This window comes from Medicago sativa, chromosome 4 (assembly GCF_051527215.1).
Source record: "Medicago sativa cultivar Bolivia chromosome 4, Bolivia_mono, whole genome shotgun sequence".
Lineage (NCBI taxonomy): Eukaryota > Viridiplantae > Streptophyta > Magnoliopsida > Fabales > Fabaceae > Medicago > Medicago sativa.
In genome coordinates this window covers 76,718,091-76,790,179 of record NC_140752.1, presented here as the reverse complement: position 1 = coordinate 76,790,179, position 72,089 = coordinate 76,718,091, and the positions used below count along the sequence as shown (strand labels likewise).

The window sequence follows — 72,089 nt, the reverse complement described above, 5'->3', positions numbered from 1 at the left end:
TAAAAAATACGAGATAAATATCATTACTGTTAAATATAAAAAAAATCGAGGGAAATCATTTTTCTATTATAATAAATATCTTTGAAATAAACAAGAGACTAATATTTTTCGATAAAACTATATGTTTGTCATTGATAAATAGAAAAATATACGGGACAAGATTTTATCAAGAGAAGGAAATACAAGAGTTGGGTTGGGGGCCAACGACCTGACCTAATAAACCACTAAAGCAAAACCCAACAATTCAGTACAAAAATGGTAATAAAAGAGAATTGTCGTAAACAACCATTTCCACGTACAATCCAGCGAACACACGTAGGGGCGCTACAATCGAGCGAATGTAGTGGCACGAAACCTCATCCCCTATACATCCTCTATACATACATTTGAGAATGTTTAAAATGAACAATACACATGGCATATCCAAATCAAATTTAAAAGAAAAGTTACATGTGGCAATGTAAGGTTGAAGCATAAAAGTCATAGTCCAATTACACCATTTAAGACAAACATCCTCTATCCTCTATACATACATTTGAGAATGTTTAAAATGAACAATACACATGGCATATCCAAATCAAATTTAAAAGAAAAGTTACATGTGGCAATGTAAGGTTGAAGCATAAAAGTCATAGTCCAATTACGCCATTTAAGACAAACCTTTTTTTTAATGACACCATTTATGACATACTAAAGTAACAAATTATAACCAACAATCAAACAAAAATCTTCAACAACAAAATTTTGAAAAATAATCTAAATAAATAATTATATAAAATGACATAATTTCAAAATTAAAAAACTAGAATTATAAAATTTCAAATCTGCAAAAATAGATTTTTTTTTATTTATAAGATATATTTTGCATTGATTGAAAAATTACAATCTCAAATGACTACATTGCTTCTTGCATATGAATTTTTTTTGTCAAAATAAGAAACTAAAAAATAAGAGATAAATATCATTACTGTTAAATATAAAAAATAATAAAAAACATCGAGGGAAAGCATTTTTCTATTATAATAAATATCTTTGAAATAAACAAGAGACTACTATTATTTTTCAATAAAACTATATGTTTGTCATTGTGTTTACCAAAAACCAGATAAATAGAAAAATATACAGGACAAGTTTTTATCAAGAGAAGGAAATATAAGACTTGGGTTGGGGGCCAACGACCTGACCCAGTAAACCACAAAAGCAGAACCCAACTATTCAGTACAAAAATGGTAATAAAAAAGAACAGACCTAAACAACCATTACCACGTACAAATTAGCGAACCTCCGTAGGGGCGCGACAATCCAACGATTGTCTGCCAACACAGAAACGACCCAAGTTCCAACAATTATCTTCAAAGTATCAGAAGACCATAAATGCCCTTTTGAGTCAAAACAATCAATTACGAACCGAATCCACAAAGTCGCAGTGGTCTTGAAACTTCAGTCGCAGTCCAGATCAAGGGATGAACAAACGACATAAATCGACCACTGTCCACCAACGATGCAAGAAGCAACCACGACGGATACAATATTTTAGGTATGATGAACGAGTACTACCGTCAACACGGAGCATCTACGCACCTAGCCATTTCGACCAACATCAGGATAAAACCAGTTATGTTGAATCCAAACATGCATCCAACAGAACAACGTCAAAACTAAAGAACCCATACCTTCAATCCAGAAAACGAGATTCATGATTTTCAGACAAAATCACAGAGCCGAAACAAAGTCACTAACCATCTTCATTTCCACGAAACAAAACAAAAACAAACACAAATAAACAAAAATGAAAAAAATAGCAAAAACCAGACCGAGACTAACTCATAATCGCGTCAACACCATAGCTCTACAAGACAACGACATCGTTGAACGAAACCAATGACCACAATAGAATCAACACACACCAAGACTCTAAAAGGACAGCCGTTGTGGCGCTTCATCGACGATGAACTGAAACCCATAAATATATTTTTCATTTATACGTAAAAACACGGGCCATATATTTACCACTGATAAACATAAATACATGTGACACATATTTGTCATCATTGCGGCAAAAAAATACTAACATTATTTTTAACAAAAAATACGGGAATATTTAAAAATTCACGGGATAAATAATTTTCATTGATAATTAAAAAAAATAAAACAATTTAAGATTAAGAAAATATAGTCTATCACCCGTGCATTGCACGGGTTAACACACTAGTTGTACAACAATTGTAAGTCTTATAAAAAAAGTTACTCAAAATTCAACAAGTCTTATATAGAAAGTGAATAGTAGAAATTAAATTTAGGCTAAAATATGTTTTTAGTCCCTGCACTTTTATCAGATTTTGGCATTGGTCCCTACACTTTTTTTGTTTGGAATTGGTCCCTGCACTTTGTAAAAATATTGGTATTGGTCCCTCTGTTAACTTTCTGTTAAAAAAAACACAAAACTATTGGTATTGGTCCTTGCACTTTGTAAAAATATTGGTATTGGTCCCTGCACTTTGTAAAAATATTGATATTGGTGCCACGTGGCGTGAAATTATTGGGCCATGTGGCACTCCGTTAGTTTTGTGTTTTTTTTTTTTTAACAGAAAGTTAACAGAGGGACCAATACCAATATTTTTACAAAGTGCAGGGATCAATGCCAAACAAAAAAAAGTACAGGGACCAATACCAAAATCTGATGAAAGTGCAGGGACCGATGACACATTTAAACCTTAAATTTATATTGAGCAAGTGTTAGCACAACAACCAAATGATCGAGAGATTCAGAGAGAAATATAGCATTATTTACTTCACAATTTAGCTCCTTTAAATTTTAATAATGAATCCAACCAAATTGCATGAAATGCTGCATATGAGCTTACTATGTACTCGGTTTCACAAGATGATAAAGTTGTAACCGGTTGTTTCTTAGAACACCAAGAGATTGATGCTCCTTGAAGCTTAAACAAGTAACCAAAAGTGTTCCTTCTATATTCTTATCTCCAAACTAATACGAGTTTGAGTATCCTATCAATTCTTTTTGCTTCTCATGAAAAGATAATCCATATATGTTTGTTCCTATCACAAATATCAGTACTCGTTTTACAACTAATAGATGTGACTTCATCAAGGGGTCATTCATAAATTTGGTTATCATCATAAGGATCCTACTACTTGTTTGAACAAGGTGGAATCAACCACATAGATATCTCAATAAGAGGGATCGTAAGGATTTTTTTAGGAAAGGGATCGTTAGTTTATTAAACATGAAATTTGGTTACAACATATTCATGTTCCCTTCGTTTAAAAAAAAAATCCCATGATCTTAATCTAAATGAAGTAATCAAGAAAGACGATTTGTTGGGTTATAAACACATGGAAACAAAAACTTAGAGTATGTTTAGATGATGTAATTGAAAACATTAGAGTAGAGTCGTCTGGGCCATATACAGCATCTAAAGCCTTTCAAACGATGCATATAAAATTTTATTTACAAATAAAAAATATTTTGATGCTTATTATGAAGGGGAAGCAAAATGAAGTTTGATCAATGATTTAAATTTACAATCAATTAGTTTTATATTGTTTTCAGCAATACACTATAGGTGATGGTGAAGGAATGTTCATAGTGAGAGATCAAGGTTTAAATCCAACATTAGGTCATATGAGTCATCCTTGCCTTTTGCAGCATTTGAGAGTACTTCACCATAATTTTCAACATGGGTTTTATTTGTCCAATTCTTCCTAATAATGTCTTTCAAGCCAAAGGATTTTGAGCTATTAGACATGACTGGATTTTGAAGGGGAGGGATTTTGTGGTTTAAACCGTGATTATTTGGATCAATACCCTTCCTAATCAATTTTTTTCTTATATGAGAGTTCCAAAAGTTCTTAACTTCATTATCCGTACGTCCAGGCAACCTCCCAGCAATTAGTGACCACCTATACATGAATCATATTCAATAATTAATAATCATTATATAAGCAAAAGATGTACACAGTACACTGATCTCTAAACTCTAATTATGAAGTGGGTGTTTGGTTTCTTGGCGACTAATTTATTTGAGTGACCAAGCAATTGAGCTCAATTACCACTTAGGAATTGATTCATTCTTAGTGAAGCTCATTTACCATTTGAACTCAATTACTTGATTATTATCTCTATATCATGTAAAATGATTTATCTTTGATTACGTAATTGTAAAAGTGAGTTGAACAATAAATTTTAGTGCAAGTTAAAAATTATGTTTGAAGTCAAAAACTACAAATTCTACCTTCATATTATAATAAATTCTACCGAAAAATATTCAAACATATCAAAATCAATTATACAACCTCTAATATTAATTTTTGACACCTACAATAGTAGAATCAAACATACGAAAACAAATTTGCTAACAACTAATGTTTGTCTTTATAAAAAATACCACTTCTTGCTAAATAAACAAAATGAAACTACCCATAAAATTAATTACAGAAAAATAAAATTCCTTTGTCACAAAATTTAGTAACACATATGGAAAGGGATTTGTCATTTTCCCTCTCTAATTTTCCACCCTAATTTAATCTTTTTTAGCAGCAATCAGGAAACAATACACACCATGGTGTTGGATCACGAGGGGGTTCAGAGGATCATTACATTGGATTTTGAGCGACCACACAAATGTTATTGAACACATTGCGACCACTCAAAACTTTAAGACATTGGATATATGAGTTATTTCATTTATAAAGTGTTCGACATTCATTTTTTCATCTAATGTGAGTCTCTTACTCACACTTGATATACCAACAATCTCTCCCTAAAGTGCAAGTTCATCACTAAGTTGGGTACGCACCCCTCAACCAGAAGCTTTTTCATCTAGATTTACTTGCACCGCCGTTGTACTCCATCAACGGGATACGCCGCTTGAACACCTTGGTCAGAATGACTTTCGGTACAAGGAGTCAATCAAACCATTATCTTTGATACCACAATTGGGTTATAAGGGGTCTGAGAGATCATCATGTTGAGCTTTAAGCAACCACAAGATTAGAATTTGGCACCACATCTCAACCTAAAATTAGGTATATGAATATCCTCTCATATATATTCAACATTTCATCAATTCCAAGTTGACGTGTGACTAATCACTCACACTTGAATTTCAACAACCTCTTGTCCCCTCCCACCCCCCACCCCCACCCCACCTCAAGTGAGTTACCCACATCACTAGACCCGATGAGCAGCACTAAGATCCCACTCATGTTCTCACACCAAGCAGAATTTTGTGGCTTTGACACCATTTGTTGGAAAGTTTGGGGAGTGTCTGGAACAACAATGCTCCATGATCGCATGATATGGAGACACTATATATACTAAATGACTTAAGGTCTCAATGGAAGATGTGGTGTCAAATTCTGCTTTTGTGGTTGCTCAAAGCTCAACGTGTCGATCCATTGATCTCTCAAACTCCTTTATGACCCAAAAATGGTATCATAATGATGGTTTGACCGACTCACTTTATGTGGACATCACATCTTCACTTAAACCCTTAAAACATTGAGTATATAAGTCATCTCACTTATATTGTATTGAACATCCATATTTTCATTTAATGTGAGACTTTTTTCACACTTGACTTATCAATACATGTGATTGAATTTATTTATCACTTTCCCTCAGCAAACACAGAACCTACAACTTTTCATCCATTCAAAAAGTACCACATTGCAATTCATCAATTTTGTGATGGAAATACTGTGGGAGGGAGTATTGCATGGTCACGATTAATTAGACATACATGTTTAGAATTAAATCATGTAATTCTTTTTTAAAAAAAACTAAATGATATTTATTCTTGTGTCTAAATGGTGTGTCTAAATAATTGCGATCATACAAGTATTTTCCATAATATGTACTACCGCTCGGAATCTATATATAAAAAATTGGATCAACAAAAGTTGATCTATTTAGAGTCAACAAAAATCGATGTATGTAGTTTAATATTTTGTTGATTCAATTTTTTCATACGATGGATGGACTACCTTATAGCATTTAAATATGATAAAAAAAGAAAATACCGTTGAACTTTTTGTGTGTCATCAAAAGCGCATCTAATAAAGTTGGATTCATGGCACATAATCATAATAAATTCGTACCGATTGCCTAGAAGGGCATGAAGCTTGATGATGAGATCTTCTTCATCTTCAGCAAAGTTGCCTCTTTTAAGGTCTGGTCGTAGATAGTTCGTCCATCTCAGCCTACAACTTTTACCACACCGAAGTAAACCTAATCAAATACATCAAACCAAATCATTTAATGTGTGGTGAGGTTTAAATATATCATGCATATGCATGTGTTGTTACATTGTGAATTCATGGGATGTTCTTTCAAATAGTTCCATCATACAAATATATATATATATACCTGCAGCTTGAGGGATTGTACTCCAACAAACCTCACCGTGTTTGTTTATATAATCTATGAGTTTTTGGTCTTCTTGTTTGGTCCAAGTTCCTTTGTTCTTGTCTAATTTGATATCACAGCTAGGCTTCCTCATTCTATGTAAATCTGAAAGAAATGATAAGGGGGAGAGATAGAGAGTGAAGCTTGAGGGTTCTAAGATGAAATTGATATAATAAGGGGAAAGGAAATTATGCATGCATTTATATACTAGGTTGGTAATTGGTTGGTAGTTCGGATATTAAATCTGATCTAAAGAGTTGACTTTGACTGGTGGTTTATGCGTGCGTGACTCACAACTATACCTTCAATTCAGAGTACGTGCAAGTGTGCATCTAGTGCAAGTAATCTATATATCTATATATATATCCACAGAGATAAGATGTACATTACACATGTATCTATATATATTGATGTTTTTGTCTCTAACTAATTCCCGGTACAAGTGATTTCATCTTAAAAAATAAAATAATTATTGATGTTTTAACTATAAGATAACTAGAAACTCATATGGGGGTTTAGTGGTAAGGACTTAAAATTTTGGGGTGTGTTCATATCAACTTCTCATATTTAAATCCTTTCGATGTTAATCACTGTGTTCTAGTTTATGCATAGTTTTACTTTAACTTTATTTCAAATCTCCCTCTAATATATGGTGGGGAAATTTTAACTTGAACACAGCCCCAAATTAATTTATTTGGGCACACACACAAAATAAATAAAACATTAAAAGAGAATAGATTTAAATGATGTGACTTAATAATTTCTCTTTTAATTTTTGACATATGTGTGCGCTCAAATAAATTTAATTTGAGTTTGTACCCATGTAAGAATTGTTCTAAATAATTTCTCTTTTAGTTTCTTACATTTGTGTGTGTGCGCCCAAATAAATTTAATTTGAGTTTTTACCCATGTAAGAATTGCTCTAGATGGTGAGAATGATCTTTCAAATTAGTCGGTTCTTTAACAAGATTCTATTTTTTTTATAAAATAAAATAATTATAAGATTATTGGAGAACGTAAAGGGGACATCATAGTAACCCAATGAGTATGGCGAACAACGTCTCCATTGCTCTAAACACATTTCTGAGATGGGGCTTATTACTTTTAAGAGGAAAGTCTTGTTTCTATCCCTAAGTGAGGTTATTAGAAACCAAGAGATGAAGATTATTTATTAAAAGAAAAATATAAGTTTGAGAACTTGATATAAGTTTGTCACTTCTTTTGTTTATATTATAGTAACATGTGGTTTTATTTGGAAGTTTGTAAATGATATAGTGTTTAATAATAACAAGTGGGAGCTATGCTATGCTCTGGTTTTGAACAGAGTCTTACAAGTGGACAATGAAATTGAATTTTTTGAATTAGTCTGTCTTTGAACTTGATATCGAGTTTAAAAAAATGACATGGGGACTAACAAGCAATGTCTTAGTCAAATGCACTCCTATGTTGATTCGCTTAGCAATGGCTCAAGGGTTCAACAATGTTGTTATTGAGTCAGACTCTCTACAATTGTGTGCTTGGATGTTTAAGGAACTTCTCTCAACCACCCTTTCATCAAAGAGATTTGACAATTTCAGAATTGGATTTCTTCTTTTGTCATACTCTTTTAGAGAATGCAATGACTATGCAGATCGGCTTGCCAGTCACATATGCATGTGCTACCTCGAATGTCTCCATGAAGATTTGTAAGAATTGTCTTCCTCAATGTAGTCATGCTTTGGTAAACATTACACATCCTCGTCTGTATTTTTTATTTTTTTGTCTTGTTGTATTTCCTCCCTTTACTTTAAAAAAGTAATCAGCATCCAAGGATCCGAGACAAATCGACAGAAACATGCCTATGAGAGAAAGTTTAAACAAAGTAGTCCCTTACAAAGCAATAGACCCTTTCAAAACCCATTTGTTTATTGCAATGTCATTACTAGCTATAAACTTTAAGAGTTTGTTTGATTCACAAAACAGTAAATATTATATGAGCATTGCTATTTATCTAGAGAGTTTTTATCAAGAATTTATCAAGAAAAGGTTTCAACCAATTAAATTTGTTATTTGGCGGAAATCAAGGGAGGTAATGGTGTGTAATTAAGGAAATGTGTGAGCAAATACACTGTTTTAAAATTTTCTTGATAAATTTTGTCACTGTATCTATCATTTCCCATAGTAGAATAGTATATGATAAAACTATACTCGAGAAATAGAGAGATAATATCTTTTATATTGGAGAGATAATATTTTTTACATTAGAAAATAAAAAAGAATATTTTGATAGTCTGGACAAAAATTGTCTCTTAATTCAACGAAGGACATGAAATCAAGTCTTTGTCAAATCTCTTACTACATGTTTTGTCTAGTTTATGAACAGTTTCTAAATCAATTAGGGTAAAAAAAAAGGGGTAAAACATGTTTTTGGTTGCGCTAAATATTTTAAATTTTACTTTCTAATCCCTATAGAACTTTTCATAAAGTTTTAGTCCTAAAATATTTCCCATCATCACATTTGGTCTTTACTTTTAAGTAAATGCATGTATATCCTTTGAAATTTTGAATAACTTTTTGCAATCAGATTTACTACATTATAGAAATTTAACTTGCAAAAGTTTTTTTTTAACAAATGATGAATTAAATATGATTTTTAAGTTTTTTTTTTTAAATCCTAAAGTTATTGATTGATAACAAACCTCTGTTCAAGACAAACAAAGACAAGAAAAGAAAAAGCTACAAAGAGCTACCAAAGACGCACAAACAATATGACAAAATAACCAAACAACACTAACTCATAGCATCAATTGCCCAAACCTCAACACCGAACACCAAAAGACCATTAAAATCTACCCAACACCCCGCAACCCACTGCATCTACCAAAAACTCTTAAACAACAAGCAAACAAAATCCATAACAATAACAAAAATCTGATGAGCAGCAGCGGTATCAACCCCTCACCATAGCCTTCCACTCGAAAACAAACAAACCCTTCAATACAAGAACAACACAAACGCTAGACCTCCATTAGGGATGGGAATAGGTTAGGCCGAGCGGCTTTGCAAGGCCTGAGCCTGACCTGCCAATTTTTTTGAAAGCCTAAGCCTGGCCTGTCATAGGCTTACTTTTTAGGCTTGAGTCTGACCTTCTGAAAGTCTGATGCGGCCTACTAGCTAGCCTGTTTAAAAGCCTGTTTCATATGAACATCTTTAAATAAGCAACGTGATCTAAGTTTAAATAGACTAGCGAATTAATATATCAATTAGATTAAACTCTCTTTTGATAATCAACATGAATTTTTAGGGAATTTGACTATATATTGTATCAGATTTCAATTCTAGTTTATAATAATACATATAAATATGCAAAAAAATAACGTAGACTAATAAGCTTAAATTACTAAAACATATAACATATTTTTATTTTAATTCAAAGTACAAAATATAATATAATAATAAATAAAATTATCCATATTTACTTAAATAGACCGGCCTAATAGGCCTAAGAGGCTTTTTGAATGGCCTCCAGCCTGACCTTTTAAGCTAAATAGGCTTCTAAAAAAGCCTAGGCCTTCTCTATTTAAGAAAAAAGTTTGGCCTGATCTGGCCTGTCGTAGGCTAGGTCGTAGGCCCCTGTAGGTCGGTCTGGCCTATTCTCATCCCTAACCTCCACATACCGACCACAACGAAAACAAAAGCCCCAAATCCAATTAAAAGTCGTGGTACCATACACCAACAACCCTCGCCCCTGTCAAAATAGAATATGCATATAAACATACATATTTTGTTAAAATATTCTATATTTTTTAGTTATTAGCATTTAAACATTCATATTTAATTCATATTTTGCTAAAAAAAATCTAAATTTTTGTGTGAAAGATTGTTATAATATTCAAAACATCTCTGTAAAAGAAATCATTAAAAATGTGAGGATCAAAAATCGTGACCAAAAATATTTAGAAGCTAAAACTTATTGAAATTTTTTATATGAACTAAAAATGAATTTTAATACTTTTATAAGGATAAAAAAAAAATGAGATAATGGCTTCCAACTAACAGTCTCTCCCTTATCATTCCGCCTGCAGCATTGGGATATCTAGATTTTGTAAATAAGAAATAAATAAAAACTATTTTTTTTTATATTTATCGTATACAAGAAAGCTTGTTTCCTTCGACCATCTTTTTCTTTGGATAGCTACAAGATGACAAACAAGACGGCTTTACAGGTTGGCAAATCGACTTTGCATATATCCTTATCCTTTCTCTTCTTTTCTTGGTGCATTTTAATTTTAATAATCAAATCAATATAGCCATCAACCAAAGTCATAATAACAGATATTGCAGAGAAAAACGAGAGACAAATGTTGCTTACACACGGGGGAAAGCTAACTCTCAAAGGTTAGGGAAGCTTAGTGTATAATTTTCTTTGACATTGACATACATAAAAAAACATGTCATATCACAACTTTCGAGTATAAAATTTAAGTTTGGATCAAAATTGCAACAAATGTGATACTTTTTTTTAGGAACAAAGTATTTAATCTTAAAAAAAATGACTATTTTCGTCGGCATGGTAAATTAGGAGGATCAAAACTATAGTTAAGTTTTTTAAAATAAAATTGTTTATAACTAAGTATTAACCATATCATGTAATAGTGATTAATCAATGGCGAGAAATTTGGTGGATGCAAGGTTTGTTTTCTTCTTTCAACTAGGAGAATATTAATATCATTTGTATTGAGAAAATTTTGAATTATATTCTTGTTTTTCTTTTATTAAAATCATACTCTCTTTTTTATAAAATAAATGTAATTCTTTTACAACTTTGTGATGTGATTTTAATGTATCCAAAGTTAACTCATCTTTAGTTGCAGTATCGTCACTACCAAAAAAAAAAAAGTTGCAGTATCGTCAAATGAGATAATGTTATGTTATTACATCAATCAACCTAATTTCCTCTTCCAAAAACTTCGCAAGAATTTATTATCATGAATAATTGGGATTTGGATTTTTACCATCGACAAAAATTGACTTGGCAACACTTATATTACTTACATTGGGCATATCTTGCTCATGCACAATCCGTTCTTGATTATCAAGTACTACTTTAGGGTTGGAAGAACTTCCCTCGGTCGATTGAAGGTTAGGCGAGTGGAAATACAACCACATACATGTGAGACAAATCTATATCAAGTATATTGAGGTCTACGATGGTCATGGAGGTATTAGGATCAGTCAAAATTTAGTAAAACTTGACAATCAAGCAATTTACTCGTGTTCCATGTTTATCACATCACTAGCCGAACAAACCTAAGAGCACGAAACAACCGTTGTTTTGTGACAACCAATCTGCTCTACATATTGCGTCCAATCCAGTGTATCATGAGCGTACTAAACACATAGAGATTGATTGTCATGTTATCCGCGAAAAAATTTCATCAGGACTGATTGCAATTGCGAAAGTTAGTTCAGCAAATCAAATTGCAGACTTGCTCACCAAACCCTTGGGCAAAGACCAGTTTCAGCGCTTGAAGGCCAAGATGGGACTTTCAAATTTACACAACCCATCTTGAGGGGGAGTGTTATCGACTATGCTACATAGTCTCATAATTAGTTACAATTTTCTACTGATTCTTGTTGTTCCTATCTATTAGTTTAGTTTTCCTATACATTAGTTTAGCTTCCTTTTAGTTTGGCTTTTCTGTTAATACTTGTACAGTATATTAACCTATGATTCATTAATCAAATATACACACATAAACTTCTATCAATTTGCTCTCTGCATACTTTCTTTACAATTTTCGACCTGAGACTTTGGTTCAATTTATTGAGTGAAACTGAATATGAGATAGGTGTTGTCGCCTATCTTGGTTGAATGCATTTATGAAAATGATAGAAACGACTTAGTGATTATTTGATAAGTACAAAGTTTTTGTCCAAATCATATCTCTCGTTACAATCATCCATAAAAAAATACGACTTCTAAGACTGATTCATTAAAAGACAACTCCGCCAATTCAAAAAATCACACCATCTTAAAATGTATCATGTACATTCTTCACTATCTCACAACATTGTCTTACCATTTTTATACTATTCATTTTTCTGATATTTCTATGTTAAGCATCTGCTGAGACGGAGTATTGATATTCAAAAGAGACACATATCTAATTTTAGAGTCTTTAGACTTCATAGATCGGAAAAAACTCGAATCATGTCATTCAAACACCCTTTCATAGCATTATCAATTCAAACATTAATAAATTACAAGAACAAGTCCGACTAACATAAAACTCATTATTACTTTCTCATTGCATCAAATAGAATTTTTTAACTTTTTATCAGGAAATTTTTTTGTAACCAATTAGTCATGAGACAGTGTTCAATTCAATCATATAAGCGTGTTAGATACTTGTTGCCTATACACAAAATTATTTTTTACCAAAAACATAGGCAACACATACTTTGTCCACAGATGGCACAAATCTTCCAATTTTCCATTTTTATCATGAAAATGTCTATGCTGTCATCCAAAATTCCAATAGAAAGAAATTAATAAAATGAAAAACAGTCGTCGGTTGCATTACAATTCATAATATTCCAAACCCAACTGTATCCAATTGTTTTCTCTCTCTTTCATTATCATCTCCAACTTCTACTTCTCTCCGAGATTCTCGCTTCCCGCTATTAATTCTTTCTTTAATTAACCGATTAAACTAATTATCTAAAAACGGAATTAATCAACCTCTGTTTCTTCTTTTAAATTCAATTCAATATTATTAGTAGAAAATTTCTTACAATTGCGCCAAGACATTTGTTGACATATCTATATATTTATAAGAGATATTTAGATCAACAAAAATTGATATATCTGATTCAAAAATAGATTAGATATATCAATTTTTGTCAAATCAAATGTAATAATTAGTATCAGATAAGTATTAACTAAAAACACTTGAATGAAATGAACAAATTTATTCTAGATTAAACCATATTTAGACACACAACACGGTTAAAATTATAATTCTTCTTCGTTTTTTTTTTACAAATTTTATTTTTAGATGAGTTAATCTCCAAGCTCATCAGAATCATAACAAACCTCAAGACTCTATGAACGTTAATCAAGAGTATCTATCACCAATTCGAGTCCAACAAAACTTGTAGTTGCCTCACACGCACTTTTTTTTTTTTTTTAGATAAACGAGATAGCTTTACTATCATAAAGCCACATACAAAATGGAGGTATCAAGTTCGAACCACAGTCGTAATATCAGCTTAACAATTTTGGCATTTTTGTTTACTCAATTTTTTTTTTTGCCATTTTTGTTAGTTGGGTTAGAAATAATGGGACAACCTCGCACACTCAATTTATTCAAACAAAAATTTATTTAATTTAATTTAACAGGTATTTAACGGATAGAAGAAAAACCGAAGAACGTGAAGCCAAGAACTCATTACAATAGCATTAACATTAATGATTAATTTATTAGAGTGATTACTCATTCAGCACTATCGTTACGTGTCAAAACTCCATAAGTCTCATCAAAAACCTCATTAGACTCTCTCTGACTTCACCACAATCCAGCAAATACAATGGCCGGTGAGTTCGCCGGAGACAACACGCCGGAGCTCCTGTGCTTAATTCACGACATCACCGGAATGTGCACCGGAGGAGGAGCCGATTCTTCCTCCATCACCGCCGATGCAATGTTCAGGAAGGATTGCACCGATCTAGTTCGCCGGATCTCTCTTCTTACTCACTTGTTCGAAGAGATTAGGGAGCTGAATAAGGCTAACGATTCTGCTTCGAGTTCTTCGGTTACGGTTTCGAATTCAGAGGATTCGTGGTCCTCTGATCTAGTGCTTGCTCTTCAATCTGCTAAACGATTGTTACATGAAGCGAAGAATTTCAGTTCAAATTCATCTTCTGTAAGTTTATGATCTTAAGCTCGTTTTATTTGGCTGTGGTTTTGTTCAATTATTTTGAGTAATTTAGATCTATAATTCAATGCTTGCATTTTGCGACATTGCTGCCACGATTTACTGAGATTTTGTCCTTGCCGTTTCGATTTGTTTGTATAAATAAACAAAAACATTATCGTACAAAGTTAGTTAGTTAGTTTTTTTTCCAGTGTGTATTCCTCTATGTTGTGGATGTATTGGTAATTATTTATATTGTAAAAATAGAGATGATTTTGAATTTCTAAGAGACCGTGTAATTTGGAATTTTACTAATGATGGATTTTGTACGGGCGTGTATATCTGTAAAAGGATGTCGTCTCTGAAATTTGATATATCTTGATTTAAGGATGAAGCTGCCAGGAAGATTATCTTTCAGTTTCAGCGCGTGACGTGGAAATTGGAGAAATTATTAAGCAGTTTACCGTATGACGATTTGGATATCTCGGAAGAAGTCAAAGAACAGGTAGAATTTGGTTAAATGTGGTTTTTTTTTTTTTGTCCTTTTGGATTGACGATACTGTATTATCTACACACTACTTTTAAGTGAATCTACTGATATTGTCTACTTTTCTAGGTGGATTTGGTGAGAAACCAATTGAGACGAGCAACGGATAAATACGGGTTTATGATTTCAAAAATGCCGTCTTTTGATTCATCCCAGCCCCTGGCTCAAGAAATCAGTCAGGTTCTTGGAAAATCTGTGAGTGGATTGCATAAACAACATAGCTGTCCTGAAAATCTATCGGAACTAGGCAGCATTCCTAAAAGCAATGAAGGGAAAAGCTGCAACCCGTTTGCAGCAGGATCTCGGTTGGAAAGAACAAGGAGTATCCATGCCTCTTCCGAGGTTTCCTTATCGATTAAAACTGCTCCTGAAAGTCAAGAAATTTCTGGGAGTGGGAATTTACCTGAAGTTAAAAAGCGTGATGCAATTGTAATTCCTGAAGATTTTCTTTGCCCTATATCGTTGGAGCTAATGAGGGATCCCGTTATTGTGGCCACTGGTCAGGTAAAGTTCATTTTAGATGAGGCATATAACACAACACATTTATTTTTGCTGCAAAATTTTCAGCCAACCTTGTTTCATTATTTTTTATGTTCTTCTGCAGACATATGAGCGATCCTACATACAGAGATGGATCGATTGTGGAAATACAACCTGTCCAAAAACTCAGCAGAGGCTCCAACATTTGACCCTTACACCAAATTATGTTCTAAGGAGTCTTGTTTCTCAGTGGTGTATAGAGCACAACATCGAGCAACCTACAGGACTAACCAACGGAAAAATAAAAAAGAGTGATGGATCGTTCAGAGATGTTACAGGTGACATAGCAGCAATTGAAACTCTCGTCCGGAAGCTTTCCTGCAGGTCAGTTGAGGAGTGTAGAGCAGCTGTTGCTGAAATTCGATCACTGTCCAAAAGAAGCACTGACAATAGGATACTAATTGCTGAAGCTGGAGCAATTCCAGTTTTAGTCAACCTTTTAACTTCAGAAGATGTAATGACGCAAGAAAACGCGGTTACTTCAATTCTCAACCTTTCTATATATGAAAACAACAAGGGACTTATTATGCTTGCTGGTGCGATTCCATCCATTGTTCAAGTCCTCCGAGCTGGAACCATGGAAGCAAGAGAAAACGCGGCAGCAACTCTTTTTAGCCTTTCACTTGCGGATGAGAACAAAATAATCATTGGAGCCTCAGGAGCTATATCTGCTTTGGTAGATTTGCTCCAAAATGGAAGTCTTAGAGGGAAGAAGGATGCAGCAACAGCTTTGTTCAATTTATGTATATATCAAGGGAACAAGGGCAGAGCCATAAGGGCAGGGATCATCACAGCACTGTTGAACATGCTCACAGATTCAAGCAAATCAATGGTTGACGAAGCCCTTACAATAATGTCAGTTCTTGCCAGCCATCAAGAGGCAAAGGTTTCCATTGTAAAAGCCAGCACTATACCAGTTTTAATAGATCTTTTGAGGACTGGATTGCCTCGCAACAAAGAGAACGCAGCTGCCATTTTACTTGCTTTGTGCAAGAGGGATACTGATAATCTCTCCTGTATCAGTAGACTTGGTGCCGTCATACCTCTTTCGGAACTGGCTAGAACTGGTACAGAGCGAGCCAAACGGAAGGCTACTTCATTATTGGAGCATCTTCGTAAATTACAACAGCTTTGAAATGCGAGGTTCTGCAAAGAACCTTAAAGTTAATATATTTATCTCTGATTATTTGACATAATTTTTCATACATTGGTTTGCAAACTGATCAGATCAATTGAGGATGCAATAAGAAAGCCAGCCTCATTGATCCAGTTAATTCTTTTCTTCTTTCCCTGTATTGTTCCTTTTCAACCTCTGTATCAGCGTGTAAAGTTATCAACTAATATATATTGTTTCTTCAAGAATTTTTTACAGAAATTTCTGTTTTCCTCTTGATTTGTTAGTCTTGTTGAAAATATTACATGTATGATGAGATTCTCAAGCATATAGCATGGTACCATCAAAATATTTACCCACCACAGACCCTATTGGTTTGGACCATTGTTATAATAATCATAAAAATCAATGATTAAGATTTGAGATGTGCATCCTATTATAAAAGTACAGCAGTGGAAGAATAATATATTTTTTTGGTTGAAGTGGAAGAATAATATTTATGGACACGAGTCTACAGAATCCACAATTGATTACAACTAGCAAAACTATTCTCATCATTATCTTTCTCAAAATCATTGGAATCTGTATGAGGAGTGAACAATGAATAATCTGTGAACCAAAAAAAGGGACATATGATTATGAAGTCGATGGAGAACACATGTCTTATTTTGATTTTCTGAGATCAAGATCTGACTCCAATGCCATCTTGAGCATGAGAATGCTCAAAATTTGTTTGTATTCCTTAAAAATATTTTTCAGGTGGATCTAGCTGGACTATTTTATTGGATGACACCCCACTTGCTGACTTGCAGGCACGTTCTTTTTCTCAACTTGGTTGGTATTAAATTATATGTTTAGTTGTGACATTATGGAAGGTATTCAAATTCTTCATCTTTAGGGAATTGCATACACACATGAAACGAGTTGGAAAATCTTCCAAAATTTACCTGTTTGTTTTATATTCTGGTAAATGCAAATGGAGAAACACTTTTCAATGCACTTCCCATTGAATTAAGTTTTTCTTGCTTTTACTGAGATTCTTTTGAGCCACCACAGCTAGGTGGCTAATGCTCTCTTTGTTGGATTAATTATTTTAATTAATCAATTATGGATTGACAATAATCAATTATTATAAGTCGGTGTCATAATATAAATTATGGTCTATTGTGTTAAGCACTAATTATATGATGAATTTGAGTGATTGGACTTTTGTTACTGAATGGACCGTGATGGGTTGGACCATTTAGATAAGCCCAATGAGAGGTCCCTGCCCACAGCCGTTTAGCTATTTAAACGTCATCCCATTAGACGGTTAATTATTCTGAATGTTGGTGAAAACCTAGAGCTAGACGGAATGAGGGTAGTTACCCCTCTCATAAGTTGTCGGCGTTGTCTACGGTTATCCTTCATCAACTTAATTCAAAGGTACACAATCTCTTGTTCTTTCTTTGTTATTGATGATATGCTATAATTTGTATCTAGTGATCGATGGCTAAAACACTTAAACTTTCATCAATTGGTATCAGAGCCGAATAGATACAATTTATGGCTATTGTTGTTTGCCTTGTATATGGTATGAATTGAATATGAATCATCCAATTGAATCAGTTATCCTGTATATGCCATATTTTTTGTTTTCCATCATCGTGGCTATTATGTATTATCTAATTCGTATGATTTATCGTTAGTCACCATATTCATATGATAAATACTTGACTGTGATCCGTATATATGAGATTGCATACCTTATTGAAATCATCGTTGAATCGAATTTTTTTTTTTACGGAATAATCAATCAGATTTTGAGTGGAATCATGGTTATTCTAAATCTAGTAACCTACACTATTTTTTATATACTGATTCAAATACTATACTGCTGAATCAAAGAATCAATTTTCATGGGGCTAACTCAAAATCATTGATTCGAATATTTATGCCTCAAAACTCAGTTAACTGTTCAAAGCACGTAAACAAGAGGAAAACCGGGTATTTGCAACCCGTTTTTGTTTTATTAAATTTTATTTATTTTTGCCTATGTCCACTTGTGCTTTAGGCTCGTGTTAGGTCTAGATAATTCCAATATTTTTTATTTTTTATATGCCAGATATTATTATTATTATTATTATTCTGATTCTTCGGGCATAAATTTTGGAATTATTTTGACAACTATAAATATTTTTATATTATTATTTGGGGATAAATTATATTTTAAAGTATCATATTCTTAGTTTTTGTGGGAAGATTTCTTACTCGTTTATGACACTTCGAGAAAATACTCATTGAGGTATTTTTCATCCCCAAACTAACTAGTTAATATTATATTATTTTGGGATAAAAATATAATTTCTCTTGTACCCAAAATATTCAGAAGATTTGATTTATTCTATACCCTTAAAATTTGGGATTTAAATTACTTTTGAGATCTCTAAATTTTTGATGTATGCTAATATGAGAATCATATGTTCTTTTAAATCATGCATTCTTTAGATTTGAGTCTAAAATATAACACTTATGTAAATTATTCTTTTAAAGTGTTAGTATTGTGAAGAATCTTTAGACTCAGTCTTATATTCTTGTCTCAAATATCTTGTATAAACTAATATATTTTGAGAATTGTTGATATTGTATTTTTTTGATGCATGGATTACAAAATTTTGTCAAATCTTGTAAGGATCATATATCAATTAAATTGAGAATAATTTATTTCAAATCATGTATTCTCAATATTTGAGCTTAAACTATTGTGAATTTTTTAGAAGGTTCAATTTTATTAATTCTAATGCCAAATATATTGAATTTAATATATTCTTTAATTCATATTGTCTTAGCATAAAAATCCAAAGTCCAGTAATTGATCATTCTTTTGGCGACATATTTGAACTTAGACACTTGTGCCTGATTCTTGTCACAAATTGATTTTAAGGGTCTTAATAATATTTTGTTTTCAAAAGGAGTATAGTAAGTTGTATATTATATATGTCATTTATATTAATTGAATCTAAAATTGACATATTTCTCTTTAATATACATTATGTTTTCTGTTATACTCTCTAATCTAGACCCTTAATTTATTACTCTAAATTTTGTGACAAACACCATTAACTATCTAATTATGTGTCTTGTCGCAATTAAATATTTGGATCACAATTATGTTGAACTATGAATGAGGCGTGGTTGCATTTTTTTATGCTAAAATTCTAATTATGAATTAAAGTTTGTACGCCTCTTGGTTGTTTATCTGTTAACTATTATCAAAACAACTTATTGAGAATTGAGGCAATTTTTAAAATATGTATCATCCTTATATCAGAATTCTTATATAAATCATATTGATTTATAATTAGAGTCTTATATTTGTTTAGTTATAATGACTTATTCTCTATTCATGAATATTTTGAGATGACTATATTATAAGATATTCTCGTTAAGTCATCAAAATTCAGTGGCTCTAAGTATAAGGATGAATGTCACACTCTGCGAGGTAAGTTGTTATTTAATTATTTTATCCTCTTGCGACTTATTGCTTATTATTATTGCACATATGAAGAAATTTAGTTCTTCTTCTCTTTTGTTGTGCAATTATGATATCCTATATAGAAGTGAAATCCTTTTCAGAATATTCTAAAAAGAACTCTGTTGTTATATACTATTTTCTTACTGATGTAGTAATTTTGCATCAAAAACAAGATAAGTATTTGTATCCTCTCCACAGGGATTAGTGTGACATCACGGATAGTTTAACATCAAATATCATTCTAAGTAAAAAGGGTGCAAAGTTTGGTTTAATTCTAACTAAACTAACTATATTGCAAAAGTAAAAGAGGAGATTAATAAGGATTTAAACTTGTTAGGAGTAGAGTTTCTTAACCAAGCGTCACACATAACCTAATGATCAATACGAATTCTAGCTTCATAACCAACATTATCACAATCATTTTTACAATATCCTTCGTGTCCAAAGTGATATTATTAGTTCTAAGGTATCGTTTAAACAATTGTGTCAATATCATTTAAAAGATAACATAATCGATCGTGTCATAAAACGATATGTATTTTTATAACCTATCTTTTAAACGTTCGTAACCAAATCATTTAAACGATCACAAAGACGATCGGATAACTTAATCGACCGTGTCCAGCCTGACTAAATGTCCGAAAGCATTGAGTTCTTGATTGATGGTGATTATCCAAGATTTAACAAAGGTGTCAAGTAAGACAACCTAAGATAGATTGATATTCTAGCTCTAGATTCAAGAGTTTGTGTCCAAATCATCTTGAATCTCATTGAAAGTATTAAGAACAAGAATAACAACAATATTGGATATAAAATATGCTAGAACCATATATAAGCTTAGATCAAAAGATTACATGTTAGCAAGTATCAAGTACCTCACATCCCAACAAAGGGTATTTAGCTACACATCATCATGGAAGCCTTGCAAGGATGGATTGAAAAGGAAGGATCCATTACACTTGTGATGTCTCAACAAAGGAATAAGAATCCAACTTCCAAAATCACTCTCACTCTATATGATCTAGCCTTATTTCTCTCTTAGATATTACAAGTGAAAAGCTAGAGAAAAACTTATGAAAAACTAACTAAGTTACTATCTAATAATTTCCCCTAATGAACTACTAATATATATAATAAAGCAAGCCCCAAAATATCTAAAAATAATATCTAACATAATATCTAATAATATCTTACATAAATATCTTACATAAATAGCAAGTGGGCCACTTGAGTGAGGATAAACTTCTATTTTAAAGAGCTGAGTTTTTTACACCTACGCTAATAGCGAAATATACGCTATTAGCGTGGTTGGTCGGCCTAAGTTCTGGCCAATTGCAGTGTGCCACGTTGGTCCTTGACCCTGTTCTTCACCCTTGGTACGCTAATAGCGTAGTCTTCTGGAGCTTTTACGCTAATAGCGTAATTTACGCTAATAGCGTATTTCTTCAAACCCAGATTCTGCTTCGCTCCAGGTACGCTAATGGCGTACCTCTCTGGCCCAATTTCGCTAATAGCGTGGAATACGCTAATAGCGAATTCTTCAAAACCAGCTTTTGCTAATTTGCACTTTTTCATGATTTTTGGTCTTTGATCAGTGTCTTGAGGATAATTCCTGCACAAAAGGATAGAGTAAGATATATAAAGCGTAATAAGGCATTTAACACTTATTTCTCGGCTTTTCCGTCAATTACTTGCAGAACAAGTAACAAAAAGTGCTTAAAATATAACATGAATTTAACACTTTTTTGACACTTATCACTTACTATAATGCTCCATTTTGTATTTGTGTTTTTTTTTTCTAATTTATAGTGGGAGCATTGAAAATTTTTATTCTAAGAGTTCTTTTCTGGATAAATTAGAAAACTATTTGACACACTTCTATTCCAAATAACAATTTTTGTTATTATACTACTTCATATAAAAGAAATTCTAAAGTCATATTTATGATGTGCTAATTTAAAATTTTGTTAAGCACATTTTTCTATCGTTTGAATATGACCGAAGTTGAGTAAATTAAGTACAATTGTTTATGCATGATATTATTATATCATATTCTCTTAAGCATAAAAATTATTTATTTGTATAATTGTAATCTCACCCATCGTGGGTACAATTATGTGAATTTTGTTAAATAGATTAGCATTATATTGGTAACAATCATACCCTATCGATGTGTTGTTTTTAATATAATTGTTATTATTCAATGTACCTAAAATGTTTATACTTATGTCAATTATAATACTCTATCAATGTTTAAATTTTGAGACATAAGAATTGTACATTGTGATGATATAGTTCTTACTTATTATCATCCTTAAGGTTCTTGAATGAGATTACAATAAGTAAGTTACCCTATTAAAGACATGTAGAAAATTGTATAAATTTTTGCAATCCAATATTATTACATTTTGAATTAAATTTCTACCTAAATGTGATTTTTATATATATAAATATTTTGGATTGCTACTATCCCTTTGTTATGTGAGTGACGGACATACCCTATCGGTGTGACGTTACTTAACATATCATTTTGTGATAGAGAAATAGTTGAATATTTTATTTAAAATATCTTTCAGACTTTTTAATTCAACTATCATTGTCTATTCTCTATCAAGTGGGAGAATCATTGCTATGTATTGTGTAACGTGATGGACATACCCTATCGGTATGACATTACTTAACATAATCATCATTTTGTGGGTAAGATAGTTTAACTATCATTCTCCACCAAGTGGAGAAAATATCATTCTTCAACAAGTGAGAAAAATTCTACATGTCAACTAACTATATCTCATAAACAAATATATTTATTTGTTTTCATATTTTAGATATGAAATTTTTGTAGAGACTTATATTGAGGATATTAGTTATGCTATTGCTATTCTTTAACACTTATGGAAGCTTATGACTATTTTCTCTTATATCCTCAATAATAATAAAATATAAGTCTTGTGTATTTCCGCTGCTTGTAACCTAATTGTTTCTCAAATTTGTGTAAGTATAAATTGTAGCATTTGAGTTTTGAGTGAGTTATTAAAATTGTGAACAGAGTCTTATATCCTATTTTTAGAGACTCATCTCACTCATATGATGATAAATTTTTTATATAATCATCATACTCTGTCATATAACGGTTACTATGTTTATAAAATTCTGTGGAATTTTTAATTGTGAAAAGGAGATCTTGTGTTATAAAATTCTTAAATGAAAATTTACGTTCTCCTTAATTCTAAATGCAGAATATGTGGTTAACTACGAAACCCAATTCTTGATAATATCTGTCATTGATAAAATATGTATTTATGGGGTTTCATATTATTCTTGAGTTACCACTTGTGTTAATAATTCTGCTATGCTCATGTGCAAAATATGTGGTTGAGTTCATGAAACTCTATTGGCTAAAATTATATAACCACTTATGTTGATAATCTTGCACTAGTAATTGAGTATCCCACTGTTGAATATTACATTATTATAATATTTTGTATCAGTGATCACTAATGAGAATCCCACTTACTCTTGTTTATATATATGTGGGATCAGTGGGAGCGTGTACACAATATTATATATTATGAGCTCAAATGAGAAATCTCACTCTTGTTTATATATATATGTGAGATCAAGAGAAATGTGTACACAATATTATTGTCGTTATCGCCATATACTCTTGTGCACACTATAAAATATGGCATAGCTTAAGAGACTTTTAACTTTAGTCTCATTCTATTATATTGAGATATATGTTAAAATTCTATCGATCTCAATGAGCATCATAATTGGATGCTTAAGTCAATTTTGTTGGAATATGCACAATAACCTCGTAGCATGCAAATATATATTGTGCTTCTGTTTTACCAACATTCCACATTTTATGAGGTCATAAATAGTAAGTACAATGTATAATATCAATACTCCTATCGAGTATGATATTGTGTTCTTGTGGTACTTATAATTTGAAATAATCATAAATGTTATTTTGTTATTGACATTCTAGTGGCCACATTAATCCACATCTTTTTTTTTAAACTAAGTGTCTATGTTAATCCAATTTGGGGATTATTGAATTTCCTATTTTGCTTTTGTGGATTTTCATAGTCACATTTTTATAAAACTTGGATTAATTGAATGTCGTAGAACATTTGTTGATTTTGACTATATGTAATTACACTCTCTTAATAGGCTATCCCTATAAGTAATTACTATTCGTGTACCTGTGTGGATATATGACTTCTGTAATATTGAAAACTCATTGGCAGAACCACTAACCACAGACTTATATATATGAGTATTGTAACTCATAATGATTTGATTAAGTCTATGTTATTTTGGGTTAGTGGGAGTTTGTTATAGCATTTTTAAAATGCTTGGGCTATTCTTTAGTGACATATTCTTTTTTTAATTCAAACGTATCACTATAGTTCATCATTTGTTAGAAAAGTGAGTCTTTGATCTGTATGATATGTTTTCCCTATCGGATTCAATTTCTGCAGCATAAAAGCTTACTTCTCTTTTGAATGATTAGTGTTTTGACCATACATGTAATTTTAAATTTTAAATTCTTTATGACAAATGAATTTTTTTATTCTTTTAGTAATTGAGTATTGCCATCCAAGTGGGAGATTGTTGGATTAATTATTTTAATTAATCAATTATGGATTGACAATAATCAATTATTATAAGTCGGTGTCATAATATAAATTATGGTCTATTGTGTTAAGCACTAATTATATGATGAATTTGAGTGATTGGACTTTTGTTACTGAATGGATCGTGATGGGTTGGACCATTTAGATAAGCCCAATGAGAGGTCCCTGCCCACAGCCGTTTAGCTATTTAAACGTCATCCCATTAGACGGTTAATTATTCTGAATGTTGGTGAAAACCTAGAGCTAGACGGAATGAGGGTAGTTACCCCTCTCATAAGTTGTCGGCGTTGTCTACGGTTATCCTTCATCAACTTAATTCAAAGATACACAATCTCTTGTTCTTTCTTTGTTATTGATGATATGCTATAATTTGTATTTAGTGATCGATGGCTAAAACACTTAAACTTTCATCACTCTTTTCCTCAGAAGTTTACAAGTTCAATTACGTTCCAGCATTCAAAGCGAAGCCGCGAAGGACGGTGTAGGTAAGGCCATTTGTGGTAATGGTCATGGAACCTCTTGGCAACATTCTAGAATTTAAGTACATAATGCTCCTCTAACGTTCTAATTTTCCAAGGAACTACTAGATAGAGTGTGAATACTGATGGATAACGAGCCTGGTCATCAACATGGACATGCAACATTGATGCATATGAATCTTTTCTGACTTGGGTTACACTTTGGTAGGGATGTGTGTTATCCTTAAACTCTTAAATTTTTTAACGATTTTTTCAAGATAAGTTTAGAACACTATGAAAGGTTCATTTACCAAAATTTAGATTTTTTTAACATGAAACGAATTAAATATGATTTTTTTAAAACGGCAAATTAACAAAATCTGGACGTAGAAATCAAATTTTGCGACAATTTTTTGCATAGGAACTTTTAGCAATGTTCTTAACACGTCTGCAAAAAATTGTTTAAAAACTCAAGAGATTAAGCATAAATTAAACAAATTTGAATTGAGGAGGGACTAATATTGAGTGCATGAATTTTTTTTAAGGACTAAAAAAACTATTAAAATTAAGTAAGGACTAAACTTAAAAAGTCCCAATTTTATAGGGACCAAAAACATATTTAACCCTAGTTTAAAAGAAAGGCTATTATTTTTTCCACGCTACGAGGTTCTCACTCGCCCTATTTTATTTTCAAAATCCCCCTGGATTTTAGAATCCGAAAACCAGTTCGGATTATAAAATCCGAACCGTTTTGATATATATATATATATAGATATATATATATATAAGCAAGCTCAACAACTTCCCCCATTTTACAGTTTCGCTTTCTCTCTCTCTCTCTCCCTTATCTCAAATCCGAAACCGACAAATTGGTCCAATATTGGAGTTTCTTGCTCAAAATCATCACATTTGAAGCTTTATCAAACACAAAAGTGAAGGTTAGGTCTCATTCCCTCCGTATGCAAGTCTTTGAGTTCGATTTTTTTCTGAGCACTGAACGTGTTCGGATTATAAAATCCGAACATAGTTCGGATTCCGAAGTGTACTAGTAGGCATATTTTTTTTATACAGTTTTGTGGATTTATGTTGATTGTGTGTTAGCCTTTTATTAATGTTACAGATATGGAACATGTTGAGCGCATCAAGGGTGATGGAGAAGCAATGCATGGTTCTGTTAGGAGAGAGCGTTTGGAGAGGTTGCGAGCGAATGGTAGAGTGCCCCGGTGTGGCAGGGGCAAGGGAAGGGCACGTTGTGATGATGGCAAGAGATCATCTCAGGTGGAGGAGCTAGAGTACGAGCCCCAGGTGGAGATGGAAGTGCAGGCGGAGGGTGATTATGATGCTCAGGAGGTGGGTGATGATGAGCAGCAGCAGCGTGTGCAACCAGAGCCAGAGCTAGAGGAGCTTGATGACTATCATGGTGGCCCACACGACTTGACTGTGCTGACGAAGTACCATGTTCATGTTACCAAGATGGCGGCTGATTGAGTGGTAAGACACTACACCTATTATTGTGAAACTTTAATGATTGTAAACTGTTGTTAATTTTTGTCATGTATTATTCTGATTATTGTGAAACTGATGTTAATTTTTGCAGTGGCGTGATGATTTAAAATGTGTAAACAACGAGAAGAAGATAGAGGTGATACATGATGATGCAAACAAGGCTAGGATGGTAGCACGGTGGTTTAGTGATGGCCTGAGAGCCACCAGTCTTTCATGGCTGTAGGATACCATCTACAGGCAGATTGACTACGAGTTGTGTTTTGCATTTGTGGATAGATGGCACGAGGAGACATCGAGTTTCCATCTTCCGTGTGCGGAGATGACAGTGACACTCAATGATGTGTCTCGTTTGAAGCATTTTCCCATTGATGGTATGCTCTTGTCCCATGAAAGTGTGCCCAAGGTTGAGGCTTCTCAGATGATGATGGAGCTGTTAGGGGCTGATGGGGGCGACACATGGACCGAGGTGGACAAGAGAAGAGGTGGACATACACGATTTAGCTACTTGAAGAGAATTTTCAAGGAGCATCTTGGGAAGGCACATGAGGCCTACCATGCTCGTAATTTGATTGAGATGCAACAGATGCGGGACCAATCTCGCCGCATATATTTTCTCTACTTGGTGGGTATCACGCTCGTCACTAACAAGAGCGCCCACTATGTGGATGTTGCTTATTTGAGGTACTTCAAACACTTGGAGCTTGTCTCTGATTATACATGGGGAGTTGCTGCCCTTGCACACCTGTACATGGAGCTTAACAATGTCTGTCATTACAAGACCAAGCATCTGTCAAGATACTTATCTTTGTTGCAGATATAAATAAATAAATATGTATGTTTATTCATCTGTATGTCTTGATTGTTTGTATATTTATTTGTTGTTGTCTTTGTTGCAGGCTTGGGTGTATTAACACTTCAGGGGTATGGGTGCCAGGGATGCATGGGGTGGATATCGAGACCATCAGCATCCACACACCTTGATGTATCTACCGCTCAGGGGTATGTCTTCACCAAACGAATACAGACAGCATCTGGATCAGCTGGATTTGGTGGGTGTTACACCGTTAGACATGTCCATTCGAGCGGATCAATCTTTACTCTAGATGGCTCAGATACGATACTTGCAGAGTGAGATATCTGCCGGTGCGAGTGTTACGCCTGTTTGGGTATGTCTTTTTTCCCATTCATTTCTCACGAGTATATGAAATATGAAGCATTCAATTAAAAAAATATGTAGCATATCAAAAAATAATAAGTTTGGTGAAATTTTGGGTTATATACTTTTGAATTAATTAGAACCAAATTAGAATGGGTGGTGGCATGTTAGACGAGCGGTGGTTGTTGGGTAATATTACTATGAAGGTGGGGATGGAATGTCTGCATCGTTTTGGAAGAACATGTGGCTTGATGGATCTACTTTAGAAGTTTGTGTTAGTAGACTTTTTGAGGTGGTTGACAATAAATTAGAAACTGTTGCAGAGATGCACTTTTTAGGTTTGGAGGTTAATGGTGAGGCATGGAAATGGCGTCGGAGTTTGTTTGCGTGGGAAGAGAATTTGGTGAGGGAGAATGTGGGTCGGATATCTCATGTTATTTTGTAGGTTGGGGTGACAGACCGGTGGGTTTGGAAGCTTCATTCTTCCCAACGGTATACGGTTAAAAGTGCTTATAATAACTTGACTGTTGTGTATAAACTGTCTGGTTGGAAGAGTAAAAATCTTTCTTTAGGGGGTCAGTTGATTCTCCTCAAGTCTGTACCATCCTTCATATCGGTTTATTTTCTTTTCCTTCTTCAAAGTTCCCTCAGGTTTTGATTTGTGCGAAATATGGTGAGGAAGGGGGGATGTTATGTTTTGGTCGGGGGGTTGGTGGCCATTCTTTAACCAAATTTGAATGGTTGTTGACATGTTAGACGAGCGGTGGTTGTTGCATAATATTACTAAGAGGGTGGGTGATGGGATGTTTATGTTGTTTTGGAAGGACTCATGGCTTGATGAATCTACTTTAGAAGCTTGTTTTAGTAGACTTTTTGAGTTGTCTGACAATAAATTAGCAACAATTGCAGATGCACTTTTTAGGTTGGAAGGTTAATGGTGAGGCATGGAAATGGTGTCATAGGTTGTTTGAGTGAGTAGAGGATTTGGTGAGGGAGTGTGTGGATCAGATGTCTCATGTTGTTTTGCAGGTTGAAGTAGCAGACTAGTGGGTTTGGAAGCTTCATTCTTCCCAACGTTATACAGTTAAAAGTTCCTATATGAATTTGATTGTTACTAAAGTTGTTCACAATGAAGGTTTCAATCATGTGTTGTGCCTCAAGACGGTATCGCTCGAGGTTAACATTTGTATCTGGCATTTGTTTTTGAATCATCTAGCAACAAAGGATAACTTGTTTAGGCGACATATTTTGGTGAATGATAATAATTTTTGTTCAGCGGGTTGTGGTTTTATGGAGGATATGAACCATTTATTTTTTAATTGTGCTTCATATGGTCGACTTTGGCTCTTGATAGCTGGCTGGTTAGGGAATTCAACGAATTTTCATGGAACTTTACTATATCATTCTATTCAGTTTGGGGGGCTAGGAGGATTTTTAAAGAATTCTCGCTTGGCGTTTAACATCATTTGGATTTCGGTGCTTTTTACTATTTGGAAGGAACACAACGAGAAGATTTTTCAGAACAAGATGGAATAACTTATTTCTTTATCTAAAAAGGTTAAACTCTAAACTTTCTGGTGGTTAAAATCGTATTACATTTTATTCAATTTTGATTACTCTACTTGGACGTTGAACCCTATATTGTGCTTACAAACTGTTTCATAATTCTTTGTAATTTTTGAGTTTTGGCTACTTGTTGTATTGTGGTTTTTTTTGTGTAATTACTAAATTTTTAAGGTTTCTCTGGTACATCTTGTGCTAGAGAGGCCTCTTCTGGTTCTTTTTTTAATATATTTGTTTAGCCTTTTTTCCTCTGGTACATCTTGTGCTAGAAAGGTTTCTTCTAGTTTTTTTTTAATATATCCGCTTAGCCTTTAAAAAAATTCTAATTTCTACAATACCAAATAGCTACTTTAAGCAAAAGATTACATCTTTTAAGATAATAAATATATAATTTCATCTTTTTAATTCGCTATTATTGAGTTAAAATTATACAAAAAAACTCATTAAATATATTGGTATCACTTTATATTTGATGGGATCTGGTGCTTTTCCCATAAAATTATTGTGTTGTAAATATGTTCATTGTGTCACTTTAATCTAGAAAGTTTTATTTAATAATTAAGATGGAATGAAATACTAGACTCTTTTTTGCACGATCACATTATTGCTACAATTGCAATATATAACATCATAAAGAAGTTTGACTCACCAAGGTCGATACAAATGTTTTTAAAATAAAGTATCATAACTGATCTCTTTCAAAAACTAAATAAATCAATGACAATAAAAAATAATACCTCAAACTTGATGTTGCAATAGTATATCCATAGCCATATTAATACATGTAAACCAACAAGTTGCCTCAAAAGAAATAACATAACATCAAGGTATAAGTTTATACTTCAACTTTCTGGACAAAGGTTCAACGTTCGCTCTTTAACATCTTGCTAACAAACATCTGCAAACAGGAAACATACAAAAACAACATGCATAAAAATACTAGGAATGAATTTAAACACATTTATATGACATAATAACTACAATGTTACTATGTGTAGAACAAACACTCAAGCTTATAATCATAATATCAAATAATTTAAGCATGCCACATAATCATGATCAAAGGTGCTTGTCAAAAAAACAACTAGTCTTTATATTATATATGCATGTGGTACTATTACAACTTAATTAAGAAAGTAAATTACTATTACATGCTCAATACCAAAATAGTGAAACATGTCTCTCGGTGACTAGTAAGATGGTGTTAGGAGACTAATTAAGATTCGAAGTTTTCAAAGTACATCATAACATCAAGAGATAAACGCATTACAATGAGGTTGACACATAAGATATAAAAAAAATCCAAGGCCAGATTAACAAACCTCTAAGGACCTCAACTTTCTGAATTCATAAATTATTTTCTGTCAACATGCAAGTTTGATGATATGATACATGGCCTACAAGTACAATACACATAAATATTGATGTATTCTTTTCACAAGGAATAACATTCTTGCCTTTCTATGGTCATGTACGTCGTAATCAAATTATATATTGAGTACGGTCATAGGTTAGGTCACACATCACAATGAAATTCTTTATAAGTTCTTGTACCTCAAATCATGGGTAACGCATAACTATTCAAGTTCTAAACATCGTAAATCATCACTCTACAGTCCAATTATTTGAGATAATAATGTTAAGTATAATCTCTTAGATCAAAATACCATGTTATATATCACAACAACCTCAAGGGTACAAAATAAGACAATAGAGAAGTAAAAATCTAAAACATATACCAAAAATGTATTCACAGCATGTGTTAATGATTGAAAAAATCTCTTGTTTGTGAACTGATTCAAAAGGGGCTTGTGACTAGAAGAATTAATTTACATAGTCGTGAATCAAATCACAAAGAGAAAAAGTAGTAGTAATCTCCCCTTAATCAAGAAGTACACACAAGTGAGATAGAAAATAGTTGATATATTTAAAAGTTACCAAGATTCCTTGTCATTTTTGTAGTGAACAAACAAGAGAACATGTCCAAGAAGGTTAAGGCTTCAAATTACTATTGGCCTAAGTATTTTAATTGTGAAATTTTTCCCACCCCCTACTTTTCGGAGAGATTTTGCTCCCCCTTTGTAATATTTTAGTATGTACCATTTTTTGTCAAATTTACACCGAAGTGACATCATTCATATATATACTTTTATAGTCAGCATGACTTTTCTTGAAAATTAATAATAAAAAATCTTAAAACATCTCAAATAAACTTACGTTAGAAAAATCTTCAGTTGGTTCTCAACATATGGTTTTTAGACTTTTGATTTTAGAGAAAATTCATCTTGACTTTGAAATTTTGTGTCGTGTTAATAATTATGATAGATTAGCGTAATTTTTTGAGGCGAAGGCTAACAAATTACATATCAGGAAAATATAAGGCACCAAAATCGTTCCAAAACAATCGGGGGTCGAAATTGCACAATTATGATACTTAAGATCCAAAAGTGCATTTGAGGCAAAGGTTAAAAATGAATCGTCTCAAAATTTTAGGGATAAAAATGTGGATTACTCCTTACTAAAAAGAAAAACAAAAACAATAGCTATAGTACAAAGTCATGTTAATACATGTTGTGATCTTGGACGAAATGAATTGTAGTAAAAAAGAACATATTGAAATGATAATTTATGTCAAAGAGAATGGCTAGGGTTTGAAAGAGAGTGTTTGGGGAAGTTTAAAATAATGTAAATTAGTAGGCAAGATAGGTTTAAATTGTAAAAATAGATTACTAGTTAGACTCCCTAAATAAATCTCAACGAAACAATCCAAAGTACATTTTATGCTAAAAATTTGTGTACAAAATACTTAGTATTTTTTTGTGAAATGATTCAAAGGCAATAACATAGATTCAATTCATAATAGAGTAACTAGATTCACAATGATTCCTTACCCCCTAAAAAAATGGCTTTCAACATGTGGAAATCCACTCTACTCTATTTTAATTTTATTCCCACTCAAAATACAACTCAATCACAAATAACATTCATAAAATCAAGCGTAAAAAAATATTGGGTTAATTATGTTTTTGGTCCCTACAAAATTGCGACCTTGTAAGTTTAGTCCTTACTTAATTTTAATAGCATTTTTAATCCCTACAAAAAAATTCTGCACTCAATATTAGTCCTTACTCAATCCAAATTTGTTTAATTTATGCTTAAACTCTTAAGTTTTTCAACAATTTTTTACAGGCGTGTTAAGAACGTTATTAAAAGGTCCTCCGAAAAAAATATCGCAAAAATTTGATTTCTACGTCCATATTTTTGTTACTTATATCTTAAACTTTTGTCGTTTTAAAAAATTCATATTTAATTTATTTCATGTTAAAAAATTATAGATTTTAGTAAATGAATCTTTCATAGTGTTCTAAACTTGTATAAAAAGAATCGTTAAAAAATTTAAGAGTTTAATGATAATTAAACAAAATTTATTTTAGCAAGGGACTAAAATTATAAGTAATTTTTTTTTGTAGGGATTAAAAAAGCTATTAAAATTAAGTAAGGACTAAACTTAGAAGGTCGCAATTTTATAGGGACCAAAAACATATTTAACCCAAAAATATTAAATTAAGCAAGACAAACTTTGGGGTGTTACATTCCTATGTTTGTTTTTATAAAAAAAGATGGTTATAAAATATTAAAATTACCTTGCAGGGGTAGTAGGTTCTCTTAGATTTCAATATCCCCCATAAATTGAATCTTATTTTCAGACTTCACTATGATTGAAAGATGAGTTGAAGCTCTCGGAAGTAACAATAGACCTTTTGCCTCATCAACAAATCCTGAATCACAAATTACATTGATCTTTTCCATCACATAAGCTCTTGTGATCAAATGCTTCAAAAACATCACTTCCTGCTCTTTGCCTGTAAATCCTTTCAATGTCACAAATTTTAACTTGTGATTGATACAATTGTATATTTCCCGACTCTCCCAAAACATTGACTTAGGAAATGGTAGAGCAAAATCTTCAAAAATAGCACTTAAATATGAAGCTGCCTCCATCTATTAAACACAAGTTCAATAGAAATGTTATAGATGATATAAAATAGAGTCATTCTTCAATGTGTATATGTCAAAAAAATCAATAACATAATGAAGATTCACATACCGGTATAGCAATTTCGAGAGTATTGAGATAGTCACATGACCTTAGTATGTATGAAAGTGCCCAAGCTTCTTTCATATTATTCAAATCCAGTTCAACTGATACGGTCAACAGATTTTGAAAAATATTAGTTGTTTGAGATTCCTGCATTGAAGTTATAGATATATATATATATATATATATATAGTTAGCACAATTATATACTATGATGAAAGATAAATTAATCATTATTCATATCAACAAGACGCCATTATATTATTCTAAACTAAATATTCATTATTTTATAAATGGATATTCAAAGTAAAATAACAAGGATTTAAATTATTGTTTGCAACTACCGTCTCAAAGATTGTAAATTGAGATCACAATAATGGTTGCACTCGTGTCACAATACTAAATATTATAAATAATTACAATCAAATACATCTTCAATCACAATCATAGAGATATAAAATACCTTGATGTCAAAATCTAGATTATTATTAAAATTCTTTTTTAAAATTCATGTTATAATTGCTACATCAAAGTTCTAGAAGAAGTATAATCGATCTAGGAATCACGACTATAATCGTTGTTGCATCAACTAGATTTGTTTATGTAATATCAACGATAATAAGATAAATATCGAAAGTAATCACAGTTTATAACCAATAAAAAATAGAACGAGAAGAACTTACAATAATATCGTTGTAATTTTCAATAATTTCTTGTAGTTTCAGACACATTTTCCTGGCAAGGATGCTTTTCACAGTTGAATCATAAGAAGAATAAAAAGTCTTGAGATTTCGAGAATAAATTTTCAGACCCTTGGACGGGCAAATTAGAGAATCAATCACAACAACTTGAAGGTCTTCGACGTAAACATCTACCCCTTTAAGAATCAACGACTTGAGCTCCAAACACTTAAGACTAGGGTTTTTAATTTCAAGTATACCGAGTACAGATGACTGAATTAGGCTAAACTTCTCCAAACCCAAACAATTTTTCAAAACATCATTCATGGTTTCACTATGTAGAATTATATTCTTCAATTTCAAAATCTTCAAATTTTCACAGCTTTTAAATGCGGATAAAATTGAACTGTCTAATACATAATTGGTCAACTCTAGTGAATTGAATGTAGAAAATACCCCAGGCTGAAAATTAGGTTTTCGATCTTGATTGTTAGGATCTTGAATTGGATTCATACATTCTAGGGTTAAAGAATTCAAATTTTTGTTTTTCTCCTTCGCATACTCAATCCATCCTCCCACGTCTCCAAGGGTAAGATTTTGAATGAGATGTTCAAATCGACAACTAGTCAAATTACCATGATGATGACGTAATACAACATGAACAATATCATTATAATTTTGAGCGGCTTCTTCAATGGATTGAATGAACATTGATTTTAGCACGCGTGCCACATCAAAGTCAAGGTGTGATGCATTCTTCCATAAAGGCACCCATCTCTTTGAAAGGATGCTAGTTCTCACGGCCTCGTCGATCGGAAGATAAGAGATTATGGAAGACAAAATCTCATTCGGTGTAGAACTTGTGAGATCTGGTTCTCCATGATTTTTCTCTCTCTCGTTTGTTGTTGATAATGTCATTTTTTTTGTATGGAATCAAAATTCTTAGGATATGTCACTATTGGTGAAATACTTGTGTAATAAAGGTTGTATGCTAGTATTTCAATATATGATAAGATAGGATATACACAATGTTATAAGAATTCTGCTCTTCTCCCAGCAAGTTTAACTCCCACCCAGCTAAACTGACCAAAATACCCCTGCGCTAGTGAACTAACGCAAGTGCAAAATTTACATGACTTAAAATTTTGTTTGTTTTGCACATGCGTGACTTAAGTCACGCCGCATGAGTTAACTCACGCAAATGTTACACCCAGCGTGAGTTAACTCACGCTAGTTACAAAGTTGCAAAATTTTGTTTCTCAGGCAATATTTTAGAACCAATAATTGAAATATTTGAACGAAGTGTTTCACCAGCTACTTGAAGCACATCCCTCTTGAGTGTCACCCCAAGTTTTCCATCTGAATCTTCTTCCCTTATACTGGAAAAATAAGCTTTATCATCAAAAGCTCTTTGTGTTCTAAGTGTCCTAAGTAACAAATATTTTGCATTTTTATAACTTCCTTCTTTTTTGTTTGAAAGAAGAATTGCTGCACTTCCCATTCTAAAGAGACAGTTAGTAAGCAACATTGATTTTTCCTTACCTGGATACCAACCGTGGGACAAAATCTCTGTGCTTAAGACAATAACATTAGAGTTTTTATGAACTTTGAGAAGATTCTGAGCTAAATCAATACAAATAGCACTAGCACTGCACCCCATACCAGAAACATTATAGCTTTTAATGTCACTTCTCATAGCATATGTTAACTACAATGGAAGTTAAAGAAGGTGATGGACAAAAGCCACTACAATTTAACTCACGCAGTGTTGGAAACAGAACTTTGCAACTTTGCAACTTTGTAACTAGCATGAGTTAACTCACGCGGGTGTAACACCTGCGTAAGTTAACTCATACGGCGTGACTTAAGTAACGCATGTGTAAAACAAACAAAATTTTAAGTCATGTTAATTTTACACTTGTGTTAGTTAACTAGCGCATGGGCATTTTGGTCAGTTTGGCTGGGTGGGAGCGAAACTTGCTGGGAGAAGAGCAGAATTCATGTTATAATATGTTATAGAATTTTGTTCTCCACCCTGCACTTTTCGCTCGCAACCTGCAACCATTCCGAAAATACCCCTGCGCTAGTTAACTAGCGCAAGTGTAAAAAACGGGACTTAAATTTTACACTTGCGTGACTTAAGTCACGCTGCATGAGTTAACTCACGCAGAAATTAACACTTACGTGAGTTAACTCACGCAGAAATTAATACTTACGTGAGTTAACTCACGCTGCATTGTTTTTCATAACTCACGGCTGTATTAATTTCTGCGTGAGTTAACTCACGTAAGTGTTAATTTCTGCGTGAGTTAACTCATGCAGCGTGACTTAAGTCACGCAAATGTAAAATTTAAGTCCCGTTTTTTTACACTTGCGCTAGTTAACTAGCGCAGGGGTATTTTCGGAATGGTTGCAGGGCGCGAGCGAAAAGTGCAGGGTGGAGAGCAAATTCTATGTTATATAATTAGGTCCGGCCCATTATATGTTAAGGTCTAAACCAAATTTTGAGTGAGGCCTTTTTAGAACTAATAAAAATGCTTTTATAGAATTATTATGTTTATTATAAATTTATTTTGTTGTATTTTTTTATTTGAAAATTAAACTATTAAAGTTGATGTTGTAAAAATTTCTCTTGTAGTCACTCACATTTTTAGAGAAGGGGGGTTAGACCAAGACCCCAAACAAATACATCCCAGAGTTATAAACATCTTCCTCATTAAAAACCTTCACCAAAAAATCCAAAGAAACAAAACATGATAAAAGTAAAAATACTGTAAACCAGACCTCAAGAAGGAGGAGGAGGAGGAGGAGGAGAAAATAAAGTGATATGAGAAAAATGATAGATGAAAAAATTATGTAAAGAGTGGGTATTATATAGAAGAAATCTGAATTTTTTTTTATGAACATTCCGAGGAACCTCTTCCTCTAAATCCTATATCTCAAAGGGTTTGTCTAACATGTGCAACATTGCACATGTTAAGGTAACTAAAACTAGTAACTTTTCATTGAAAACCAATAATTATTGATTAAAAATTCCATATTTAATATAAAAAACACAAGTTCCAAGTCAAAATTACTACTTTAAACTTCTTAACATGTGCAAATTTGCACATGATAGAAAAACCCTATTTCAAAAATAAAAAAATCTCGCCCATTTTTCGCATAAATTTTGATTTTCAATAATGTACATTTTGAAGAACTTTTGTCCTTGTTATTACATAGTTCAAAAATTTGAGAAAGCATTCATTTTCCCGCACAAAATTTTGGTTTTAATTTTACACGTTCCAAGGAAATATGTCCTCGGAAAAACCATTAATTAATTATTGTTTATAATAATTAAGTTTTTTATTCTTTCTATTTTTTTATAAATAATTCGAAAAAGAATAAATAATGTAAAATTCACTTTTTAATAAAAATTTGGTCTTTAGTAAAAAAAATAAAATCAACACATATTGGCGTATTTTGACGCATTTTAAATAATTTTTTAAATATGCAATAAATATAAAATTATCATACAAATAAAACTAAAGATAAAAAATTATCCATCATAATAAAATAACAAGTACTCATCCAAATATTGAAGGAATATCTGTTGCATGTTTAGTGAGGAACATCTTCCTTGGAATGCAGCTTGAAAACGCGTGCTCCTTGAAAATTGACATAAAAAATTGGGTTTGTATAGATATTCCTGACACTGGTATAATGAGGAAAATGTTCCTCAGAAAAACATAATTTTAGCGAGGAACAACTTCTTCCTCAGAAAGTTTCGTCGGAACATCTGTTAAAGTTGCGAATCATAAATAGTGCCAGTCCATTTTCATTTTCATGAGAGTATTATTTTCATGAATAGTGTCATCATAAAAAATAAAATAAAAAATTGTGAGGGGGGATGGTAAGAACCAAATAGGTTCAATAAATAATGTCTCTGGTTAATATTTTGATGATAAAGGAAAAATTTGTTCTACTAAATGTATGTTCAGGTGTGTAGGTTTTTAAGAAAGATAAAGAAAAAGAAACGATCAATCCTTTGATCATAGTCATACTTTGTATATTTTGACATGACATCAAAGGTGGATCGTCTGATTTTAAGAAGACGACGAACAATAACTTCTAAAAAAAAATGACAAATAATTTTCAATTACCAGAGGGGAGGGACCCAAATCCCTCCTAGCACCATATATTGCTTCCCCTTCCCAAATTATAGTTTTTTGGATGAGAGGGGAGGAATGATAAAAAAAAAAAAACATTTATTATATGGACAAAATTACCTTTCATTTTTTTTGTTTGTTAAAATCTTAAATTATCCTTGTTATCTCTTTTTATTATTTGTTTTACCTATCTATAATTATAGTGTTTCTCTTATAACAGAGGGCTCTTGTTATAACTTTTATCATTGTTCTTGCTCATGCGTTCAATGTTTTTTTTTAACAAATATGCACTGCCGTTCTTGCACATTTGTGAATTAACTTTTGAAAATTGTTGTTCACACATTTGAGAAGGCTGGGACACATATGTAAAATACGGTTTTGCCCCTTCGACAGTTAAGTACCGAGGATTTAAAAATCCGGCTGCAATTAACTGCCGAGGAATTCCTCGGTAGTTAACTGCCGAGGAAAACAATATTATAAAAACCTCGGTAGTTACCGAGGAAAACAGACCCTTCTCTTTCTTCTTCTTCTTCTTCCACTTCAATCCCTTTTTTTGTTTTTTTTTCTTTCACAACCACAAAAACTGGTTTATATTATAAGCTTGCTTTTGTAGGAGACAAACTCATCTTAGCCTTGGTCAAGTATTGTGTTGTTTCTGCTATCTTCAAGTTATTAATGTCTTCGACGCAAATGGATGATGATGAAGTTTATCAATTTTAGATCCACGTTCATGTTTGTTGTGTTAATTTCACCATGCTTGCTTCGATTAACAACTGCCATTAAGAAAATGAATCTTCATATCTCGTTTTTTTATAAAAGTAAAAAAAAAATTAAAACAAATTCAACCGTAGAAGTAACGATTTTGTTGTGGTGTAAGCTTATTATTATATATATCTAAGTTCTTGTTTGTGTTGAAATGGAATTCACAAGTGATATGGTTGAGAATTAATTTTTAAGCTTTGTGGGGCCTATCATGAATGACCATGCTTGCTTTGAGGGGGAAGAAGATAGCCGAAAAACACCAGTATCATTCCTCGGTAGTTAACTGCAGCCGAATTTTTAATTTCTCGGCAGTTAACTGCTGAGGGGGCAAAATTGTATTTTACATGTGTGTCCCAGCCTTATGCAATGTGTCAACAGCAATTTTCTTAACTTTTTGATAGAAAAATTGTTATATATTATCGATTAAATTACATCATAGGTCATTTAAGTTATTTAATTATAATAAATTGGTCCTTTAAGGTTTTTTTGTATCACTTAGATCCTTTAAGTTATTTAATTATAATTGTAACATTTAGGTCCCGAATAACTTACATTTTTAAGATCTAAAATCCCCTAAATTGTTACGGTTAAATAACTTAAAAACCTAGTTGGTATGAAAAAAAAATTAAAGGACCAATATGTTACAATTAATTAACTTGAAGGACCTAAGTGGTACCAAAAAACAAATTGAAGGACTGATTTGTTACAATTAAATAACTTAAATGACCTATGGTGTAATTTTTTTTCCCTATTACATTGAATTTTATTTATATATAATTTTATATTTATTAAAAATTATCGTAAATATTTCTCTAGAGCTTAATTTTATAAATATTTATTATGTTAGATGGATAATCAAAATGTAACGCCCGAGGTTGATAAAGACGGACAATGGTTGCCGATGCACAAGGCATGGCAATGAGCGGCTCTTGATAGTTTTTAAGCAAAAATAACCGAGTCCGCGTCAGAATGAAAAGGATCTTGAGGTCGTGCAAGTATGAGATGGTATGATTGAAGGAAGACTTATGAGATGGTATGATTGAAGGAAGACTTATAAGAATTGTTTGGTACTACCTATACTAACAAAATGAATCTTCTTTTTTGTAGTTCATTCCATAGAACTCCATAGTTAAACGTGCTCGACTTTGGAACAATTTTGGGATGGGTGACCTTATGAAAAGTTTCCCGAAAGCGTGCAAGTGAGGACAAAACACGTTAAAAAGAGTTATGTTGGGTTGTAGTGTCAATCTGCAATCATGAAAGTCATCTGAGATGTTAAAAGTGGTATCAAAGCAGACCTCTCATAATACGATGTGGTTTGAAGATGAACGAACCAAGCAGAAGTTGGTGGGCATGTAATGCCCATGACTAACGAGTACGAAGAGTGGTTGACAGTGCACCAAACATGACATTGAGCGGCTCGTAGCAGCTGCTTGACAAATATAACCAAATCGACATTAGAATGAGAGAGATCATAAACCAAACATATAAATAATTAAAATATTTCTCCTCCCCCTCCTCTTCCGTCACCTCCATTAAAATCCCTCACGTTCACCACAGTTTGAACCAAACAGACCTATCTTTAATTCATTTGTTTGACAATTGAATAAGCACTTAAGTTGAAGTTGCACTTGCACACTACTCATTCTTCCTTCATTTCTTATGGTTGATGCCTTTATCATATTTAAACGTCGCTAAATCCAGAAAATTCTGTAGCTATAATAAGCTCATTCACAACCATGCACCATTTGCCACCATTCAACATGCTTCATTATTCAACCAACCTCATTCCATTTTCTCTTCACTCTTACGTGAATTCTCAAATACACTTATCCATGTCAAATCAATCCACGCACAAATTATCAGAAATTATGCATCAAATCAACACTTTTTGGCCACAAAACTTATCAAAAATTATTCTGATTTGGGTCTTCTTAATTATGCATATAAGGTGTTTGATCAATGTCCTCACAGGGAAACCATACTTTGTAATGCCATGATGGGTGGATTCCTTAAGAACAGGGAATATAAAGAGGTTCCCAAGTTGTTTAAAATGATGGGTTTGTGTGATATTGAAATAAATAGTTATACTTGTGTTTTTGGTCTCAAGGCTTGTACTGTCTCATTGGATGATGAAGTTGGTATGGAAATTGTCAGGGTGGCTGTTAGAAAAGGATTGCATTTGCAACCGCATGTCGGTAGTTCCATGATTAACTTTTTGGTGAAATGTGGGAATCTTGATGAGGCGCGAATGGTCTTTGATGGGATGCCTGAAAGGGATGTTGTATGTTGGAATTCGATTATTGGAGGCTATGTGCAGGAGGGCCTTTTGAAAGAGGTAATTCAGTTGTTTGTTGAGATGATTAGTTGTGGGATAAGGCCGAGTTCTGTGACTATGGCTAGCATACTTAAAGCGTGTGGCGAAAGTGGACTCAAGAAACTGGGAATGTGTATTCATGTTTTTGTGCTTGCATTAGGCATGGGTGGTGATGTTTTTGTGCTTACTTCGCTGGTTGATATGTATTGTAATGTTGGTAACACTGACGGTGCTTTTTTGGTTTTCAATAGAATGTTTAATAGAAGCTTGATTTCATGGAATGCTATGATTTCAGGATGTGTTCAAAATGGTATGGTGCCTGAATCTTTTGCTCTCTTTCATAAACTGGTCCAAAGTGGTGATGGGTTTGATTCGGGGACGTTGGTGAGCCTTATTCGAGGATGTTCTCAAACATCTGATTTGGAAAACGGGAAAGTCCTCCATGCTTGTATCATTAGAAAAGGACTTGAATCAAATCTAGTTTTATCCACTGCAATTGTTGATATGTATTCTAAATGTGGTGCCATAAAGCAGGCAACTAATGTTTTCAGAACAATGGAAAAAAGGAATGTAATTACTTGGACTGCTATGCTGGTGGGTTTATCACAAAATGGCTATGCAGAGGATGCCTTGAAATTATTTTTTCGGATGCAAGAAGAAAAAGTGGCTGCCAATTCTGTCACTCTTGTTAGTCTTGTGCATTGTTGTGCTCACCTAGGTTCTCTCAAGAAAGGCAGGAGTGTCCATGCTCATTTGATCCGGCATGGTTATGAATTCAATGCTGTTAATATGTCCGCTTTGATTGATATGTATGCCAAGTGTGGTAAAATTCACTCTGCTGAGAAGCTATTCTATAATGGATTTCACTTAAAAGATGTTATACTTTGTAACTCTATGATTATGGGTTATGGAATGCACGGTCAAGGTCATCAAGCTCTTCGTGTCTATGATAGAATGATAGACGAAAGGCTCAAGCCAAACCGAACTACATTTGTTTCTCTGCTAACAGCATGTAGTCACTCAGGCCTCATTGAAGAGGGTACGAATTTGTTCCACTGTATGGAAAAAGATCATAACATTAAGCCTAGTGACAAACACTATGCTTGTTTTGTGGATCTTCTTAGTCGAGCAGGCTATCTTGAGGAAGCATATGCATTGGTTAAACAAATTCCCGTTGAACCAAGCACAGATGTGCTCGAGGCTTTGCTCGGCGGTTGCAGAATCCATAAAAATATTAATATGGGGATACAAATTGCAGATAGATTAATTTATTTAGATTACTTGAATACGGGAATTTATGTTATGTTGTCGAATATATATTCTGAAGCAAGAAGATGGGAGTCAGTTAATTACATAAGGGGCCTCATGAGGAAAAGGGGCCTGAAGAAAACACCTGCTTTTAGTTTAACTGAAGTAGGTAACCAAGTTTTCACATTTTTTGCTGGTGATGATTCTCATCCTGGTTGGGGAAATATTAAGCAATTGCTCGAAAATTTGAGGCTTGAGGTGGAGGCTTCTGGTTATGTTGCTGATACGAGCTGTGTCCTTCGTGATGTAAATGAAACAATGAAGGTTCAGTTGCTTTGGGGACATAGTGAGAGATTAGCTATAGCATTCGGTCTTCTATACACACCATATGGAAGCTTGATTAGAATCACCAAAAATCTTCGCGTTTGTGTTGACTGTCATACTGTCACCAAATACATATCAAAAATAGTTAAGAGGGAAATTATTGTTAGAGATGCTAACCGTTTTCATCACTTTGTTAACGGAGAATGCTCCTGCAATGATTACTGGTAACTAGGATATGATGAGAAGCTTTAGCCCACATTGAGGGGGAGATTTTTTTTTTACAATTAAATAGATTGTTAGAACTTTGTCAACAAGTAGTTATTCTCTTCTATTAAGAGTTAGCTATCATGGTAGTTGATACTTTGATTGGTGTATCAAATTGAACTCCATGTGTATCAAATCATGGTAGTTATTGCTACCTGTATTGTATCATTTAATATTTCACTTTTAATCTTTCGTAGATTATTCGGTGATTAAAAAAATCCAAAAACACTTGGATGAGATAGTTCAGATCTCTTTCGATTGTTGACCGATCTTGTATTTAAATTCAACCGTAAGAATGAAATAATGTTAAAAACTCTTGAGGAAGATATTTAGCATTTATTGTGTTCTATCTTTTTCAAAGGATAAGTCTATATTGTTGCATACAGAGGATTAAAATTCACATTGTTTGCATTAAAATATGATAATAATGATAAACCCAAGGACTGGGTAACCATTAGAAAATGAAAGCTTCTGGATGATGCATGCTTGGATCAGATCAATGGTACGTAAGCTTAATGGCAGACGAAAGATGGTTCTTAAGTAAAAAGAATGATTCACCTGCTGGTCCAATATGATTTCTTTTTTATATTATGGTCCAAAATATCATTTTTGAAAGAACACCTCCGTCCGAAAGGTCTTTCTATTTGATGACCTGACTCTGATCAGTACTCTGGACTCTAATTTTGTCATTCAGTTCCTCTATTCAAACCCAAAAAGAATAAAATAAAGAAAATTATATATTGACGGTACTCCCGCCGTTATATACTCACTTTAACAAGGAAACGATAATCAAGACAAATTAACAATAGATTGTTTAAAGTGGTATTATTTCCATGCTAAATAAAAAGTGGTATTATCGTTAAACTAGTGATCGGATGGTCGATGTTGTCTCTTGCATGTAAATGACTTTTTTTATTAATAAACGACGGTGAAAACATTTTACTTATAACATAACATGGTAACAAAAAGAACAACAACTAAGAGAAAATTAGTGGTTAATTAAAGAGTATTGTTATTTAAACTTATAACATCAAAATATGATATCGGATATTTTCTCTTTTTTCATCGTATTTATACGGAGAATTTTTTTTTAATCAATTTTTAATATCTTTTTTGAAATAAATAAATAATGACAAAGTTGTATTTTTAATAAAAAAATTTTTGTTAAAAAAAAAAAAACAAAGTTGTATTTTTGTAACACAACTACTGTTTGGGTCATTGAGTACTTATTGTAGCTCATTAACCGCGAAAATGTATGTTAGTAGCCACTTATTTAACATATATCTCATTAATAATTTAGAGTAATTTATTCACCAATCACAACTCAAGTGCATTTCAATTATTCAATAGTTAAACAATGTATACTTATATTTTATATTGTGACGTTGTTCTTCTCTTATGAGTCGTCACCTAAAATTCTAGTTTCTTCTCCTTCATCTACAAAAGACGGGTAGTTTAGGATCAATTTTTGACTCCAAATCACCTCTTTAAATAGTTTTTCCCTTCGCTTTTATTTAAATAAGTGTTTTCACATTTATTTAATTTTTCCATGATTTTGTCCTCTTAGTGCGACGTTTTGTTCGTCGTCTTTGTGCAGCGTTATTTGTCTTTCCATTTGGTTTAGGTGTTAGTTCGGTTCATATTGATAGACCAGTTTCGTTCCGGTGCAGATCCAATCAATGAATTTGATGTTATCAATGTTGTAGATCCGGAGGTATAACTATTCCGAAGACTCGAATAAAGTCGTATTTGTATGCTTTTGTACTTCCAGGCACGGATGCACTTTGTGCATATTGGGGTCACTTGACCCCACTTTGTGGTTTTTATTTCAACCAATAATAGCATAATTTGATATCTTGACCCCACTTTAAATTATATGTTGACCCCGCATAACCAAAGTAATACATTAAAGGTAAAACAATGTCATATATATAAATTAATTTTAAATTACATTTGTTAAAATAGTAGTATTACTCTCATACTTTCTACTGCATTTATATAAAAAGTGGATTAGAGTTATCACCGTTTACTAATATGGATTGAGAACAAAACATTGCCGTTTAAGCTTTTTTTTAAAACAATTGGCATTTCAGTTTTAACTCTAAAAAAATGATTGATTTTTCATTAATACTCTTAAAAGGATAAAAAGAACATTAAGGTAGCCCGTGGATTTATTTTAGATTGAATTTACGAATCCAAGTTTGAAATTGAATTTATTTTTAAATTGCTTTTGATGAAATATACTAGAAATTACTAGAAAACATATATGTTCGTTCTTTTGAATACTTTTCTAATTGAGATGAAAGGACTGATCTCTCAAGAAAGTTTCTGGATATTATAAAACTTTTTTATCCGGCGTTGTATTTACTTTTGAAGTTAGCATTACTAAAAAATAGCACAAGAAGTACTCAAACATTACTACTATATGTGACGACTGCAATTGTCAAAAGTAGTTTCTTTTTTAATGATAATATTGTCATTATTTTATTGGTTATAAATTTGTATATTTTTGTATAAGTATTTATGATAAACAATATTGACCCCACTTATTGAAATTCCTGGATCCGTCACTATGTACTTCGTGGTTGTATTCTATTAACATGGATGATGTAAGATTGTTCGTAGATTCATTTTTTTTGTTTTTATCAAATTTGTATCGGTGTATCCTATCAATTTGAATGAATATCATTTATTGTTATTAAAAAAAGTATTCCCTCCGTCTCTAAATTATAGTCGTTTAAGGTTTGTACACGATTATTAAGGAAATGATTAGTTGTGTTGATTTCAATGGTAAAATTGTTATCATTTACTAAAATACCCTTATTAATTATAGTTAGTGGAGTAGTTAAGTTTGATGAAATTCAATAAATAAGGGTATAATAATGGAAAAAAATAATAAATGCTGCATTGATATTCTAAAGTGACAATTATTTTGAGAAAAAGAAAAAATTCTAAAGAGACAATTATTGTGAGACGGATGGAATACACTTCAGTAATTTTATAACCTTTAAATAAGTGATTATTAATGTCTTGTATTTTAGCGGTTAGTTAGTTACTTTAATTGGCTAATGAAATACATGATTAATAACATACTCCCGCCGTCTCACAATAATTGTCTTTTAACATTTTTTCTTTTTCTCAAAATAATTGTCACTTTATAATACAAATACAACATTTATTATTTTTTTCTATTATCATACCCTTATTTATTGAATTTCATTCAACTTAACTACTCCACTAACGACAATTAATAAGGGTATTATAGTAAATGACATTAACTTTATCATTGAAATTAATACAATTAATCATTTCCTTAATAATCGTGCACAAACCTTAAACTACTATAATTTAGAGACGAACGGAGTACATTTTAGTGGTTAATAATGAAGTACACTAAGTGATTAATGACCAAAATTGTATTTGTGTTAAAAAAATACATCCTTATTATTATCTTAATAAAATGAATAAAAAATATCGTTGTGATTTTATAAACATGGTGAATAGTTCCACCGTCAAAAATTCATGTCAACTTTTGTTTCAAAATAACTTTTGTTTTCATGTACATTTATAAATTGAAGTTTATTTGTATATTGGTTTTCTAAATTAATAAATTAACGATTATTTTATGAAATAAAAAGATATTTGTTGACTTTTATATTTTAGGAAATGATATTCATTGTTAACAAGAATCATAATAATTTTTTTATAAACCTTTTAAAAAAAACTATAATTTATCGTAAAAATAATCAATGTTCATTATTATAAGTAATAAAAATTAAAATATTTTATTTTATTTTTGCTGACACTTTCAGTAAATATTATTTAGTTATTATAATATTAAAAAAGATAAAAAAAATATCTTTGAAAAAAAGAACTCACTTAACTATTATAATGGTACATGTTGAATTTTTTATCATACCGTCAAAATTGTCAAAATTGTCTTCTTCTTCTTTTCTTTTTACGACGCAATTAACTACTTGAATCTTGTTACTCTTAATTGAACGAGTCTTAGATACAAATAATTACTCCATGCATATAATTGAACGAGTCTTAGATACAACTCATTACTCCATGCAATACAATTTTAGTTGCCGGATAGTAGGGATATTAATTAAGACTTTTTTACTGTAATAATCAAATTTAGGGTAAGTATGGTGCTTTAGTCCAAGGTAAAAAAGACTTTGAAGATCAAAGAACATTTACAAAAATATTTACATTAATCTTTCTTCAAAAAAAACAAGTAAAGTTCGAACATGAGACTTCTCGAATTCAAGACGAGTATTTCTATCATTAACCAAACCCTTAAAAGTTTTATTTGAACGGAAATCACTCTTTGATTGTACATATCCAACCAAAAAGGGATCTATCGATTATGAAATTTTAAGTACTTTATCTACATGTACAAACAAATAAAGTCAAAATAAATCTCATATTCACATGCAACTGCTTGCCATGCCTTTGAAATTTCACGAACCCTTGAATCCACGCCGTGATTACCGTTGGTCACGTCTTCAATTATTTTCATTATTAAACTACAACATTTTTTTTCATCAAAAATGCCACAAAGTCGACTATATTGAAAAGTTTTAAAATATTGGCAATTGTTGAATATTGAGACATCGTTGTTGAAAATCATCAATACTAATAAGTATTTTTGTTCTTTTGATAGTGAAAGGCTACGTACTTTACTTTGGTATTTTCTGTTTTGGTACTTTTCCGTAAATAAATTTGTCTTGTTTATTTTCTTGACTAAAAAAATTGTCTTTGTTTTAAAATTATGCCTTCTTTATTGACCAAGAACCCGAAAATCAGGAACTATATAAATCATGCAATTATGTTGCACCCCACCCACCAATTCTCATTCGAACTAGTTAGCCCTTGGCTTTGGTTTTGTAACAAAATTTATTATTTTGATCAACCTTATAAAAAAAAAACTATATACGTTCTATGTTCCACCAATAGTGCCTCATACTCACAAAGCTAAAAACCTAAACAAATTTTGTTCATTAATTTGAGGTACTAATGGGGAACACTTTTGGTTCAAAAAAGACCACAAAGGTCATGAAAATAGATGGTGAAACAATGAAGCTAAAAACACCAATAAAAGCTGGAGAAGTGCTTAAGGATCATCCAGGTCTTGTTTTGTTAGATTCTGAAGCAGTTAAGCATTATGGTGTTAGGGCAAAGGCAATTGAAGCACACAAAGAGTTACAACCAAAGAGGCTTTATTTTCTTGTGGAGCTTCCAAAAGAAACCAAACCAAGAAGAATTCGTTCCGGAATTCAAATGAGTGCCAAAGATAGACTTGATAATTTGGTGCTTACAAGGAGATCTGCTTCTGATTTGTCAATTTTGAAACAAAGTAAAATGAATGATAATAGTGGTGAATTGGAAGGTAAGGAGAATGGTGGTGGGGTGAGGTTGAAAGTTAGACTTCCTAAGGCAGAGGTGGAGAAGTTGATGAGAGATTGTAAAGATGAGGCTGAGGCTGCAGAGATGATTATGCGTTTGTATAAGGCCAGTGGCAACGGGGAAAAGGAGATTAAAGTTCAAGAGAGTCCGAGGACTCCCAGAACTCCGAGAACACCACGACAGGTTTGTTTTCATTTAACTTTGCATGCTAATTTTTTTTTGTCTTAACCCTCCGATTCTAAGAGAATTGACCCCGTTAATGCAGAATTTTGTATTATTTGGTTCTCTCGAACCATTCATCCTCGTTAAAAACTCATTAAGCATTTGAACATATTCATTTGGTTTAGCATGACTTATTTAAACTTAAAATTTGAATTGAAATTTTTTAATGTATGAATTACTCAAGCATACCCTTTTAAATTCTTTCAAGAATCATTGAAACTTTTCTAACAGTCACATGTGAAATTTTTAATTTTTGTCACTCATTATGTGTTGAAAAAATTAGTTTGGTGATTTTTACCCAAAAATGGGGGAAGAATTTGGTTAAGGGGTGAATTTAGGCTATTTAGTGGTCCTAAATGCCTGTGTGTTTAAGATAATTTAAAGGTCAACTATCAACTTTATGTTTATTCCTTTTAGAAGAGAAGTACTAATAAAATTTGTGATCATTAATTTTCTCTTTAAAAAAGTTAGGACAATGATGTTTAAACTCACCGCAGATTGAATATTCATAAGAAAAGAAATCTTACCAATGTTGACTTTAAAAAAATTGTGTGACTACATTATAATCATATTATAAATGAGCATCACTACGAGGTTTTCCATTTTCCTAAAGTGTTTGTGTAATTAATTTTACAGAAAAGGGTGAGTTTTATGCCAAGCAACGAAGGAGGGATTCAAATAGCTGTGGCTTCATAATCACGTGGGTGCTATTCCTGGAGAATTTCTCACCAAGCTGAGGAGATTTTGTTATGTTTAGTTAAATAAGAGTTATCTATTATTCATACAATACGTAGGATCACAACAGGTTACTATTTTTTAGGTGTTTGTATGAATAATAATTAATTAGTTCATTTCATTTCATAGAATAATATTTACATCTTTAGTAAAATTAGTTGCTATATATTTGGTTGAGACACCAGGGTCCAGTTGTGACTTGTGTGTGACTAGTTGTAAACCTATGTATTGTATGAATAGTTCAACTCCTACATGTGTACATATTGGAGATTATTTATTATATGTTTTTTTTTATATAGGGGATATATGTGGCCTCATATAGAGAATAAATGTTAATGAATGAATGACTTTATTATAGTTTTTTTCTTTTTACAATAAAAAATGGTATATATTAACAAAGATGGGACGTCTCTAAAACACAAGGTGTACTAAGGAAACCCCTATTAAATACATCCTGTCAAAGTTAGAACTTCAGTTAGCCAACGCCCAAACATAACAATGGACTTGACCACCAAGAGGTAAAACCATAAACAAAGTTGGCATTACTAGCTTTTAGCAACCATAAGGAATAGTGTTTTACTTTATCTAACAAATGAGAGATGAAATTTTCAACATTATGAAACAATCTATGATTACGGTCATTCCATATAGTCCAAGCACTAAGTAACCAAACTAGCTGCAAAAAGGAGCGTCTTGCGCGCAAACCTCATGCCGAATGAGTAAACTGGTAGAAATGATCAGATATGCTGAGAGGGTTTGGTCCTGATACACCGAGCCAAGACCGCATTGCCTGCCATAAGGAGCCATAGAAGCCACAAGATATAAATAAATGTTGAGAAGTCTTTTGATGATCACACCCTGCCAAACACCACGCGACAGCATATGTAATTATACCGCGATCCATGACTTTATTATAGTTCATTTCCAATATCATGGTGTGATTTTATCAATAATTATTTAAAGGATCATGTTAACCGGTGCCTCTGAGGCACTAGTTAAGAAGGCAAATATAGTAATATTTGCATTAAATGCTTAAATAATGATTCAAAAAGGGTAATATTTACATTTAAAGTTGTGTAATAAATGCATTAAACGCTTTCTCTTTTAGCTTAAAATTTCCTTTTTGACTTCCTTAACAAGTGCTCCGGAGACACCGGTTAGCATTACCCATATTTAAAACAATAGAAGTGAAATTAGTAGCACAAAAGGAGGAGGAAAACACTCATGAATGGATTTTCAATCAGGTATAAATTAACGATTAACATACAATTCTACAATACAGATATTCAAATAATATGTTAGTTTGAATGGTGTATTTTGATTAGAGAGTTATCCTAAAATCACGGTATCGGTCTGCATGATTTAGTTATTTTTCTTTCACTTCATTGTCCTTAAGCTTTTGACCTTAAGCATTTTATTTTTATTTTAATAATATATATTTATTAGATTAAAGTTAGACTACTACGTAACAGCTCATCATAAACAAGGACTGCATTTTTTGATTAAAAAAACCAAAATCATATTCACACGGGCGTAGATACACCACAATATTCTGGCTAAGTAACTCCAAAACATGCAACTATATGGAAAACAGAGAAATATTTTAAAATCGAAAATAATGAGAAAAAAATAAGATATTTATTTATTTATTAATTAAAGTATGATTGAGAAGGATTTATTAATTAAAGTATGATTGAGAAGGCTTAACATGGACAAAATATCTTGAGTATTTATGCAGTCTTCAAAAAAAAAAAATGTTCCTTAAAACATAGAAGCAAATACAGTACTTTTTTTTCTTGTAACTTAACTATTGCTTTTTGATGATGGGTTGGAGAAATAAGGTGAAAAGAGAAGATTGTTGTCCCAATTTGAGGTCGCCCTTCATTTAAGTGGTAATCAACAAATCCTTACCTTTCTTCAAAAAAAAAAAAAAAAAACAAAAACAAATCCTTACCTTGAATTTGTTATGATCCGGGTTACTTTTTAAATATTTTTTTTAATGTGTAATTATCTATATGAAAGAAAGAACCCACATGCTTGGTTGGTGGTGTTGGTTGGAGCCCTCGCAAGTAGATTGTTGAATTTGACCTTTTAGATTAGTCGATTGTCGTGTCGAATATACATGTTCTCAAAAATAACACTCAATGCATCCGTCAAAAGCACGCGAAGTAGAGATTCGGTAAAGGTTCATAAGCAGAACCAGTGAGAAATTCATGTGAGCAATAGTTAATCTTAGATTATAATTATTTGTTGGTTAACTTTTCTTTGCAGAAAATTCATGTGATAAATGGTTGTGAAGAAATGCACATAGTAAGAACTATATTCATTAGATGTGGTTATCAAATTATGATAGGCGGTTATTCTGAAGATCTTGATTCGGCTTTTAAGGCAATTTGAAATAAAATAGTTCATTTAAAGGTATCTTTGCTTACTTAAAGATGAATGTATAACAAAATTCTAAAGAAGAATAATCTTACAAATAAGACGTTTAAAATCTGAGTTATTATTTTTGTGTATGCAGTTGCGAGATTAGTGAGTCAATTCAACATTTGTGCCCTTCGGTTTTGCATTGGTTGGATGGTGTTAGTGTTTTACCTCATAATGGTGTGGCTCATTGTGTGTGGAGTTTTTCGAAAAAACTGGTAGTAATTTTATATTTGCGATGCAAGATATTGATGTCGCTCAATTATTTGATCGAGTCAAATTAGTAATTTCGTGGTGCATAAAAGATAAATTCAAAGATTTTAATTATGGGTTAAATCAATATGGATACATCACTAGAATGTATTGAGGGCAACAATAACCATTTGCTTTTTTAGATTGTGTTGAGGAGTATAAGGTGTTTTGTGTTTGGTGATCTGAGTTTGGTGCTCATATATATCATTATTGCTAAAATAAAAATGATATAGTCAATTGTTTAAAAAATGATCAATTATTTGATGTCCAAACTATATCCAATTTATTTTTTGAATTTTCTTAGTCAATTATTTCTAGAGGAGAAATTGGATATACTTCCCCGGGTCTTTTTCTGTCAAGCTTTTACTTCCTGGGCTTTTTCCGTTATCCAAACGTACTCTGAATCTCAAAAATCAAACATGTCATTATATCTCAATAATGTCCTCATAACTTTATACTCCAATTTCTGGTCAGTCATGCTACCGGATATAGATAGCTTTCTGGTGAGTCATGCTCATGCAATTTGCAAAACAATTTTTGACCATAATTGTTTTTTTAGGGATACTTTCTTACCATAATTTATTGGAGAATAGTCGTTAGTGCTTTGTAGGACATAAATTGAGAAATTCAATGAGTTAAACTTGTAAGAAAAATAGTGTATATATGGTTTTAAATAACGGTCACAATCAAGGTCATGGTCGCGTGTAGGATTTTACGATTTCAATTGTTATGGGAGTTGCGATACTAATTGCAGTTGTCGCGTATTAATGAATCACAACATTACACAACTCTTAAATAATGATAGTAACGTAAATAACTTACACTATTAATGAATCACAATATGATTTTTATCTATCTCAATCGAAAAAATATCCGGATTCTATGTCTACTGTCATGAACTGCATTGTTTTGCGGCTGTAACGCTGCTTCGTCGCAACTGTAACGGCGTTTCGTCGTGATTTTTGTTCACTCTAAAAAAATGGTGAAAAACAGTAAGGACGACTACCTTTATCTTTTTATCGCGGTTTTTTTTTTTCTCGATAATGTATATTTCTGTTAGACAAAAAAGAGTAAAAGAAAATCCCAAAAGTAAAAGAGTTCATGTGCAAAATTCTTTAAACGTGGCCTGCACATGAAGAAAACATTAAAGAGCTCTTTATGAAGCAAACTTCCTCTTACTTTCGTCATGCATGTGCAAGAAAGTGCACAACCTATTATTTTCATGGAAATGTTACAAGCTACCGTAAGGCTAGTAGGGAACGCCATCTATGAACGCCGTCATTCAAGAACGCCATTTTAGGCCAATCAAAGGGCTATCTACTAAGCTACAACTCATTAAGAGGAACTAGAAAGAGTAAGTAAATTTTTTGTAGGAGGCCAACTATAAAGAAATAGTAAAATTGTTTTTAAAACTAATATACCAAATTGAATCTACTATAAGAAGAAGAAAAAATGTTTGAAATTTTACTTATATAATATGTAAATTAAAGCAATGTCATGAAGAGAAAAAAAATGGTGTCGGTACAACCTAACTCAATTAGAAATGCAGATCTTGTTAGGTTGTACATATTCATTTGAGTTTGATCTCGAGACCTTGGAGTCGTGTGCGCAAGTTTCAGTGTTACTTGACATTTGGTCTATAGACCAAAAAAAGGGCAACAACTAATTAGAAAAATTGAGTTTGACAAAGTTAAAAGAAGTTGAATTCATCTGTAATTGACTGTGAATTAAATAGATTGGTAATGTTTTTTTTTAATGTAAACACATAAGTTATTTGCAAAAATTCGTTGTCCATTTTATTTTTGAATCTTGTCTTGACATTTTTTAGTGCTGACAAAACTTTCTTTCTAGTTATATATAAAAGACAGAAAGTATGAAAATAAAATGAAATAAGTTTATCAAACAATTGATAATTTTTTTTTAACTTTCTTGTTTGTTTCTGCTCATTTTTTCCAGATAAAATTATTTGAGGTAGATAAATAATTTTATTAGGATAGTAAAAAAAAATTACTAAGGATAATAAAATATATAAAACATATCTATTTTATTCAAATAAAATACTAATTTTTTTTGGGGCAGCCCGCAAAGCTGCCATTGATATACCCGTAGCTCCGCCCATGACTAGAAACATACCTCTCGTGTCAGACGTCAATTTTTTGACTTTAGAGGAACTAATAAGAGTAAGTTTAGGAACTAATAAGAGTAAGTTTGGTTCCACTTCTAGAATGACTATAATTGATTCTAGATATGTAGAATTGATTCTGACATGTTTGGTTACTATCGAGTAGAAATGATTCTAGTTGAAGCTAGGATTTATAGTTTTTAATTGTAGAATTGATTTTCACACAAACAATTATAGTTCAACTTACTTTTACATGAATGTATTCAAACACAAATCACTTTTAGTCAGAGTCACTTTTAACCAAAATCAATTCTAAAGAATCAATTATATCAAAATCAATTCTCCCCACCTCACAACCAAACATATACTAACTATACTGCATTTGCGTCGATGAGAGTTGTATAATTGATTTTGTTTTGATAATGTGTTTTTGAATAATTTATTTTATCAATAGTATGAGTGAATTGAATGGTTTAATATTCAGAACTTAGACAGCATGGTTTATACAAATACCTCAACTACTACCAGTTTAATTATTTTTCATTTGGAATACAAAGCTACTATCTTTTAAAATGGATAAAGGGATTTACTTTTCCCACCTTACTGCCTTCTCGCGCGCCCTGCAAAAATTCCAAAAATACCCCTGGTCCGGATTTTGTTTTCCGAACCAGATTGTTAGTTACTTCCGGAAAATAAAATCCGTACCAGATGTTTTGCGTTTTTTTGTGTCTTTCTTTGATGTCAAGGGTCTCTGTTGACCGTTATATGAACCCCACACAAGCTGAAATGCTATTGCAGGGTTCATAGGAACGGTCAACAATGACCATGACACCACCGACACCCCTAAAAAACTAAAAACGTTTGAAGAAAATTGAAGAAAATAGGTGAAGTGAAGAATGGAGGTATTTGTTGAAGATGGAAGCATATTTATAGCCTTAAACAAGTCCTAGGTCATTAATACAGTCAATGAAAACGTGTTAGTGGTTGTAACCGTCCAAACCCAAATTAATGGCTCTCTTTCAAAAGAATCCAATGCTGAAGCGTTCCGGATTTTACGTTCCGGAATGTCCTTAGCCCTACAGGAAGTGTCAACTTTCCCCTCGTTCACCATTATCGCATTAATCCGGAAAGTATATTCCGGAAACCAAAGGTGCATTCCGGATTGTATATTCCAGAACGCATCAGTGTCATGGCCGGTGGTCTGCCCCACACGTTTTTGACAGTGGTCAAGTCAAAAAAACGTGTTTTACCACGTTTTTTGACTGCATTTATGGCCTCCCAACCATTTTTCACCCACCCTCCCTATAAATACCCTTCCAAACCCCACCATTTCTCACATCATCCCTCTCCTCCTCTTCTTCCTTCTACAACCATGGTTTTCCATCGTTGGCCTTTCATAGATAAGGGCCTCGTTGAAAACTTTCAGGGTTTGTATGAACGGTCAATGTAACATCCCGCTCGTCAGCTAATGGAAATTTTATCTGATAAATGTATCAGAGGACTAAGATTCATGGAAAGCAAGTATGACGAAAATGTTAAGTACGAGGGAAGCTAATATTATGTGGTATCAGTTAAATATGGACTTGTGTATCAGTGTCAGGTAATCACGTCTGAAACGAAGGGCATTTAAGTAATTGCACGCAAGGGAGTATATAAGTGGTTTTGGCACCAAAATATTCATTTTCCCATTTCACTTCTCTCTCTAGGTTTTGGAAAACCTTTCTCTCCCCCTTCTCTCTAAGAATTTCGCCAACCTCTCCTCTCTAATTCATCCAAGGCTTTCCAAATCATGCAATTGGTAACCAAACAAGAATCATAGAAGCTTCAAGGACAAGAATTAGCAAAGACAAAGGATTGAGCAAGGATTCTTGGGTTAGGGTTGAGCTTGGGCAAGATGGATCAAAGCTTGTTGATGCTTCAAGATTATTGATAGGTGAGTTCCATAGATAGTTTACCTTCCCTGGGTTGTGTAAATTTCATGTTTTAAGTATAGATTTATGTTTATGTGAGGTTTAGAACCCTAATGTTCTCTTGATCAATTCTTGTGGTTTATGTGTTAAAATTGCCATGAGATATGTTTATTAAGTCTATACAAGTTGTTGGATGTATTTGGTGCATTACAGGGTCGAATTGGATGAGTTTTGGGTCTAAAATGGCGAAAACCCGTAGCCGAAAGCACCGAAAACGCAAAGTTCGCAGCGCTGCGCCTGTACAAGGGCGCTAGGCGCCCACACACAGGAAGCTAGCGCTAGGCGCCCTGCTCCTGGCGCCAGGCGCCCCAGACAGGACAACTTTTGCGTTGTTTTGTGTTCGGGTGCTTGGGGCCAGTTGTGTAGGGGTCCGATGCGATCGTTTTGAAGTATATTTTTGCTGTTTTCACTTACTTTACAACTGGAACAAACTTGGCTTTATAAAAATCATAGAATTTATAAACTGCTTGAAACTTGGGTTTATGGCATTTTCGGTCTTTAGAATTATTGGAAATTGCACACATCATCCAATGATCCTTGCATCAATAATCGTGGCAATTTTAGCATGTATTACAAGGATGGCTCGGGAGAGTTTAAGCATGATGGGGTAGCAATGAACTAAGAAATGGAATGAACGTAGAGCCTCGACTTAGCTAGTCGAGAACTAGAAAGATAGCATGAATGATTAAGTATGTTTATGAACAAGTATAAGTTACCGATAATCGGATCGATCAAGGTTCTGAGGTACACATGTATGTATGATTATGTTTAACTTATATGCACGACAAGACCATGACTAATAAGTGTAGGTGACATGTCTCTTGATATCCACATCAGGGGGATACAAGGGGTTCTCATTATGAGAACGATTCAAGCCGTAAGGGACCTGCATGTCACTGAGTAACAAGACGTAGGTGCTCGTGTCTCTTGTTATCCACGCCAGGGGGATACGGGAGGTTCTCGACCTAAGGGGAACGGTTCAAGCCGCAAGGGACCCGCACGACACTGAGGGAGTCCGATGTACGTACATCGGTCATGTATGGGATTGTTCTCGGGGTTACTCCACCCGGGGCTCTCCGTAAAATGAACCAAGATAATTGTTTGTTCAACGCTAACCTAATGAATGAACTTATGCACGACTATGTATGTTATGTTTATGATCATGTACATGATTAGGCAAGAATGAATCCATGCACGTTTACGATTAAGAACAAGTGCACTAGGTGCTATAAGATAAGTACAAGTTATGTATAGAGCAAGTTATGAACATGATACCGATGACGATCTTAGGTTTCCCCTAATCGTCCGGTTTAGAATCGTGCCATGATTATGTTATGCTTAGGCCTTAATACGTAGAGCGTATTCTTGGCAAAGCGGTCTTAGATTCCCCCTCGACCGCCATGACACGTATAGGAAGTGAAGCCTATAACAAGATAAGATAAGATTATGACGGCTCTAGTATGCACTACCGTCTAAGCATGCAAGTCCCCACACACGTATAATCAACCGTCAGGTTGTAATGTAGACACGTGGCGACCATAGGTTTCTCCTTGAGGTTGCCTATAGCCTAGGATTTAGGGGAACTCACTGAGACATTATGTCTCATCCCAATCCTTATTTGTTTCAGATAAGCAGATGGTTATGCAAGCTTGAAGTCGGATGGATGTTTCAGCAAGGGTGTGTTCGTATCGCTGCGGGATGCTTTGGATTCCAAGGATGAAATTATATATGTATGGTTGAGATGTTTATGTGATTTACGTATGAACGCATCTTGTTGTATAAATATTCATTCGTAAGTATTTAATGTTGTATATTTTAATGTATCCAGTACTAAATCTAATGCACGTGCTAGACTTTCTAGATACGTCTGGTATGGGTGTTACAGTCAATGAGGATGGAACCGCGCTGCAACGAAGGGCGGTTCATCTGAGGGTTATGTGGGTCAGTGTGGTTCTTAGCTTCGTCTGTCTGGGCGTAAGTCTGAGGACCCCCCACCTCCCTCAGGGGCATTTGTTTCTTCTTCCCGTCCTCCTCTTCCCTCCTCCTCCGGTTTTCCTCCAATAGCCAAGCTACTGCTATGTCCTATCACATAGCAGTGGTTAGGCTCTTAGGAGATTAGAATTAGGCTCTTAGGAGATTAGAAATAGATTTAAGATCTTATGTAATAAGCATAAAAAGCTTGAAAATTATTGTAATGTATTGTTCATATATTAATAAAATGAGTTGTTTTTTATGTTTGTGTCTTTTTATTTTTGTTTTTATTTTATTCGCATTTTATTTTACGAATTGTAGAGCTTAAAATTGTAAAAGTTCTGCTAAAATACTATTCTGGATTTTAAAATCCGGAAACATCTGAAGAATACTAACAATACGTTCCGGAATACGAAATCCGAACCAAGGGTAAAATTGAAAAAAAAAATAGGGCGCGCGAGGAAAGGCATAAGGTGGGAAAAGTAATACTCATGGATAAATACGCATGGCCCATCCCACCTTTCACAATTGCAACTAACAACTTGATGAGTTGAAATATTTGACTTTTCAATCGAGTTAAACTTAACTTCTACCGTTTAATACCTTGCTAAGTCGTAGTCCAAATTTATTTAATAACAGCAACATGGAAAAATTAATTAACACGATACCACAGTTTATTTAAATTAAAAGAAAGACCAAAAGCTCTTAACCATCATAAACAAATAAGGTATTTATTAATTGAATTACTATACCACTTGTGCCACACTATGTTGGTAATTATTATAATATTTTAATCTGTATTCATATAAAGTATATTTAATAAAAAATGAAAAATAAAATACATTTTCTTGATGTATCCAAAGGAGTTTTCACTATGGATACATAGAGATCTAAGAAAAGAAAGAAAAAAAAAAAATCAAGATGACCATTGATCAGGCAAGGTGAGAAAATAGGTAGTCATGGCCTTCCTGAATCTTTTCTTGTATTGTTTAGGAGAGACAATTGTGGGGGCAGCATTTTTAGGACCCCCAAGAAACCCAGAAGCTTTAACCCATGTCTCTAAATGCTTGTCCCATGTGTATTGTCTCATGTAATCAATTATCCCCAATACCAGCTCTTTCTTCTCATCATCCACCCCAACCAGTAATGAGTAATCCATAACATCAACTGACTGAAACAGCACAAAAATAACACAAATCTCAGTCAGCAACAACCTTGTACAAAATAGTCACTATTGTACTAAATCGCGTATTGCAGAACAATAGCGGTTTGTTAAAATTCCACTATGCTATAGCTTTGCTATATCGGCTATTTAACAGCATTACATAACCTATTATGTATTACTAAGAAACTTTTAATACTAAATAAATAACAAAAAAGAAAAAGATTAACCAGATTTATTTAAGCTTACCGCCAAAAAGGATGTGTCGTTCCAAACAGCTCTCTCAAGTTTTCGCTTAGCCCTACTTCCAAGAAATATGGGTTTTGTTCTCAACGTTTCTAACAGATTCATGTCTAGCATCACTTTGTTTGTCCCAGTTGTATCTGCATTGTACCTAGATCTTTCTGATCCCTTAAGATCATATACCCTAGATATGTTTCTCTTGTAAAACAGATTCTCCATTACCATCAAATCTATCTTTGTTTCCTTACCACCTTTTGGGTATTTGACAGTGACCTGTATTAAAACAATCAAATACATATTATTGTAAACCTAAATTTTACATTCCTCCAACAATCTGAAGCTTGTGCTATAACAGTGATAAAGTATGATTCTCACCTGATAAATACCAAGTATTTTGGCAAGGCAAGTTGGGCCTCCCGAGTTCGTCGCATCCATCATGTATTTGAAATACTGAGGTGCGAATTCTTCAAAGGATTCCAATTCCGTCTTCGTTACTTGTTTGATAATAAATCTTTCATCTAACGACTTGGCAAAATATACATTACTTTTCCCTCCCTGTGCGCTCCATCTCCGGCCACGGCTCAGCGATCGCACAAAATCAACTTCGTTAGGGCAGCACTTTTTCCTAAGTGAATCAAACTGCTTTGCAAAATAGCAAGTGACAGAAAAATTCACTTTACCTCCAGCCCCCAAAGAATCGTCACCGAAAGAGATTGGCAAGTGCAAAGATTTTTTGTTGTCCCTGATAAGAGAACTAATTGAAGATGGAACTTCGTCGGACCCATAACTACCATAATTGATATAATCCAGGTCTAAAGTAGCCCATGCAGAAAGGCTGGAATTAGTTAAATCTTCTTTGTTTCTCTCGTGAGCATTCCAGCTACCATCGCTTACATCTGACTTCCCAGAAACACAATCTTCGTAGTCCTTAGAGCTAAGGGCATAAGATATTATGCTGGAGTAATCATTGTCATATACAGCTATAACTCTATTGCTGTGACATGTTTGGGGAAGCAACAACCGAGCACCTTCAGCAATGTGAGAAATGGAGGAAATGAATGATGGTGTGGAGCTCAGAATCAGATTTATCCTCTGCGACTCCCACGGCAACATTTGAAAGTAATTTTGCAATACATTGGAGATTGGGTCTCTAACCATATTCCTGTAGTCTCCAGAAGCATGAAAAGATCTAAGTGTTGACATGTGTAACGACGAGGGCAGGTCTTTCTTGATTCTATCCTGGACTCTTAATGCCGAATCAAAAGAATGAACTCTCATTGGTTGTGCCAACCTTTTAACCGAAGCATTGACCTGAACAGGTTGATCAGTTCCAGTCCATGCCAAATCTATTTTTTCGGAAAGATTGGATTCATTTGGTGCCATACACTCAGATGACGTTTTGCTGGAAACAAATTCAGCATCTGAATGTGGTTCTTCCCCATCAAGAGAACATGCAGATGCTTCAGAAGCACGACGGGACTTAGGTTGGCTGTCCGGCTCTAAAAGCTTATGACTTTCATGAGACTCGTGCAATTTTGAAGGCTGTGAATTATTTTGCTCCAGCCAAGAGTCAAAACTTTGATCCTTATGAAGTGAGTCAACTCTTAATTCCTTAACATCTGCAAATGATTCAGTTTCTTGTTTAACCTTGGAGCTAAGACTTTTTTTAATAAGAGAGTCTAGGGAGTTTAGCCGGTGATCCCAAACATGTGAACCAATTAGAAGTGAACGTCTCAACCGATTTAGTTCCAGAATGTCTAGAGTCATATTTCCTGGCTCTGCAGTCTCATTGGCTGATTTTAGTAAACTCTGTACATACACATACATAAAAAGAGAGAGAAAAAAAGGAAAAAGATCAGGAACTTAGATACAAGTATATTCGTCAAATGTCAGAATAAACATATACACATACAACACTTCCCTCTCCAACACCAAGCACCATAAACTCCTAATATAAGAATGGTATAAAATTAGTTTACTCACATGATAATCCATTTTTTCTCTTAGAAGCATGTCTTTCAGATCCAGTATGTGATTATGAATGTCATAGGCATCTGCCAGCTCATTTCCAATGCCAGGAGACAAAACATTTGTTTCCAATTGTTCCAGCACATCTGATATTTCCACATATAAGGCCTCCACTTTACTAAAAAGCTGTTCAAAAGAAAGAGGGAGAAGGTTAAAATTCTGTCTGATACCAAGCAGTTGATAAATTGAAGACTACACCATCAATCGAGTATGCTTTTCAGCACTAGTAAAATAGTAAAGCAAACATTATGAGTATATGTTATATTTCACCTCTCCTGCCACCTTTCTAATCCATTTTTCTTGGATGTAACCAAATTCTAGAACAGAAGGAGGTAGATGGACAGAAAGAACGTCAATAGGGGAATACCGGAAGAAAACAACCATGCTCCCAAACCTGTTTACATCAAGTTGGTGTATAATTTTTCAAATATCAATAACCAACAAAAACTGCATAAAATAGAAAGTAAAAAGAATAATCAACTAATGATTCCTTGTCTGGATGATTTACCCGTAAAACCGGAGGCAGTCCCTTTGCAAAGAATGCCCACAGGTAGCAACTCGATTAGCAGTTGCATGGTTTGAGAAGCTAAGTTCCAAGAACTTTCCAAAAGACAATCCCCACGCAGCATCCGACATAACAACTCTACGTGTTGGTGGTGGAACTCCGTCCACAAATGGACACCTCAGACACCGGTGCCACATCCAAATCTTGCCATCTCTTTCCCCTGGTAGCTTCACAGAGGGGAGGCGCCTAACGTTGATCGTAAGATTTCCTTGCTGGTGTGTAAAACAAAGGACATGAGCCTCTCCAGGCTCTTTACAAGACCGACAGCAAGATGTCTGGAAAAAACAATTCTTATCATATCAGTTCAGAATTATCCGGGACCAGGCTCACGGAACACAAAGAAAAATAAACACGCTTACCTGATCAAACAGATCATCATGGAGATACCTCCCGAGTGGCTTATCAAAGGAGCCATAGAACTTTATGCGCAGTAACCTAGTGCGTTCACATACAGTTCCTTTTGACACACAATGACTGGAAAAGTACACTAATATGCTCTGATGGGCTTCAGTGGCAGAGAAGTATTCACCAGAAAACTCATCCTCAATCATATTGTCTTTTGTTGAGTCAACAACTACACACTCTCTCTCCTCTTGAAACATGGTTTCTTGCAAATCTACTCGTGAAGGGTCTCTAGACATAGTCTCCCCCTCTGATTCATTACACTGATGCAAAAAATCTGACCCCAAAGTCAAATTAGATGTTAAGTTATTACAGTATGGATCAGAGAGCACATTGTCAACACTATAATCCACCACGGTGTCGGTATATGAATGAAAGTTATGTTCATTGAGATTCTCCGACACTGATCCCAGATTTCCAATCATTACATCATGACCAACAGAGTCTTTCGCTTTAGAAGCATCATCGGCCTCTGACTGGCACATGGTAGAAGAAAAGGTGTCAGATATTACAGAAATGTCAGTGTCAGCTGTTGCACTCTCTGGCATGTCTGTCGAGTGTTTTACTATCATTTTAGGCAGGGTGGCACCTTCATCAGCAAGGAACGAGGTCTCAAGAGATAAATGATAGGCTGCAAAAATTGCATATTGCACAACATGTTTAATTGTTTTCAGTTCCTCGCGACATTTGCCCTTCAGTAAGACCTGCAGCAAGAATCAAAATCAGAAATCGAAAAAATCTATAATTCTCAGACATACAAATATGGAGAAAAAAATAACATAAAATAGAAAGTACATAAGTAAATTACCGTGCATCCCAAACGCCGTGGGCAACCTTCAAAGAACATTAATGTTTTGGATGGCTTTTTGTTGAACTGATTACCAGCCTCGTGATCTTCCACAATCCGGTCTAACCGGAACAATTCACAGTGCCCTAGTCGTGCTTTAGATAAACTATCCACTGATGGAGTGATAAGAGCACCAGTGCAGCGAGCTATACGCTCAAGCAAAGGCCTTTTAACATTCAAAACCAAGGAGATTTCCTTTGCCAGCAAATATTCCTGGGCTTGTGAAGCAACGCTTTTTTCAACCAGCAAAACATTTGGTCGAAGAGCCTCAATTTTCGAAATGATCATCTTCAGATGATCATTTTCCTGCCAACATTAACAAATCAGTAATTATTTCCAAGAAAAAAACAAACCTAAACTGAAAGATACATAGACCATCTGTTAAATGTGAAGGCACCTGCTGCAACAATGTATCAAAAGAAGCCAGCTGATTTGGAACTTTCTGATATTCCAGCGCTCCACCTAGGAGTAGTAGTCTAGGTTTTTTGTATTGAGAGGTCATGCGCTTGTGCTTTATATTTTTTGTGCAAACAACTCCTTTGATAAGGGTGCTGCAAAACAAGAACCACAATTTCAAAGTTAACCACATAGAAATGCCTATGAATGTGGCGGTGATCTACAATGTACATATGCAAATTCTGGAACACACGTTACCTGTCACTCGGGCTTCCGGATGCAATACATTTGACCTTAACATAATCACCAGGATCCATACTGCCACCTTTGCTAGTGTCTGGTCTCACAAAGTTAGCGGCCTGCCATGCTACAGTTGCAACTATGTCGAGCCAGTCCCCAGAATCATTTTCTTTACCAACTTGAATTCCCTCTCCCTGTAAAAGTTGTGAAACAAGAGCTCTAAAATGCCCCTGTACGACAGATTTTAAAGGTTCCTTGGTTCCCTCATTTTGCTTCTCTTTAGCAGGAAACATGGTTGATAGACTGCTATTGGATGAGAACAAGGCACCTGAGTCACCAATGTCGTCATCCTCATCGTCATATGTAAAGAAATTGCCTTCTGCATCAGCATCTTCGTCTTCAGGTGGTGGAGGAAACCAAATAAGGCCATTGTTTTCAAAATCCAAAGGCCTCTGCGAATTCTCATTCTGGTTCCGGAAAATTGACAAGTCATCCGAAAAATAAGTAGTGTTATATGCATCCTCAGTCCCAGGTTCAGGCTTTCTTAAAACCGCCGTACTTTGTTGACCAGAGGGAACATCATTCTGAGGGACGGAACTTTTCTCCTGCCCCTTCTTCTGGATAGGAAGCCCGGCCCTACTGGAAGCAAAATCAATCCTAGAAGGGCTATCTGAAGGACTTGTCCCCACAGAATTAAAGTTGTAAGTGTCATGTCTAGCACTAACGCTACTTGAATCTACATCTGAATTGTTATCACAATATGTACGAGATGGACTGAGAGAGTGCTTCCCGAAATCTTCCGTCCCTTCTTCATCACTCCTACATTTGCATATAATAAAATTTCAACCAGAATTAGATAAACAAGGCAAGTCACTTTCAAATCATTAAAAAAAACATAATTTGTTCACCTATTCAAGGATGAGAAAACATATACATGATAAACATATACCAGCCTATATATGAGAACACAAGTTTAGAAACTAAAATGCCAATGTAAATTCACCCTTGTAGTTGCCATAGAACAAAGCAAACCATTTCTATAAGAAACCAGCTATCTATGCAAAGAATTTTCTAATGAAGTTCCAACATAATAAGACAAAAAACATGTAACTTGAAGCAAAGAAATGCAAAACTATGATTACCTTAAGGTAGATGGAAGAGTGGATACTGAAGAAGGATGAGCACCGGATGAGCTCAAACTCCTACTGATCATGGAATGAGCATAATACTCACACTCTCGATCATGAAAATGCCGTCCAAAGTAACCATCTCTTTCAGTTTCAACACTAAAGCACGGTGAAGGCGGCTCAGGACTTTCTCTAGGACTCTCTTGTGGTGAAACAGCAGGATGCACTTTCTCAATACATTTCCTCTGACCCCCCTCACACGTCCTATTCGTAACCGAACAAAACTTGCAAGAACTTATAGTTTCCTTGAATCCACTATCAGATTCAGGATTTGGCAGATCACAACCTCTAATACACTTCCCACACAACCACCGGCCGCAGCTTTTGCAATTATATTTGCACTGAGTCATCTCATTAAAATTCTTATTACACTCACAACACATTTTGCAGACACTATTTTGCATATCAAAATTCTCAGAAAATGTATTCAAATCACCAACTCCCCAAGAAACCCAAGACCTAACTTTTTCTATTAGATCTAAAAATGAACTATCAGGTATTCCCATATAAGATTCAATAACCCAGTTGAGAACTCAAATCAACCACTCCCTCAAAAAGCAAATTAACCTCAAATCTCTTCAGCCTAACTTTATATGAAAATTTCTTGCACAAAATCAAAATAAAAAAAAAACTATCTTTTGGCAAAACCCAGAATACTGATCACTAAAAAATCAATCTTTAGGCAAAACCCACAATAAAATTTGGGGGAAAAGGTTGAATAATGAGATGGTTAAATCAAATTATCAAAAAAAAAAAAAAAACTTTTTTTTTTCTGTTTTTTTGGTTGATGATTACAAACCCTCCTGGGAATCAAATAATATCAAAGGAGGGGTTATAGATATAAACTATAACTCATAAATCAACCAATATTGATTTGATGACACTATTTACAGCAAAATCCTAAGAAAATATTAACTAGACCCCACAAACACAAACAATGATTCTTAATATCAAAAACTATAATAATAATCTTTATAATTATCCAAACAGAGCAATAAAAGGGTGAATCTTTGAAATGTTGTTAATGACCCTACAAAGTAATTAATCGATCTTTAAATCATTGAGATTGAAGAAAAGAAGATTGAAAACGAGTACAGAAGTAAAAGGTGAGGTGTTTGAAGAAGAAATTGAGAGGAAAAATTAAATGTTAAGAAGAATGAGAATGAAAAGGAGAAAGAGAAGAAGTACGGAGAAGGTTCCCTTTCTACCGGAGAAGGCTCGCATCTCAAACAAAAACGCTACTCCCTTGTTACACATCTTTCTTTCTTTCTTCTCTGCTTCACTTTCTTTTCTTTTCTTTTCTTTTCTTTTTCTTTCCTTTTCTTTCACCCCTTCTCTCTCTCTCTCTCTCTCTCTCTCTCTCTCTCTCTATACCTTATTCTTATTTTAATATTATATCTTTGTATATATATTTTTCATTATTGATATTCAATATTTTTTATTTAATATTGATTTGTTTATTTCTCAATCTTCAATTCTTTTGGTTGAGTCAAAGTATATTTTTTATGAGAATTTATATTTTTGATCCCTATAAATATATCAATTTTTCCATTTCAGTCTCTACAAAATTTCTTCAACTTTTAGTTTCTATAAAATTTTCAATCATTACTTTTGGTTCTTATTTTTAAGTTAATTTTTATATTTTTTAATGAAATTGTGCAGAAATGTGTAGAATATTATAAAACTCTTTCCCAAAATATATTAGAATTTTTTGACAAAACATAAATTAAATATGAATTTTTAACCTCCAAAAATATAAAAATTCATATTTAATTCATGCTTCGTTAAAAAACTCTGATTTTTTCGAGAGATTCTTATAATATATAAATTTTTCAGCAAAATTTTATTCAAAAATATAAATTCTACATATGAGTTTACTTTAAAGGAGAGATCAAAAGTGAAGATAGAAAACTATTGGGGACTAGAAGTTGAAGAAAAATTTTAGATGGACTAAAACAAAAAATTGACATATTTTTAGGGATCAAAAACATATTTAACCCTGTATTTTTTATGAGAAAAATATATTTTTTTTATGTTGGCAATTTGATTTAGATCATTTATATGATATGAACTTACAATTCAACGGTTAAATTTATGTAACATTTTTCGATATGAAGTTGTTATTCTCTATGTGTAATTGCATGGAGTAATCTTTCAAATCACATGGATTGCAAAGTTCTCCATCAAGAGATAAGTTTATATAGCATTTTTTTATATGAAGTTGTTATTCTCTACGCGAAATTGCTTAGAGTAATCTCTCAAGTCGTGTAGACTACAGTGGATTGCAAAGTTCTCACTCAAGATAAATTTACATAACATTTTTTATATGAAGTCGTTATTATGTGTGTGTGATTGCATAGAGTAATCCATTGAGTCACGTTGACCTCAGTGGACTGCGAAGTTCTCTCTCAAGATAAATTTATATAACATTTTTTTATATGAAATCGTTATTCTCTGCACGCAATTGCAGAGAGTAATCCTTCGAGTTGCGTAAACCACAATGGATTGCAAAGTTCTTCTTCAAGAGAATTTAACATTGCTACATTTCCAACTATGGCAGTCAGCCCCCGTTAAAAATATAGAGAAAATGACTAAAATACCCTCGTATTTATTAAGGAAATGACTGAAATCTCTCTAATAGCACCCCCTACTATCTCACCCATCCCATGAAAAAGGTTTTGGTAGTTTTGTATTTGTTGTTTCGGTGGTTGGTGTCATGTACCATTTTGTATCGACTCTTTGTAGAAAAAATTTAGAGAAATGATATTTTGACAACCACTTTTTGATAAATTTGGACAACTTTCTCTTTCATACTCACATGATATTGTTATCCTCTCTCTTCCTTTTTCTCTCTCCATTGTTTTTGACCAATAAGAAGTGAGAAAAACAAGGTTGTCAACAAAGTTGTCATTAAATGGATGTCAAAATATCATTACTCAAAAATTTATCTACTATTCGCGCTTTGTGCTCAATATAGTTGTCAACAGTATTAGTTACGTTTAAAAAAAATAGCTAGTATTTGTCACCCATCGAACTACCATTATTTTTAATGTTGTAGTTAAACTCATGACATTTGATTAAACTGAAAGATATCTCTTACTATCACATCTAGGTGTTCTCGGATGAACCATACAACATCATATCAATGTAATTTAATCTCTTCTCTCATATATAGGAGTTTAATAAAAATGTATTATTGGTAAAAAAATCTAAATAGTATATGGAACAGACGATCAAACATTGACATGTCAACAAATCTATATACAACCATTAAAAAAACACCATATTTCATACAATTTTCAATTTTTATATTGTTTTTTTCTTTCTTTTTAATTTCTACATCACGCATATGTTAGTTGTATTTCATATAGTGTGTCGGATACAATTTTCGATTTTTCTGTATGTCTAAATAACACATGTAAAATAGTTTTATATCAATGTTTAGTGTGAACCTTTTTATTCCCCGTCATAAATATCTACATTGTAACTGTATTTTAGTATTAATTTTAGAGTGTTTGATTCTTAATTAGATGTTTGTATAAAATTAATATCCAATGGATGTCCATTTTCCTCATAAAATATTTAGATTGAGTTTTATAATGGTCTCTTCTTTCCTACTGGTTCTCTGTCAGCATGCTTCGGAAGGGTTTGATTAGTATACCATTATCTTGAATCCTACTATCCTTAGTTAATTTAAAAAAATTATTTTGTTTTTGTTTTTTAAAACTTTGCTTGTTTTGATCCACTCCCAAGTTTTCCTGTTCATTGGTCAACATCAGTGTGTAATGTGTATAGGGTAGGCCACGTACAGAACTCTTTTAGCACTTTATAAATTTTATAATTATTATTACAAAATAGAAACAAACAAAAATATATATAGCCAAAATTAGTAAATACATGTCAGTTGGTTTATTTTTTTTCCCGTAACAGAAGAAAAAAGAGAAGCAGAAGGAAACATAAAAATAACCACTGCTTAGCAAAGAAGGTTCTCAAAACATCCGCTAGCATTTGTAGTAAAAACTTCATTGAAGATCCGTTTGGATTGAGAGTTTAGAAAGAAAAAAAAAAGGAGAATCCACTTTTCATTTATAAATTTAGCCTAACATGTTTTTTTAAAATAAATTTAGCGTGATTGAAATATTATATAATCGTTTATCATACTATTATTTTAATTTTTAAAAAATATTTCATAGTGTGTGCAATTTAAAAACGAAAAGTAATCATCCCCTCTCAAACCCTCGATACAAACACGCCATTAAAGTTCAAGTTAAGAATATGATCTCATTTTAGCAGCAGGAAAAAAAAAGTCAACACATTGATTTATTCTTTAAGAATATGTGGCAACCCAGCACTCCAATTCTTACTCAATTTTATCTCAACGTTGTACAAAACAGTTGCGAACTCAGGATTTCCAATAGCGTCGCAATCAATATTACGAAATGGTAACATCTTCTCTAGAATTATGTCAAGACAAGACACCATCCTAAGAGGGATAAACAATCTCTAATTAAAGAGTTGAGATAATTTTTAGCAATACAAATGAATTAAGCTAGAAGATCATAAAATATTTCTTAGCAATGCATATGGAATTTTTAAAGTCCACCAAATTTCAACAAGAAAAAGTGAACTATTTTTAAAAGAAATGCTTAAATGTACGACAACCATGTTCGTACAAAGCACACGAATGGTTATAAGCTTTCATTTAATTTCTTTTTTAAATTTGATTTTACAACAAATGACCAAGTTAGTTTCACATGTTTAATCATGAGAAAAACGACAAACATCTTTCTCTTTTGGTGGTGTTTTTCCAACTCAATCTTTTGCTTGTTTGTCAAAAGGTGAAAATAAGTAGTAGTACCCCAAACCCAATATATTACCACTGGTACTAACATAATATGTCATCTCTACATGTTTTATTTATCATGGTTTACCATTTATTTTAAATATTATAAGCTACCAACCATTTAAATAGAAAATCATGTGTTGATGAGCTTGTCGTGCGCTTTCGTGTGGGAGATTGTGTCGTGCTATATAGCACCACCCAATATTTTTCGGTCCCTTACTATTTGGCGAAGCAGTTTGATTCACTTAGGAAAAATTGTGCTGCCCTAACGAAGTTGATTTCGTGCGATCCCAGAGCCATATTTAAAAGGCTTAATTGCAGTTTTAGCCCCCTAACTTTTTCAAAGTTGCGATTTTGGCCCCCTAAGAAAAAAAACTACAAAACAGCCCCCTAAGTTTTGCAACTGTGGCAGTTTTGGCCCCTAAGGCAAATTTTGACTCGGTCTACGCTGACGTGGCACCCTAAGTGAGGTGTCACGTGTCTTTTTTTTTATTTTTTTTTTGCTTTGGAGGGCCAAAACTGCTACAGTTGCAAAACTTAGGGGGCGGTTTTGTAGTTTTTTTCTTAGGGGGTCAAAATCGCAACTTTGAGAAAGTTAGGGGGCTAAAACTGCAATTAAGCCTATTTAAAAACATCTTAAAATTATCATGTTAGACATATTTAAAAACGTAATATTTTTTTCTGACAAAAAAATAACAATATTTTTTTAACCCTTGTTTTTTTTTGTAAAATAACTGTTATTGATTTTAATTCTCAATAATATATGATTCACGGTTAATTAGTCGCATTATACTAAAACATTCAAACCAACGTCCTCGTGAGCTTAACTAAGTTGGTAGGGACAGCGCATGGTAATATGCAAGGTCCTGGGTTCAAACCCCGGTCAAAAAAAAAAACATTCAAACCAACAAAAGTATACCAACTCTTGTAAAAAAATAAAGTATATCAACTACTAAAATATAATAACGGAGACCAATATTTTTCCCGAAGACTATTTCTAACTAAAAATATCAATTTTTTATAGGTTAAAAGCAGATCAACTAAAAAAACAAAAAAAAAATGGAGGAACTTAAACTTTACCCAAATAAATAAATATAAATATGGTAAATGGAGTAGTTAAAAACGTATGTAAAAACCATAAAGAAAATGATCAAATGCGAGATACTTCGATTGATAATGAACTTGACGGCCTAGCAATTTCTCATTCATTTCTTTTCGATAAATCTTTTTTACATGAGAGAAAAGGAGGGAAAATCAAAAGAAATTATTATTTTTTACAAGAGAGAAAAGGGGGAAAACCAAAAGAAATAAACCAAAAAACAAAATTAAGTCCTAATAAATGACACTACAACGTCCGAGTCTAGAAACATCGAGCACATGACTAGAAAGAGACTCAATATCCATGGTTAAATAGTCACAATGACATGACTCTCATCTATGCAAGAACATCACACAAACATTCTCTTCATATATATATATATATATACACCCTCCGGTCACTAATATAAGCAAAAATCCACTTTTTAGGTTCATTCAATTAATGATGTATGTAGTCTTTATTAAAGACTACATACATCATTAATTGAATGAACCTAAAAAGTGGATTTTTGCTTATATTAGTGACCGGAGGGTGTATATGTTTCAAAACAAAATTTCATTATTCTTCATCTAATCTCCAATATTATTACCATAATCGTGATATTGATGTTTTTCAATCGTCACTAATTAGACCACATGAAAAAAATCATAATGACAAATAACTTTTCTAATTTTGTTTACCAACACAACTTAATATCAATTAAGAGATCTTAAAACTTTGCATGTAACATGTCCAACCAACCTATCCTCTCATA

General features: G+C 33.1%; 6 protein-coding genes, 1 long non-coding RNA gene and 2 pseudogenes across 9 annotated transcripts; 5 read left to right on the top strand and 4 right to left on the bottom strand.

The window, feature by feature from the left end:
• Positions 1–3,438: 3,438 nt before the first annotated feature.
• Positions 3,439–6,612, bottom strand: LOC146932062 (transcription repressor MYB4-like). Of its 2 annotated transcripts, none has more exons than XM_085703666.1 (3): positions 6,428–6,612; positions 6,124–6,253; positions 3,439–3,924 (listed from the first exon to the last, which is right to left on the bottom strand). In XM_085703666.1, exons 1-3 carry the CDS (start codon positions 6,522–6,524, stop codon positions 3,606–3,608), a joined length of 546 nt encoding a protein of 181 aa, XP_085559792.1. In that variant the 5' UTR covers positions 6,525–6,612; the 3' UTR covers positions 3,439–3,605. The 2 variants fall into 2 exon arrangements, with proteins under 2 accessions (XP_085559792.1, XP_085559791.1); XM_085703665.1 differs by having other exon boundaries at positions 6,392–6,610.
• Positions 6,613–13,982: 7,370 nt separating this feature from the next.
• LOC146932061 (U-box domain-containing protein 11-like) lies at positions 13,983–16,791 on the top strand. Its single transcript, XM_085703664.1, has 4 exons — positions 13,983–14,338; positions 14,718–14,834; positions 14,946–15,380; positions 15,481–16,791. Exons 1-4 carry the CDS (start codon positions 14,003–14,005, stop codon positions 16,549–16,551), a joined length of 1,959 nt encoding a protein of 652 aa, XP_085559790.1. The 5' UTR covers positions 13,983–14,002; the 3' UTR covers positions 16,552–16,791.
• A 9,479-nt stretch (positions 16,792–26,270) lies between these two features.
• Positions 26,271–27,786, top strand: LOC146932060 (uncharacterized). Its single transcript, XM_085707721.1, has 4 exons — positions 26,271–26,612; positions 26,746–26,823; positions 26,878–27,421; positions 27,551–27,786. The coding sequence occupies exons 1-4, from the start codon at positions 26,271–26,273 to the stop codon at positions 27,784–27,786; spliced, it is 1,200 nt and encodes a 399-aa protein (XP_085563847.1).
• A 2,191-nt stretch (positions 27,787–29,977) lies between these two features.
• Positions 29,978–35,070, bottom strand: LOC146932059 (F-box protein At3g60790-like). The gene is made up of 4 exons (XM_085707720.1): positions 34,156–35,070; positions 33,463–33,622; positions 33,018–33,365; positions 29,978–30,271 (listed from the first exon to the last, which is right to left on the bottom strand). The coding sequence occupies exons 1-3, from the start codon at positions 35,068–35,070 to the stop codon at positions 33,040–33,042; spliced, it is 1,401 nt and encodes a 466-aa protein (XP_085563846.1). The 3' UTR covers positions 29,978–30,271; positions 33,018–33,039.
• Positions 35,071–35,386: 316 nt separating this feature from the next.
• Positions 35,387–35,848, bottom strand: LOC146932058 (3-ketoacyl-CoA synthase 5 pseudogene; annotated as a pseudogene).
• Positions 35,849–40,473: 4,625 nt separating this feature from the next.
• On the top strand, positions 40,474–43,537 carry LOC146932057 (pentatricopeptide repeat-containing protein At1g11290, chloroplastic pseudogene; annotated as a pseudogene). Its single transcript, XR_015006913.1, has one exon. The product of XR_015006913.1 is annotated as a pentatricopeptide repeat-containing protein At1g11290, chloroplastic pseudogene (transcript).
• A 4,524-nt stretch (positions 43,538–48,061) lies between these two features.
• Positions 48,062–49,887, top strand: LOC146932056 (uncharacterized protein At1g66480-like). The gene is made up of 2 exons (XM_085703659.1): positions 48,062–48,810; positions 49,486–49,887. The coding sequence occupies exons 1-2, from the start codon at positions 48,238–48,240 to the stop codon at positions 49,543–49,545; spliced, it is 633 nt and encodes a 210-aa protein (XP_085559785.1). The 5' UTR covers positions 48,062–48,237; the 3' UTR covers positions 49,546–49,887.
• A 5,971-nt stretch (positions 49,888–55,858) lies between these two features.
• On the top strand, positions 55,859–58,585 carry LOC146932055 (uncharacterized). The gene is made up of 2 exons (XR_015006912.1): positions 55,859–56,315; positions 57,980–58,585. It is a non-coding gene; the product is annotated as an uncharacterized LOC146932055 (long non-coding RNA).
• Positions 58,586–59,028: 443 nt separating this feature from the next.
• Positions 59,029–66,770, bottom strand: FAB1C (FORMS APLOID AND BINUCLEATE CELLS 1C). The gene is made up of 11 exons (XM_085703663.1): positions 65,349–66,770; positions 64,225–65,025; positions 63,968–64,121; positions 63,532–63,876; positions 62,681–63,427; positions 62,265–62,596; positions 62,027–62,150; positions 61,712–61,882; positions 60,104–61,537; positions 59,735–60,001; positions 59,029–59,494 (listed from the first exon to the last, which is right to left on the bottom strand). The coding sequence occupies exons 1-11, from the start codon at positions 65,897–65,899 to the stop codon at positions 59,240–59,242; spliced, it is 5,181 nt and encodes a 1,726-aa protein (XP_085559789.1). The 5' UTR covers positions 65,900–66,770; the 3' UTR covers positions 59,029–59,239.
• Positions 66,771–72,089: the final 5,319 nt, after the last annotated feature.

Coding starts and splice junctions, on each gene's coding strand:
- LOC146932062 (XM_085703665.1), bottom strand. CDS start 6,524: ATGAGGAAGCCTAGCTGTGATATCAAATTAGACAAGAACAAAGGAACT. Junction 6,254..6,391: donor TACAATCCCTCAAGCTGCAG/GTATATATATAT, acceptor GTATTTGATTAG/GTTTACTTCGGTGTGGTAAA. Junction 3,925..6,123: donor CATGCCCTTCTAGGCAATCG/GTACGAATTTAT, acceptor ATTCATGTATAG/GTGGTCACTAATTGCTGGGA.
- LOC146932059 (XM_085707720.1), bottom strand. CDS start 35,070: ATGACATTATCAACAACAAACGAGAGAGAGAAAAATCATGGAGAACCA. Junction 33,623..34,155: donor AAAATTACAACGATATTATT/GTAAGTTCTTCT, acceptor ACTTCAATGCAG/GAATCTCAAACAACTAATAT. Junction 33,366..33,462: donor GGTATGTGAATCTTCATTAT/GTTATTGATTTT, acceptor AGATGGAGGCAG/CTTCATATTTAAGTGCTATT.
- LOC146932061 (XM_085703664.1), top strand. CDS start 14,003: ATGGCCGGTGAGTTCGCCGGAGACAACACGCCGGAGCTCCTGTGCTTA. Junction 14,339..14,717: donor TCAGTTCAAATTCATCTTCT/GTAAGTTTATGA, acceptor TCTTGATTTAAG/GATGAAGCTGCCAGGAAGAT. Junction 15,381..15,480: donor TTATTGTGGCCACTGGTCAG/GTAAAGTTCATT, acceptor GTTCTTCTGCAG/ACATATGAGCGATCCTACAT.
- LOC146932060 (XM_085707721.1), top strand. CDS start 26,271: ATGGAACATGTTGAGCGCATCAAGGGTGATGGAGAAGCAATGCATGGT. Junction 26,613..26,745: donor TGACGAAGTACCATGTTCAT/GTTACCAAGATG, acceptor TAATTTTTGCAG/TGGCGTGATGATTTAAAATG. Junction 27,422..27,550: donor CATGGAGCTTAACAATGTCT/GTCATTACAAGA, acceptor TCTTTGTTGCAG/GCTTGGGTGTATTAACACTT.
- FAB1C (XM_085703663.1), bottom strand. CDS start 65,899: ATGGGAATACCTGATAGTTCATTTTTAGATCTAATAGAAAAAGTTAGG. Junction 63,877..63,967: donor TTGATACATTGTTGCAGCAG/GTGCCTTCACAT, acceptor TAATGTTGGCAG/GAAAATGATCATCTGAAGAT. Junction 59,495..59,734: donor ACGACACATCCTTTTTGGCG/GTAAGCTTAAAT, acceptor GTGCTGTTTCAG/TCAGTTGATGTTATGGATTA.
- LOC146932056 (XM_085703659.1), top strand. CDS start 48,238: ATGGGGAACACTTTTGGTTCAAAAAAGACCACAAAGGTCATGAAAATA. Junction 48,811..49,485: donor CTCCGAGAACACCACGACAG/GTTTGTTTTCAT, acceptor TTAATTTTACAG/AAAAGGGTGAGTTTTATGCC.